This window comes from Betta splendens, chromosome 3 (genome assembly GCF_900634795.4).
Source record: "Betta splendens chromosome 3, fBetSpl5.4, whole genome shotgun sequence".
NCBI classification, from domain to species: domain Eukaryota; kingdom Metazoa; phylum Chordata; class Actinopteri; order Anabantiformes; family Osphronemidae; genus Betta; species Betta splendens.
The window spans coordinates 9,083,309-9,148,334 of NC_040883.2; the positions used below are offsets into that span (position 1 = coordinate 9,083,309).

Here is a 65,026-nt window from a genome sequence, read left to right on the forward strand (position 1 = left end):
TTAGACTGACATTTGCCTCACCCTAGTCTGTGCTGTCACTCTGCTTGTGTACCAACCTGCACCCGTCTGACCAACCTGTGTTTATTAAAACTCCACAAACTGAGACCTGTCTATGCTGTGAGTTTGGGTCCTGCACCCCTGTTACCCGACACCCCGATGCCTTGCTTCACTACTTAGGTCTGTGAGATGGAGGGACTGGAGGCCTACTGGGAAGCTGTCTCACCCACCAATCCTCCCAAAGTAGGATGCTCCTCAGGTTTAACTGCATTAGTCATGCACATTCATGCAGGACTCTGGAGGCTGCCTCCCTGGTGGACTCGGTTTGTTGGCTCTGTCTGCTGGACCCCTCAGGGAACTGGTCGTCTTCCAAAATTCCTCATACCTAATCACATGCACGTACATTTAGGGCTGGGGGGTGGTCTCTTTAACTGGGGCCTGGAGGTGAGGCCATCTAGGGCAGGGGGCACTGTCCAGGAGACACATCATCAGCCAGCGGTCAAGCTCCTGGAAGTCTCCCCCACTCTGGTTCCACACACTCACACGACCCACACAGCTGGGCTGCATGGCCCCGGGGTGCCTTTCTCACCGCCCTCCTGCTTCTCCCTGGATGGGGGGGGCAAGGCTCAAGAGGTGCTGCGGGCCCTGCCTGTCAGAGACCTACCCTCCCCATGAATGGGAATAAGTGAATGGTGTGTGTGTGCGTGTGTGCTTGTGTGCGTGTGTGTGCGTGTGTGCGTGTGTGTGTGTGTGTTTATCTAAGAGGGTGGACTGGGGGCAGGGTCCCTCTTCTGGCACGGGGGCTTCCCCTGCTGGGTTCCCTATGGACCATGGGTCCTTGGGCTTCATTCTCTTGGGCTGACCCACCGGGGGGAGTGATGGGGGGGGGTTATTTAGTTATTATTGTGCTTGCTTTGTTTCATTAATGAAATCACTTCTTCTAATTTCTTTCTATTTGTTTGTGCCTATTCATATTTGATTGTTTTGCCTCATTGATTTATTTGGTTTGAGCAGCTGGTTGCAGACCCCCCCCCCCCACACTCACACGCGCACGCACTCAACCTGTCCACCAACTTCATGTCATCCCAAATATTTCAAAAAGACTAATAGAAACAAACATAAAACATTAATCAAGAGGAGTATATGTATATGTATTATTTATATACTCCTCTTGAAAAAGCAAAACTGTCCATCACAATATGACATTCAGCTTATGCTGCTTGTTGAACTGCCAAAAAAACAGAACAGACAAAAAAAATAAAGAAGTAACATTGTTGCTGCTGTAGGTCTTTTTAAAGGGCCTCTATTATGTAAATTTTCTGTTTAGACACTCTGGTACATTTATTTGACTTTAGGGTGTATTTAGGCACTTACAGTATTTCACATTTTGTTAATTAGTCCAATCCTGTCCCAGAATGCTCCTTTCAGAATTGTGCTCCTTATTGACATAGGGTCTGTCTGTCATCCCGCAGCCAGACCTCAGGTTCACTCCAAAGACCACTCATGACAAACTCAGCTGGAAGCTGGATTTCCTCCGTTGCCACTCATTAACTTTCTAGATCTGACCAGACGATCAACGTGAGACCGCGCTCACGAGAAAATGGCCCCATTGTTGGATGTGCTGTACAGACGTCACAGATTAAGTAGCTCGTGGATTTATGTTTAATATCCATGCTAACTCTTCTAAATGTTGCTTTTTTTTAACATGTCGACATGTCAAGGGTGTAACTCACCTCCTGCCGATTAACACCTGGGATTGGCATCAGCACCCCAGCAACCTTCACAAGGGCAAGTGATAGGAGAGCGGGTGAATGTATAAACACTGCTTCCAGAAAAGTTCCCATTTAAAAGGAGGCAAAGACCAAAATTGCAATCCAGTGTAAAAGAAGTATTCTTTTTGAACCAATTAAATTCAATTTGTTTATTTTCATGTTTGTGTAACTGGGCACCATAATGGGTCTGAACTACTCCAGGACCTGAACATTTTGTTTCATTTCAAGTTTTATTTTAAATTCATGCAGAAAAACAATGCACATTTCTTCTACTGTAAATACACTATAATAATTAAGAAACATCTCTTTTGGAGTTGATTGGGGTTTAGAACATATCCTCTATATCAGTCCTCTAACTCAATGCATTTTTATGTGTGTGGTCTTTACTTGAGCACTGACACAAGAAAAGGAAAACATTTGATTTGGAATCATGTTGCCTTGATTATTTATAACTACGTTTCATATATTATGCCAACTGTTATGCATCAAACACTTTCACGCAAGTGCAGGAAGTGCTTAAAATGCCAGTCACACAACAGTATATGATGAAAGTGATCATAGAAGCCTGAGCACTTTCTGCTTTCATAGAGCGGTATTTGAATCAGATGGAGGATTTAATCTGAATTAAGCCTCTCAAGCTGTCTGTATGAGGCACTCTATAGATTATCTTGATGCCCTTCATTTAAAACAGCAGCTCGGATATATACAGTACAGTAGCTGCGTCACTTGACAGAATGTTTGCTGTGTGCCCGCTGCGTGCGCGCGCGTGCTTGCGGTTTGTGTTTTTTTTTCATAAGTGAAAAGGGGGGGAAAATGTTTACTGTCTGGAAGCTGAGAGCAGTGGGACGTGAACGGTGGAGAGAGCGAGCGAGCGAGCGAGCGAGGGAGGGGGGGGACGGGGGAGGGGGCGCGCGCGCAGACCTCTGCTCTTCGCGCCTCCTCGCGATGCGCTCGCGACGCACACCATTCCAAACCTAAGGAAGGCTCCGGGTCAGCGGCGAGCAGTCACCGGGGAAGCGGCGGAGAGAGGCGCGAGCGGACGCTCGCGTGTCACTGTCAGGCGGAAGTCGCGGCCCGTCCGGCTCCGCGGCGGTCTCACGCGCTCACACACGAGCCGGTAATGTGATGGGTGTTCGCGCGGAGCCCGAGAGAGCTTTCCTTCGCCAGGGAATCGGCGGGATGATGAAGACCGCGTCTGCGCCGCTGTCCGGGAAGTTCGGCTTCTACTTCCAGACGACGCTCAGCGGGGAATAAAGGCGAGCGCCGCTGCCGCCGAGGGATTAACATCACTTCCTTGACTTCTCCGCGCTCGAATTATTGCACTTCTTGCTGCGTCCGCGCGGACTTGTGGTTTTTATTATGCTCCATCTCGCCGTCGGATTGCACGTGCTGCCGGGCTGAGTGTGGATGCGTTGGAGTTATCCGAGCGGCAGTTAACGTCACGTCCAGGTCCGATGACCGTCTGATGTCCGAGCGTGACGAGCCTCGCTGTGACATGGATACAACCGGACTCTGCAGCCTCCTTTACTACTTCATTCTCACTTCGCCATTTATGATTTGTGCAAATGGTAAGTGACCACCTGTGTGCGCGTTTCTCCTGAAGGAATATTGTACAGAGACGACGCTGCGGCTCCGACCCAACGGTGCCCGTGTCACAGCAGCATGAAAAAAGAGGCACATTGATTATTTTGTCAAATAAAGCCTCGGGCGGATTATAGGTCACAGGTGCTCCAATAAAAGCGGCTCAGTCCATAAATCACAGTTAATGGGACTAAGAGGGAGGTTAAAGAGTAAGTCTGCATGATGTTGTGAAAACGACCCCCCCAAAAAAAACAAAACAAAAAAAAAACAGGCCATTCTCTGTGGCCTCAGTCTGGAGCAGCACTGCCACTCATTATTCTATGCCTCTGCTGTCTCCCCCTGCATACGACCAAAGCTGCGTTTACCGAGGTCCCTAAGGATGTGAGTGTGGGGGAGGGAGAGGATGTGGAGATGCCCTGCGCCTTCAAGGCCGTCGGTGCGACGCCCATGGCCCTGGAGATCCAGTGGTGGTACCTGAAGGAGGACGTGTCTAAAGAGCTGCCCCACGAGCTGCAGATCAGCGCTCCAGCCAACAGGGCCAAGGTAACTGCAACATGACTTCATTACGTAACGCGCACACGTCGATCCACGCGCGCGCGTGCGCCGCCGGTGGCCGCTCCCCCGGCCTCGCCCCGATCTCCGTCCCACGGGGAGAGACGACCCCCGCTGCTTTCGCGTCCCGCAGGTTGTCGCCCCTCACGCTGACCGTCGTCGTGACTCGTGTCTGACCTTGGCTGCAGCATTGTGTCAGTCTCCATGCGGCCGTGGGCATCACACTGGGTTTACGGGGAGTCGCTGCAGGAAGGGCCACTTGTTGGTTCTCTACACCATTGCATTCCTCTCAGGCCCCGCGCTCCAAAAATAAAAAAATGAAACAACTCCATGACAGGATATTGTGGCAGGATGCAGAGGGGGAATTAGTTTTCCCCTCAGTATGACAAATCAGTCTGTTTCAGTCAGCGGAGGAGTCGGGGGACAATCAGATCTGCGGCATTTCCCCTGGTGATTTAAGCGCGTTAAAACATGCAGTGGGGGTAGATGAAGCAGGGGAACGGGCGAGAGAGAGAGAGAGGCCATCAATGGCGGCTTTGAGGAACGTATACACGCAGTTCTGCTCGTGCCTTTTCCCCTCTCCCCCTCTCTCGGTCTCTCTCTGATTAACATACATGCAGTTCACTGTCTTGATGAACACACGTGCAGTTAGTTCACTGTTTTGATGAACATACATGCAGTTCACTGTTCTGTCTTTTCAGGTGGTGCCAAGGGAAGCCACAAAAATTAGTGTGAGTGTCCATTTTCTATCTGCTTGTGAAGAGTTGATTATATATATGTATATATAAATATATATATAATATATATTTAGCATTTTCTATCAAAATAAATGTGTTAATAAATGTATTTCTACAGAGTTTGCTTTTGAATTGAATCCTGCCTTTTCATCTTATTATGATTTTAGGCCTTTTTAATGCCAGTGCTAAACACACTGTAAGCCTGTAATATGTCTACTTTGTGCTGTTGAAGTATGCCCTTATGCCCTTATTAAGGATAATTGAGGCCAAGTAAGAACCAATGTGTTGGTCTGCTGAGCAGCTAATACATGGTCATGACTTGGTGCCTTTGCAATGCCTGCGCCTTCAACGCTATAATCATGATACATGAAGTAACACTCATTAACCTGATGATGAATGTGTCTCGTAATTATTTGTTTATTGTTTTTCCAGACTGTGCGCGTTCAGGGTAACGCCATCTCGCACCGCCTCAGTCTGTCCAAGGTGAAGAAAGAGGATGAGGGCGTGTACGAGTGCCGCGTGTCTGACCTGTGGGCTGATGAGACTCAGGAATTTACAGTCCATGCCGCGCTGCACGTAACGCCGGGCGACGGCATGGTGGCCGAGGAGGCTGTCTCTCACATCCAAAACCGCTGGACATTAAGGAATGCCAACACGGTGCTGGGAGGAGGCGCAGCAGGCAGGGCCACGTCGGAGCCCAGCCAGAGTCTGGCGGGGGGGCAGAGGTTAGGGCAGGGGAAGCACCAGGTGCCTCAGCAGGCCCAGCCCGGACTCCTCCCCTCTATCTCATCCACCACCACCTCCTCCTCAGCGGCCAAGTCGTCAGCCTCCCCGCTGCCAGGGAACACAGCCATCCTCCGAAAGCAGCACGGAGCTGGTGAGTTAGTGATAGTACGTGGGGGGGTGGATGTGAGTGTGGGTGGAGGCGAAACAGGGCCACAGTGACCCCTAGTGGAGGTAGAAGAGAAAAAAAAACACCTGTAATTTACAGACAGGTTAGAAAAATGTAGGTACAGTAACGGCTGTGCTGGTCTGTCCGTCTTACTAATGGAAAACTGAGGAAGCGCTCTGCTATTTATCTATTTATGTCTGTGGAGGGTGCACAGTGAGCAGCCACCATCTGCATCTGCCACTACGTTTTATAAGGTTCAACTCCTGACTTGTCTTTTTGCGGAATTCACCCAAGACCTGGAGTTTCCTGTTCTGGGTTTGCACTTTTTTGTGATTTCATCATCCACTGTAGTTGTAGTTAATTGATTGTAAATGTGCTGGATTTGATTCCGACATTCCAGGGATGTTTCTGTGTGAAGTGCGCATGTTTTCCTCTTATCTGTGTGGATTTTCTCCCACAGTCCAAAGACATGCAGTTAGCTTCTACCCTGCCCTTAGTGTTGTGTGTGAGAGTGAGCCGGCCTGTCTCTACATGTGGCCCTGTGATGGACTGGCGACCTGTCCAGGGTGCACCCCCGCCTTTCCAAACAGTGGGAGAAATCGAGTCATCCTCCTAATCTGCCCCCAGAGACACACTGTGTACGGTTATTAGCTTCAGGATGTCTGAGCAGTGCCAGAAAACACTTCTGTGAAAACCTTTTACAACTCCCTCGACAAATTATGATATTTAACTGTATAATGCTTGGATATAAATGTGTGGTCGCACGTCACGCTGCCAGAACTGCCAGCATTCTTGTGTAGGCAGGTGTAATGCCTTGTTATGACTATCTCTGCTAGCGGCTTGGCATATGGTGAGGAGAGGTGGAGTGGGCTAGAGTGGAGAGTTGTTATTTACCCCTCTGATGCGTTTCTCCCTGTCCCACTTCTTCTCAATGAATCACACTTGTGAATAATTAAAAGTCTAGTGGAAGCTTGTCGGGCTGATGCTGCCGACACAGGGAGGAGTCAGTGATGCTCCTGTCGCAGTTACTGTGCAGGACTCCACAGCACGTGTGGAGAGGATGTGTGCTTATTCTTTGGCTGACTCCAGCATTTACACGTCCACATGCTGGGATTATGTACAGTAGCTGAGTGACAGGGGCTTGTCAGAGGTGCTGGGGGTATTAAAGTTGATATCTGTGAAAGGCCTGATGTCTGCTGTTCTCTGTGTGAGGCTGCTGTGTCATTTCACAAGTCTAAGGGAGTCTCGGTCCACTGTTCGCATAGCTTTGATCAGTTATTCAAAGGCTTCTCACAGGGACAAGGGAGAAGACGTTATCAACATTAATGCCGCAGCTCCTACGTGGATGTGCAGCCTTCTATTCAAGCTGTCTGAAAAGACTGGGGGGTGTCTGGAAAGAAGACTCAGACTAAAACATCATAGAAAATGCAGCCATTCAGGCCTCCACTAGTGAAATCATTGCTGGCATCCTGCATCAGCAGTGCAATATTTGAATAGTTTGATACATGTGCATTTAATCTCCTTTAGCCTTATTTTCTATGCTTATTACTAGATAGTATTAGCAAGAACCAGCAAGAAATAGTGAACATTTGACTCTGCTTTCAAGTGTAAATCAGAATGATCAAAGCAGCAGATTAGCCTCATTTAATCTTCACTTGAGGCCACAGTGTGTGTGATTTACAAATTGTTCGAGTACAGATACTACAACATACAGACATTTGTTTTGGCAGAACACTTTAATAAGTGTTCGCCAAAACAAATGTGATGTGTTTCCTTCAGCAGAGCTGAAGTAATGTGCGCTCATCTCTGTGAGTGATGGCAGGCACTTGGAAGCACTTGGAAACAGCGCTGTGTTGGGCTTAATCAGGACAGGTACTAACAACGCAGTTTGTTTGGAGACAGCTGCCTGTGCTCGGAGCGCGCCGTCGTAATGAGGGAACCCTGTGGAGGAATCCAGGCGCGCCGGTGCAGTGAAGGACAAAAGAAACAGTCGCCACCGAAACGGCCACTTGTCAGGTTGCTTTAGCTCAGTTGTCCTGCAGGGGAGTTGGACTCCCAGCACCACATAAACCACAACAAATCCACACCCATGACTACATCATCCTTTTGTGTGTGTCTGTCTCTGAAGTAAGCCTCCAACCAAAACCAAACCAGTGATTAAGACAGAGGTTGCGAGGCCATGCGTCCATTGTTCATTTATGTAACCTACATCTGGTGGTTGTATTTTGGACGATTACTGACGCAGCATATAAAGCTCAGAGTCAAGCTATCAGCTATTGGATTGTTTGGCCCCATTGCCTAATGCCTCTTACCGCGCCTTTAATGAAGTCACATTTATTTAATCAGCTGTCAGATGACAAAATGTTGCAGGAATAGTTTTTTGAGTTGAATGAAAATAAGAGTAGTGTTAATAATCAGGATATTTATATTATAGACCTCAGGCTTAATTGTTGATCCTTGATGAGTGTGTTTTACAAAAGGATGTCAGCATGTTAGTGGTGGAGGATTGTTTAACAGTACACCCACAGCACCATGATGATCTTATCTCTTACAGTAGCTATTTACAGCCTTTAAAAACATGAGAATGAAAGAAAAAGAAACAAAAGAATGAAACTAAAAAATCCAGAAAGCGCCTCAGGCTTCTGTTTCAGCAATTCATCAATTTTACATTCAGAGATAAGACTTCCGAATGCATGTCTACTACCACTGCTAATACAGTGTTCTTCACAATATATGGCCAATTATTATTGTTATTAATTAATAATAATGCATTCATGGTAGCCATGACCACACTGTGTTCATACAGTATTTGTATCATTGCATCATTTGTGTTATTAACATCTATCTATATATATTTTGAGCTTTGTTTTATGTGGGTTATTAATCGTATCTGAAATCTCAGCCATAGTAAAACCACAAAGATTTTACTTTAACTAAAAAAAAATCATTTCTAGAGATTATGCTATCATATATTGGCTAGTCGTGTTCATCAACTGATCCCAGAGAGTAAAACACATTTACAGTACACTCACTGTATAAATGTGAATGTATGGCTCCACAGCAGATGATCCTAAGGACTAAGGGAGACTGATGCTTGTTTGCTTTAGGAAAAATACATTCAACCAATTTTTATTTGTCTTTGAAAGTAAGTGATCAGGCTGTGATTTGTTGCTTTGTAATCAGATAAATAACAAATTGAGAAGGTGGAATAGCCAGGAAAGATTGGCAAGATTGTTTGGCACGTTATCAGCTGCCCCTGATTAGTTGTCTCGTGTTTGGCTAGACAAGATGCAGACCTGGAGATCAAGCTCTCACTTTAATGAAAGTAAACTAATTTCAAAGAATTTGTTGATTTAGCCTTCAGAACAAACCTTTACAGGCACAGTATTACTCGAGTGGCTAATTAAGGCACAGGGAATGTGGTGGATGGTACATAATGAAATCACAGCTGCATCCTGGTTAATGTGACGCTCTATTGTTTAGATCCAATAGGTTCAAGAGTATAAAATTTATAAAGTTTGTTATATAAGGTCCGTTACTGTATGTATCAACTGGGCATCGCACCAGCAAAACCTCTGGGTAGTCCTGCAAGTAATCCCCTTGGTTTACAAGAAATACTGTAGTCAGATTAAATGGCACTGTTTGCTCCATGTTTTCTTGGCAAAATGGTCAGGAAATGTGATGTGAATGACACCAACTTGGAAAACCAACAAATGTCAACACTAGGTGTCTGCAGCGAGCCCATGGTTTAGGAGTTGCAGTTTAGATCTGTCTTAAAACATAAAAGAACACTCAGCGGTGCCAGTGTTTTATTCACTCAGCTGAAGTGGGTCATGCCTGGGATACATTCTGTAGTTCTTTGTGCCTGTCATTATTTTTTCACCCGATGCAAGTTTTGCATCTCCATAAAGACCCAACCCTTTATGACTTGTTTCACCAGCTGACTGATGATGACACTGATTGATCTGAAATTTCATATTGTAGGACAGGTTTGTTCCTGCCTATTCATTTTGCATTTGATGTGAATATTTATATTTTCCATTGCCTTTGTTCTCTACTAGTGCCAATGCATATGGAACATACATAACAAAATTCCTACATAGATCTACTGTTTTATTCCATTATAGGTCAAGTAGGGTGGGCTGGTAGCTCTATGGGTAGAGTGTCGCCAGTTCGAGCCCATTTGAGAGTCAGATGCTGGAGGTTCTGCTGGACATTTCTTTCTCGTGTTGCTGTCAAATTGTAATAATTAAAATTAAAGGCTTGCTGTAGTTGGATTTGTTGGGTTTTCTTGTGTAAGGTCTTAAACCTTACCTTGACCGTCTCAAAGTTTACTAGCATGGAGTGGATCATAATTACAGTACATCTAGGACGGAAGACACATCTTACTACAGTATGTACAAATGTACAAAGTCTCCACTGAAGGAATAAGGACAGAAGGCCTGTATTTATACCCAGTTACAACCCCCATATGAACTGTTGACTGTTCTTTGATACTGTATACATGAGTGCAGTAAACCCCCTTTTACATCCTTAACAATGTTCTCATCGTCACCACAGTGAAATCCCCACTATTTGATAACCAAATGCTTAATGACCCCCCATGAACAACCCACAGTCAGAGGCACAGCATGTCATGACAGCACAACATTTCCCACACACTATGTTGTGATTAATAAAATTGAATTGAATCAAATTAACTTTGATCCCACCAGGTGTGCTCCATGTGTGGCTGCCCACTGGCCCACAGTGATGGTATGGCTCAAATACAGAGAACAATTTCCCCAAGGGCATCAATACAGTATGTCTTATACAATATTTTACCACTTGATATTGACAGAATAAAAAATGTTAATAGAAAACTATCATTACCACTGATGCAGCTGAGATGTGATGCTTCAGCACACAATGAGAGGTATTTGTTAAATATCACCTGAAGTGAAGCTGGAATGTCCAAGGTGATTCGAGTCTCCTTCACGGTAGCTCTGCACAGAGCCTAGTAGCAAAATATCCAGCCAGCATAGACTAGTGCAGTTCATTAGAATAATGAAATTACTGACAACCTGACTACATGTTGGTGTAAGCGTGCAGCCAGTGATGTAGCCCTAACGTGTTTAATTGCCTTCTTCCTCTCTGCTCGAGCCGCTCTGGTCCCAGCCACTGGCTTCTGATTTGATGAGCTCACTGACGCATGGCAAAGCGTTGACACTTTAGCCGCTTCATCTTTCACTCACAATTTTAATTTTAGCTCAATTAATAATCCACCTCATGTTCAGAGCCTCTCGGTGCAAACTCACATTAATGAAGTCGCTAACAAAGGATCATCCAGCGCGTTGGCCGCATAATGGACATGAACATGTTGGTGGGATTAAGAGCTTCAATTTAATCATGAATCAATTTGTTTTAATTTCTACCCACTTATTTCAGCTGACTGGACAGCTACAGTAATAGACCATAGTTGGGATTGATGTTATTTGACACCACATTGTAGATAGAATGCTAATTTTGTTTATGCTGACTTTCACTTAAATTATTTAAATGATTTTTGTTATCACCAATAACCAAATATACTGAATTGTTTACTTATTTTGTATGAAAATAAATATTCACATATTTACTAAAACTATATTTCTGATGTCATTTAAAATGATGTCTTTTAGATGTAAGTATTTTTTAGGGAGGATTGTTTTCATGACTTTCAAAGCCATTTAATGACCACTAATGAAGGTCCCTATTAGGCTAGACTGACTTAAGGAGAAATGAATTTAATAAACTCACAATAACATCCTAATTTATTTCTGGAGCAACAATATAAGAGCAAAATGTACTGTGTCTGTGGGCTTTCAGTAAATAGCATCCTGCATACAAACATGGTTTAGGTTTAATGAAGAGTTGAAAGAATACTAAGTACATGTTACAGTAAAGTGAGAGAAAAAACTAAATGCAAAATCTGTATGCCCCAAGGTTATTGCCTCCTTTGTATTGTTTAACATCAAAGTTCAAAGTTCCACATTTACAGGCTACATATGATTTAAAAAAATACAGTGGACAGTTCACACTCAGACGGTTCTAGACCTCAGCTTAAGTCCCTAAGACAGATATGATTGACTGTCATTTCAGGATAAACAACATGAACATGTTTAAGAAGAACAAGTCTAACAACTGATATCTCTGTTTATTATTAAAGCATGCATTACATTAAGTCTATACATTAGATCATTTTCTTTATTGTACTTAAGCAAAACAGTTGACCAATCAACATAGTCAGATCATATTCATTGTCTGCTGTACAGACTGGAGTCTGTTTCAGACTGTTTAAATGGCTTACTAGCTGTTTTCTGTTGAACCCAAAAAATCCATATTGTACCTTTTTTGAATATTTTTCAGGTATTTGCCTCATGTCCATGCTTAGCTTGACTGCCTCATCCTCACTGATAAGAGCCAGTGTTGTGAAGGGCTCCAAAATACTGGCATTAGTATCTTTTCTGCAATGTCGCTCAACTGAGTGGCAGTAACAATTAATATGGGAGGTGGGATATGGGGGGAAAGGAAGATAAGCTGTCTAGTCACATAAATTGCCTCCTATATTTTCATTTTTTTATCTGAGCTTTGGTGGCATTGACCAGTAACTGATAAGCCTCCACACTCCTGTGTATCTGTCATCATTCTGGACTTGATGCTGCATTCAGTGAATACTGATCAGCTACAAAATCTGTAAACTATTATGTGAGGAAGGTGTTTGCGTTCAGATGTTGTCACAGCATCGTTGCTGCAGATAATACTGAAAAACTGACGGTACTAAATATTACTGTTTTTTATGACAAAGCTCCTCATGATGTGACATTTTATTCTGACACCTAATGACATTGCACCTAATGACACTTTCTATACACTGCCTCAATATTTATATTGTTTTATGCACGGGGAACCTATGTAGTAGATAGTGTAGCTCAGCAAGCAGCTCAGCAGTAGCTCAGCAATTTGATCTTTCCAAAACAACAACTCTCTACAGCAGATTATTATGACCCACAAATAACTACATCGGCGTTGTTAGGCAATATTTACTGTCCAATGTCATTATATAAGAATTTATATTATTATATATTTTCTTATATAATATTATTATATAAGAGAATTAGCAACTACTTCCAGAAGTTTGCTATCTTGTTTCCCTGTTGTCTCAAGTTGTCTTTACTTTACCAACCATCTAAAGTCAGTTGACAACATGTTGTGTATTTATGATGGCTCCATTTGAAGCCTTTACACTTGAAAATAATCTAAGAGTAAGGTTACAGTGTCTTATATAAATAAATAACAAAATATAAAAACATTTGAATTACTTAATGATAACTGCCCATTATATTTAGGTACAAGTCAGACTGTGGAATGTGGGAAAAAGGTTCTCTGACTTGATATTTGAGTGACTTCATCTTTTCCTTTTCACTTTAGTGTAGTGTTCTGTTGGCATGACTTCAGTAAAACAATTATCTGTCCCTTTCTGAAGTTTGTCCATCAAAGGAAGCCTCACTCACATATTTATGTAGTGCCAAAATGTTTGTCTTAGTGATGTGAATGGTGATGTGGACAGCGAAGAAGAGGCAGCATAAAGCAGGGAAACCACACAGGTCTTATCTCTCATTGACAGTGTATATTCTCTCATATTCTTTCATATCTCTCGTGTTATCACCTTGTGGTTTTTGGGGTTAGACAATCTACTGTAACTGCATTGTTGGCTTAATGCTGAGTCAAAGGCAGGAAGTTGGTGTCTCAGTCTGTCTCTTGGTGAACTCCTCCTCTCATTGGAAGTGGTAGAGGCTCTTACTAATGATGAACATTAGCAACAGTTCTCCAGTACTTAAAAGCTGGAGTAAGCGCACAAAATACTGTAGACACCATTCAATATTAGTCCATGTGGAGACTATTTTTTAATATTATTATTTATTTATTATTATTTTATTTTTTCTAGTTGAACTTTGTCATATACTTTGGGAAACTATTTTCTAATTTTCAAAAACTTATTTGAGGCTAAAAATTTATTACAGTCACTTCTCTTAAGATGTCAGCCTGACTAACAAAGGGTGGACCCATAGATCTCACATTTTACAAACAAGACAACTAAATATGCAAAATAAATATAAACCTTATAATAACATAACTTATCAATTAGGAGATTTCCATGTGCAAACACAGAATCACTGTTTGAGGCAGGTAACAAACAAGAGAAAAATTTAAGGTCACTCAAACTAAACAGATTTGCAGTTAAGACAAAGATGGCAAGAACCAGAAGGTCTGAACGACAAAGCAAAACAAAATGCAGTACATGAGTTAACAATGTTACAAATATATATGAAATAACAAATAGCAATCCTGAAAACCAAGATAACAAGTAATGTACCAAACAAAAAATAACAAGCCAGCATGTGACCTTACTGTAAATACTGTGTCTTCAGGTGCAAGTGATTATCATACAGTAATTAGTGCAGGGATCAAATGAAATGAGGAAATGTGAAGGACTTTAAATGAATAAATGCATAGGAGGAAAACAATAAACGAAAGCGCTTCCGCAGGCGACAAGACGGAACTATAACACTGCCATTGTTTAACCATGGAAAGAGTAAAACCCAATAAATAATTAAAAAAAAACTGTGCAGGGTTATTAGAAAACTGTCCTCACTAGTGAGAGCATTAGCATATGAATATACCAGCAGAAAAGATCCCGCTGGGTTGATGTGTTCTCAGTGAATATCACATTCATTTCTCAGCATGTAGACAGCCGTTGCAGGTACAGTAACATATGCAGTGATGTATACGGCCTCTTATTGTTCCACAGCAGGGTTATTGCGGTAAATGCTGGGATGAGATTTGGGGTAAGGACAGGAAGATGGAACATACTGAGACAGAATCAGACTGACACACAGAGGACCTCAGCATCTCAGCAGAATTAGACTTGACAGCTGCTCCAGTCTCTTATCTGCATGGGCTCTGTGTTTGTGTGTGTTTGTGTAGATATCTCTGTGAGGACCAATTTTGAGAGCTAGACTTTAATGTAGAGTGCAGACTTTTATGTCATATTCTTTAGTATCTCTGAGTGAATGTATTAAAGGTTTGGTGTTATTATTGTGTCACGATGAACCTGCGAGGCCTGTATCTTATGGCCAATAAAATGTAAGTAACCATAATATCTGGGAAGGTGAGCACAATGCTCAGAGTGACTGCACTGAACTTACTACTTACTTTATTGAGCCAAAATGCACCTGATGGAAGACGACTACACTGTTAAATATGAATCATTAAAAGGCTTGGAGCATGTTCTTTCAACAGATGAGACAAAGCTAAAACATAGAAGCATATGCAATGACAGAGTTACGTTGTGGGGCTGCTTTGCTGCATCTGGCACAATGTGTCTCGAATCCTTTGGGGCTCTAATGAAACCGCTAGACTACCAAAGCATTATGTGGTGAGGTTTGCTGCCTAGTGTCAGAAAGCTTGGTCTCAGTCATAGGTAATAGATCGTCCGACAGGAAAATGACCCAAAACACAGATACAATCACCCAACAATGCCTAAGAACAGAACTCTGGTCGAGACCTTTTGCAGTATGAGCCCTGATCTAAATCCACACAATGGCGCAATTGTTAAGTTGTGTATTGAGTAAATCTGTTGCGTAAAGCCGTAATGATCAGACTAGGGCTGCAACAACGAATCGATAATAATCGATGACGGAAATTGATCAATAATGATTTGCCGTTATCGATTAGTCGGACTGCTCATTTTATGGCGCAGCGCGACAGCAAAACGACGCAGCCGCTGGCGAGATGCCAGAGCAAACAAACCAAGCGGCCGCAGGAGAAAGACTGCGCCCTAATTTAATGAGCATTAATATTAAACAAAGACTGGTGAGTTGTAAATGTTACAGCGACACAGGAGATCGTAAGAATGAAACACTGGTGTCCCGAATGTAGCAGCGGTAACAAACGCTGTTTATTTTCACGTGAAGACGCTTTATTAAATGCCGCTGTGTTAAAAGTTACTTTGTTACTTAAACTGTTGTGTCGCGAGCGTCAGTTGGCTGCGCCTCATCTCGTTAGTGATAGTGACGAACAGCGCTACCGCAGAACAGAACGGTGCAGACACTGAATGTAGCAGCAGCATTAAACTATGACGACATGGTTTTTAGTGGTGTCACCGTTGCCTCAGAGCCACAAAGAGCCCAGGAGTGGAGTTTACGTGTTCTCCCGTGTCTTCGTGGGTTTTCTCCCACAGTCAGGTTGACTGGAGCTGCTGCAGAAAATAAACTCTATGCTTGCTTTGCTTATTCATATTTTGTTTATTTTGGATATTAAAGTTTTATGTTTTGTTTAAGAGAAAAATCAAAAATCAGTTTATCAGTTTAGAAATCTCTTTCTAAAAAAGCAAAGCATCAAATAATCATCTTCACTTTTTATTCGATTAATGGAAAAAAATAATGGACAGATGAATCGATTATCAAAATAGTCATTAGTTGCAGCCCTAGATCAGAATATTCAAACATTGAGCTGTCAGGAACATACTTGCACATTACTAATGATGGGAGAAATTCCCATTTTGTTCAGGCCTGTCTGAATGATTCCCACCGAGAAGTTGAAGTGCAGATTTGTTAACAGATGGAGCTGTTGTCATGGGCAGTCAGCAGAGAGACCACTGGGAGGTTATGGAGGGTGACACACAGCTCTATTAGATAATACCGATAGTGTCACACGTGTCAGTGTGGTAAATGGATTGACAGATCTACAGTGTGCTCCCTGCATTGCTCTGCTGACAGAGCGTGTTAGTGTGATCAGCACACTGGACCGAGAAGGGCCAGCTGTGGAACATGCACAGTTTTAGGTCCGTGAGTCCGTGAGATGACAGTAGGAGACACGAGACATAAGGCGCTCCCGTTTTTTGCCTCCTACTGAAGTGGTTACTTCTACAGTTGACTCTGCTTCTTTTAACTTCTAAAGTTTGAGTCTTGGTCAGAAAAACACATTCAGAATGACATGGACAGTATTACTACACAGAGACAGAGATGTAACACTGGCATTTAAACATTAGCAGGTGCATATTTGTTAGACTTGTGTGGGATGCGAAGACTTTTTGGGCATCTGGGTCAAATTGAAGACAAAAAGATGATAAGAGACAAACATGGATGTCTACAACCAGTCCACCAGGTGAGCCGGGTCGGCCAGCTGGCAGCAGGGGCGTCCAGGTTCACACAACAACTACTCTTATATCCTCGTATTACATTCTGGGTCATTCAGCAAAGTAAATCCTACAAATTTATCAACCAAATGCAATGTTTGTTTGTTTTTTTGTTGGGTGAGTGAGATCTGAAAACATAGCAGGAAATAAAATGTAGGACTGTGGCGCTACCAACATAGGACATGGGGGCAGGAATTGTAATCATGTAAAGTCGGAACATTTCTGATCTGCTATTTAGATTTAGAGCTACTCTGGTCTGAGTTGCTCTTTGCTTGCTCGTGCTTTGTTTTGCTCATGTTATGATCTGTAGAAGATAAAATCTCAAAGTCATGCTATATTTATTAATATGATTGCTAAGTTATTGATTGGTTCATAAAAAAATAAATAATATTATATTTGTGTTTTGTTTCTTTTATTTAGATGGGAACAAGGGTTTCACTAGTTATTTTACACCATACACAGCAGCTTATGGAACCACCCACCTACATTATTCTGATAGATTGCGTTGTTAACACAAAACAAAAAGCTGAATTTCCTTTTCTTCCTGTCTGTATTTTTCAACCAGGCTCCAGCGCCATGAGCACCATGGACCCCCTCCTCTGCATCACTCTTCTCTTCGTCCATAAAATCCTCCCCTTTCTGTTGGCTCACTGAAGAGACTTCAACCTAAATCATGTTGACCTGCAACATTCTCACTTTCTAAACCAAACAAGCAGCAGTCAGTGCCCACCAGGGAGAAAGGGTCACATTAAATCGATGTATGCTGATGCAACACGTCACTGCCGGGAGCGAAACCAACACAGAAATGGACAGAGGAGGTGGAAGGAAGGGGCCGGATGGAGCGGAGAAGAGGGATGCTCCACAGACATTAACCACGGAGCGAAGCTGCATGACTGTAGACGGTGTGGAGAAGAGAAATATGCTTACAGTGAATCAGCATAGCTAATGATCCACACACAGCCTGTTCAGCGTGGCCACATGAAGCTCTGCTTCTGCTCTGCACCCGCTTCATGCAAGGCCCTCCTCACACGCTCCACACCTGCATCTCCACTGTGAATTCCTGGTCATCCAACAACACACGTACTGTTTATTTGAACATAGTCACTGTCTATATTATGTGGAAGACATGTGACCAGTGTGTGTGTGTGTGTGTGTGTGTGTGTGTGTGTGTGTGTGTGTGTGTGTGTGTGTGTGTGTGTGTGTGTGTGTGTGTGTGTTTAGGAGGGGTGATCTCATCAGCATGTTCCGGTCGATTACTGCTGTTTCTTTCTGTAGCCATGTCATTATACAGAGCAACTGCTCATCCAGTGTGTTAGTCCAAAGTGTCTCGTGTCATCACCCTCCTACATACACAAACAACAGTCACTTTTGTTCCCATAGCCGTGTTCCGTAAACTCCATGTCCATTGATAAGCTGATATATTTTGATTAAGATGAGGCTCACCTTACCATAGTTGTTGTTAATCACCTCCAATAATGTTTATTTTTTATTAAATCTATGGTGATCAGAGTAAGACATTTCATTTCTAAGAGACAAACTAAATTTATTGGTAACTTGCAAACAGCAGTTGAGATGAAGCTTTATTGTTTTTGTAATAAAAGTTAGATTTTAACATTGTCATATGTTAATGGATTTCTTGGAGAGTCGTGCACAACAGGAAATTACTGATATTAATCCTCATTACACTGCATGTTGAAACGGGGACAGCTCTGCTTCACTACGGATAGAGGTTGAGGAGATTCATGGGTCATGCAGATTATTATTACTATCAACCCCTGAACCAACCAACTCAATAAACCAGACTAGTAATAGGAAACACTAAAAACACGGCATGTCAGCGAGAGACATGTTTCAGTTATCTGTCCTGTGTAGGGCTGCTAGCGCACATCCCAGCTCACACAGTTAATTATGACAGGACTAGCACATAAACCCTCTTTTTTCACTGCCCATTCATTGTAGACCTGAAAGCTACAGAATCAGTCACAAGATATGGGATTGTGTACAGTGTGTGTATGAAAAGGAACATTACACCTGTTGGACTTACACCAATATGGTAGGTTGGCTTTAATTGTTATCCAACTGATACAGTTTGGCTGTAATAGAAAAAGTGCATTTCACTAAAACACAACACACAAAACAAAACAAAAGAAAAATTCCAGCCTTTTATTGTTTATACAGAATGTTACATTTGAAGACAGAAGCAGACCCCAAAAAAAGGACCATGGATGCAGGTTAACCCCTTATACGGGTAAATACTGAAAAATGTAAACAAATTCTTCTGAATGGTTTTCTGATCTGGCTTCTCTCATCAGGTTTGACATTGGTTAACAAAGAGCCAAGGTTGTTTAGAAAATGAACCTTGAAACAACTAGATTTATTTTTGGATGCATTTAATTAGCTGAAGAACAGTATTACTGACAGACAGTTCATAGGAAGTGTCATCTGCATAAAGGATAACATGCAAATAGTGCAGAAGCTTTGTGGGCCCATATATTTTTTGTTATATAGGTCAAGTTCAAGATCACACTGGATAGTGTGCTTTAAAGTGTGATTGAGTTATTTTCTTTATAGCCTACAGTGATTTTAATTCATGGAAATGTACAGTATCTCCAGTGTCTCCGAGCCCTGGTTGAAGATTAGGATGGAAAGGGAGAATATTCTCTTGTGCAGCCTGTGAGAGTGTCATTTGAGATCCCCGGCAGGAGATTGTAAGATATAAAGATATTATGACAAGTCACTGAAACATGAATTCTCAAGTTAGATAGAGATCTCAGCAGGCAGCTGCCCAGAGCATTACGCCAAAACTCGATTTCCACACTCTGATCCAGCGCTCAGATTATTCTGCAGCCAGAGAGCGAACATCATGTCGGACTGAAGCAGAGGCGGCAGAGTCTCTGCTGAGTTAATCTCATCTAACGGAGGCCGGGCGAGGGAAAGAGAATGTGACTAACCTGGATCTTACATAAGCCCCAGCATGTCCTGCAAAATATCAAGAGGATTTTCACCTCATCTCAACTGCTACGTGCTATTAGGAATGGGCAGCAAAGCTTCTGGATCAATATCCTGATGTTAGTTTTACTGTACAACTACAGCTGGGACACTTATTGAGCAGATTATGAATATGATTAGGTTTCTGATTTGCATCATGAGTTGTGTGGGTCTCATTGAGACTAGTCAGTGTTTAACTCTGGCTGCCAAGTTAACTCCTATGAAAGCTTTGTTCTACAGTATATGTGAGATTTCATGTCTTCCTTTTTTATTCTGGCTTAAATTATAACTTTACATCTCATTTTATTTCAGTCAGCATATAAAGTGTGAAAGCGTAATCATATATACAGTAAGTCTTTGCCCCTCGCTGTGTTAGAATGCATGAACTTCTGCATTTAGGTCTTCTGATCTGAGAAACAGGGCTTTTGACCAGTCCCACAAATTCGTAGTAGAACGTGGTTGTGGACAGGTACAATACATTGGCTTTCAGTGTCTGCCTGAGGAGGAATCAGGATTCAGAAGGACTTTCACATTGGGATAGAAGGAGCTGGGGATCGACCTGCCTTCCAAAAGAATGATGGCTGGTTACTCCTGAGCCACAGCTTCCCAACAGAGACAGGCTGATGACTGCTTTATACGTTTTTAAAGCAACAATAAGAGTGTGGTTCGGGATCAAAACATCTTGGTTACAGTTATTTTATAGTTCTATTATGATAAAGTGGTGATTAAGGTCAGAGAATGAAAACTAGTGTCTACACCCAGCTTTCCTCCAACTTTTGTCATCTGTACTCCTCCTTTGGTCCCTGTAGACAAAAACCACGACAAAGCTGGAAAAGAAACTCAAGCATGATTCTGAATGAAAGGTGGAGTAAGAAGACTCAAAAGTAACGATACAAAAATAGTTTCTGCTGTTTTTCTCAAAAACGCTTGGGCATCATAGAGGTCCAATTCTTCACCGTGGGGTATTGTCTGATTGCTTAAACATTTAGCACAGACACAGAAGGAAATAATACTAGCATTGATATAGTGAAAATATTGTATCACAGTTGTTCTTGACTTTGAATCTTAACTCATGAGGTAACAATAAAATATGTCAAATAAACATCCACCTTTTGTACAAACAATGAGGCAGCGTATTAGTGCAGTCAACCCACCGTGAATGGGCCGTGATAAAGTGGCTGGAGACAGAAAGAAAGATTAACAGTGGGATAGTTGCAGCACCGTGAGGCAGCTGCCATAGTTAACATCTGGCAGTAAAGTCTGTGGCGAGCTGAAGCTGACACATCTGACAGGCCCTCCGGTCTGTGCACAAATCTGATTGGATTCCAGGTTAATCAAGGTCAGAAGAGATAACATGAAGGATGGCAGGGCAGGCTTGCACACACACGCACACACACACACACACACACACACACACACACACCAGAGAGCAGATGTGCAGATGTGTACCACGCACCCATGCGTGGACATGTGAATCAGCACATATTGACTATGACTCTCCACTAGTAGACATCATTAGGAAACCTGCACTTGTGCACAATTTGGCACAACTTGAGTGTGCGAGTTATTTATAAAGATGTTTTGGACTCAGCTGAAGTGTTTGGGAAGGTCACGCCAGCAGTGATACTCGCATTTGTGCACATCCTTGGCTTTCCTTTTGTGCTCTGTCAATGAAATCCTCTTGAAGACTGCAGACATGTGACTTATTCGTGCTTGTTCTTGCCCGTGACATTGACCAAGTGTAGATTATAGTCAGGCTGCTTAGAGCAGACGCACAGCGACAACATAATCTGTGGCAGGAGGAAAGAGAGGAAAAAGGCAGGGGCTGCAGAGGTGGAAGTGACAGCAGCAGCAAATAAAGATCGAACTACTAAGAAATGAAATTAGAATTACTGTCTGTGTAAACACAATGGCAGCTTGAAAGTGACAGTCAACACAATCATACCAGGTCACTATTCGCTCATTTAAGCTCTACCAACCCCAGAATAAATGCTGCTTCGCTAATTAGCCTTTGAGACTAATGTTGGCTGCGCATGAGGAACTACACAGTGCTCTTTAAGACCTTTTACCCGAAACCAGTTGCTTCCTCCTTCTGAAAGTGAGGAATGTGGTGACAATTCGTATTTTTATTTGTTAAAATAAAAAACAGTTTCTTAGTCTTGGTCTGTTAATAATTTGTTTATCAGTTTGGATACATTTCTTGACTTGCCAACTGTTTACGAACTGAATCGCATTAATTACTTGCATTTCTATAAGTAAGTGCTTTACGATTAAGGTCCTGTACAGTAATTACAGACTCATTGCGTGGGGAGAATATTGGCCTAATGTGATGTGACTCATGATGGATGAGGACCCCACAGTGGAATAGAGCGTTTTACAACATCATAAAAACAGCGCAAACAATGCTGCATGATGCAACTGTTCCAGCCGCTGATAGGATATTCTGGATCCATGACACATTCTCTACAGCGACGCACGCCTTGTCAACACGTCTGCAGAACCGTATCCAGCAGTGAGGCAAACTAACAGTGCAGGCAGCAAAAATGCCATCAATGAGGCGATGTCAGCGAGGGAGAATTTAACAACCTACTTTTCCTCTCCAGCTGGTGCAGCATCTTGGCAGACGTCCACAGAGCCCGACACCCTAATCTCCTTCCAGCCCTAATCTAAAAAAAAACACAAAGGCTCTTTTCAGAGCCACCTAAGACCATAATAAAGAGCACAGTCCTTAATCTCAATAATGGATCTGCAGAGGAAAAATTATCAGCTTTATTACTCACTTCTGTCATTATTTCTCTCAGATGCGTACGTTGACTACAGTATCTAGCTGTATAACCTGGTTGATCTTGTAATTGAAGCCTGTACAGCAACAAACTGTTGTATTATGTTAAATGAAGGCTGTATTAAATTAAAATAGAATGACATAATTTTATAAACCCCCAAAATAATAACGTACCCAACAGCTGATTCCCACCTCTATTAAAATGATGGATTATGAGCCATTTTTAATCAACTGGCCTCCTTTAAATCTCCACATGATGGAGTGCTTTTCACAGAACTCAATGTCTGTTGCAATCGTCTGTCTGGAATCAGCTGTCTGAGTGATGAAAGATGCTTCTCAAAAAATGTCCGACTCCATCATCCTCTGTGTTTGGGCACGAAGGATGTGAAGCCTGTTGGTAGGATGCCAGAGTGCGGGACACGGCGCTGGGGCCTGGAACTGCCGTATCAGAGCACACCTCCAGACGAAACAAAGCAGGATGAAAGGATGGCTGCCGCTCAGCCCACATCAAAAACTGTATTACTGTACCCTCGGACATGATTTCCAACACAGGCTTTGGAAAACACAACGCGGTTGCAGGTTGTGGAAGGAGAGCTCTGTGTACAGACGTCAACTTCACACATGGTACGATGTCAAGTCCAGTTGCCAGTGAAGTGCAGCACCGGAGAACCTCATCCTGTCTGAAGACACCGAGGAGCTAGAACAATCCTGATGACTGGACAAAACATGCAGTAAATGCAAATCTTTGATTCAACCTCTGTCTGTACATTATCGGTGATTCCGTTATAGCTTATAGATTATAAGAATGAGAATCCATCAAATGTGCAGTTTCCAGCATATACTGTATCATAAAGTCTGTTTGCTTTTAGTCATTGTCACAGAATAGAAATAAATGTGGAGTAGCATTGCTACATGTGGCAGAAGAAGAAGAGTCTTAATAATGTTTTCATATTGCCTCAAGGGAACAGTGATATTATAATGCGCTCCAGTTTTGTTTGATTTTACTAACTTCAGTTGAAGATTTAACCCAATTATTGATCTGATTGGTTCACTAGGTCATAATATTCATATCACTGTACCACAGCAGAGGAGTTGGATAATCTGGCAAACTAGACAGTTGTAACGTCATGAGCCCATTTCTTGGTTTACACTGAAATAATTCAGATGCGAATGTGAAAAACACAGAAAAAACATCGAACATAGAAAAAAGGTAGAAATAATTGGGAATTTCTCTAGCTACTCGTGTTACAGAACAGCCCTGCAGTTTAGTAGAGTGTGTGTGCAGGTGTGTGTCAGTGGGACAGAACTAGATAGTATAACAAATGCAGGACTATTAGTGCTGAACTGTTTTCAATATTGAATGTCCCTAATTATATGTGGATGATTATGTTTGTGAGGACAGTGGGGGCTTTACAAAAGAAGAGCATTAGGCTGTGATGACCCCTGTGCGGCTCACTAGCCTAGTAAATGTCCCCTGGAATTACAGAGACCACCACAGCCGCCGGAAAAGGCTTCTCTGAAGAGCACTAATAGCATTTAGGCACAATAAGGCTTCTGTGAATGCGGCTGAGCTGACAAATGAACACCTTTCAATTTGCTCTTATTTTCCCTATGACCTGCATTGCTCCACCATTTTAATCTCCTCTCCAAAGGGGATTTAAGGAAAGTGAATTTACCACAATGTTGGGATGATTTGATAAACCAAAAGCGTTCTAAATGTAAATGCCAGAGAGTTGGATTAGCCAAAGCGTGGGCTGTCCAGTTTGAATTAGTTTGGGAAGGACGGAGGCAGAGGGACTGACAGATTAGCAGCTCTAGTCATTCTAGCACTCGCTGGATTTGTGTGTGTGCACGTCTGTGTGTGGGCACGTGCCGACCAGCTGTGTGTTTACAAGGGGGTCAACGCACAGCACGGACACTTAAAATATTATGCCTAATGTAGTTTTATTGCATGCTGTAATAACATATGCAGCCCTGTGATAAATCCTCTTTAGCCTTCTACATTTGTGGAGATGCTGACTCAGCCGTGTGCTCCTTTCTGTGCTTTACATGGCCGTGTATCACGCTGCATTATGCAGGGAGGAATACTTCATTGAAATGCAGATGGGAGGATATACAGTACAGTGTAGTAATGCGATACAGTAATAAAAAGTATAGCGTTGTGGTTTTAGTTGCAGGTCAAAGCATGTATCCAGAAGCATAAAGAATAATGTGAAGTGCCTGGAGTGATCGATGGCTGCTCAACAAGTAGAAGTGTTTAATATTAAAGGATAATGATGAAACTTCAGTTTTTAGTTTTGACATAAGTGCTAAAACGTTGTAATTTGTCATTTATTGATTTTAAGTCCTTTTAAGTCCGCAAGTGGCTGGTGGATGGTGTTTGTACTGTATTATTCTCGCCCTCACCTCAAATCTAACCCATTTAGTGGACGTGGAATATTGATGGGCTGTTTGTGGCCTAAACGGCTCACTGACAACTGGAACAAGCAAAAAAACTATCATGGCCAGTTGCCCTTGCTCTCCCTCTTCTTTTCTTTCCTCTCCCTAGTATATGTGTAAATTCTGTGTGTAGTTCAGGTGGTGTCGTGTGAATGCGGTGCACTCGTCAAGGTTTGGTGCAGAAGTGTCTCTAAATATTCCAAATACACAGATCTGGTACCAAGGCCTTCGTACGCTCGCATGGCCATGCACTGGCCACCAGGTCCTGGTGTTGGTCATCCAGCTGAGTTCACTGTGTACTTCCTATTTGTATTCTCCGTTGTTCATTTGCCAGCAGCAGACACCACCTACAGCTACTGAGCTCCGCTGCAGCAGACAGCGCCTCTGAAGTCCACACATGATTCAGGCTCTAGCAGATGTTGATTGATCGGGTCCTAGCTATTAAACTGGGCCTGGCCCTCCAGCCCTCACCACACAGGCTGGAGAGTAGCTGCTCCCAATGCTCCCACATCTCCATTGATTCTTTTCCACCCCTGGTTGAATTTACACGCCCTCGCTTTGACTTGTCCACTCAGGGAGCTATTGGGTGAAGCTCCTTCTGCCTTATCTATCTCGCTCTAATCCTCCCACCTCCTTTGAGTCTTTTCCTATTGGAGCCCTTGACCTGTCATAAGCTGGAGGCGGTGTTTAGTTGACTTTGTCCTAGAGGCCCTGATGCCCACCAGCCAAATCTAAGAACTGTCAGGCCCCGAGTGACGGAACGCCAATGGAGCACTACATTAAGGATTCTCTGTCATGTGGCAGCATTGAACCATCTTCTTCACCTCTAGGTGCTATTTCCTTCCTTAGTTCAGAAGAAAAGACTCTCAGGCCCTGCATTGACTTTTGTGACTTACTGTAAGTATCATTAAGAACAGATATCCATTACTCCTACTGTAATTAACTCGGCCTTCAGACTGCTGCAGGGTGGGCCTGTCTTCAGTGGGCTCAACCTCCACCATTCTTACCATTCAGTTCACAATAGAGATGGAGACAATGAATATGTAGTTATTCCCTTCAGTCTCACCAATGACCTCACTCCCGGCCTAATCAATAACAATAAGAGATGTTATTCACCTTTTCAGTTTATTTTTATCAAATCACTTTTCCCCTGACCCTCTGCTCAACTTTTCCAATGTTCAACAGGTACACGTCCCCCTTATCCCCTGCCTCAGTTTCATTACTGAGTCAGAAAATACAACCCTTCCTGGAATGAATAGATCACATCTCTCATATTACAGTTGATTGTGATATAATAACACATGCTGTGATGATGATGGGATTGGCCAAAAGACACAGTAGAGCCTGACACTAATAAGCGCTACAACTGTAAATACTTGAGCTCAGGATTCAGAGCTGCTGTATTCAGTGTTGTTTCATTTTACCTGGGAAGCTCACGTTTTTTTTACAACACTACTACTTATTACTACTTAATAGACTTGATATTAATGTATCTCAATGCTTTATCTTTCTTATTGTTTATATGATTGTTTTTAATTTTTTTGTAAGTTTCTTACTTTGTCTTCACTGCATTTGTCCAAATTTGTCCTCCTCTAGCCAGTAAAGCAGAGGAAGAGGGAAGAAAGAGCCCATTAAAAAAAAGAAGGAAGGTGATGGATCAATCAGAAAGAGTTTACCATTGCGTGAATGAGTTGGAAGTTGTTCTAGTCTAATTGTGGCAATGCTGTGGAGAACTTCATTCAAATACTGTAATATTGTCACAAGCCCTTCCAGGGTTTCACTAACTGCTCTAGGCCAGTGTCTTAATAGGCATTGGCAGATTTACATTAGATCACCAAACAAATAACACACAAGTGAGAGACTGCTACTGTGGAAATGTGCTGTGTGTTACAACAGACGCTTAATCAGAGGTAACGTTATCACCAATTATCACTCAAGTCAGTAATAAACATGTCAGAGATTTCACTAAACTGTCTTTATGAAGAACCACCATGATCCAGAAGTATAAATGAAACACTATGCAATGTAGTGGGTACATAACAAACAGTAGGTAGTAAACATGCAGAGCAATGTCCACATGTCTGGTGGTTAGTGGAAATACCGACTGTACAGAGATCACGAGGGAAGGTGCCAAATCCAAGAACTAACAACATGAATGAACCACCTTTTTGTATCTTCCTAGTGTCCAATGGATGAGTCAGTCTGAGTATGAGATAATCGCACACAAATAAAAAAAGCCTGAAGGAAAAAATCACTTGTGTCTAAAGATCAAGGCACCTGATACATGGACTTAGTGGAAAACTCCTGCTCTATCTTTTGTTCCCTTTTACTTTATAGAATGATCTAGTTGTTCAATGACCCTTTTTGTATACACAACTTTAGAAACCTAAATTATCATCATCAGTCATGTTCTTGTGGATGGTCGGTGCTGGCCCTGGCCATTTTGGTGCCCCAGACTGTGTTAGGTTACGTTGGGAACCGTAAAAAACTGAACCAGGGTTGAACCCAAATGCAGAGAACAGTGAAGCACAGTCGAGGAGCAAGTAACAGTTTTAATGAGAGCAGAGGGCAAAAACAGAATGCAAGCACTGACTAAACTCTGAAACTGAAAATCACTGCAACGCAGGTAGATAGGTACCTCTAAGGAGGTAATAAATAAAAATCACTGCTGAGCAGGCGGGAACTAAACTCCTCTGTAAGAACTGAAAATCACTACAAACAGCTCAGCCTGTGCTACAGGGCAAAAACAAAAGCTAGAGGTCTGGGGTAAGAATGAGCACAGGAACAAAATGCCACTGGGGAACGACACACTAGTAACCACAGATAGTCACACATGGGTTTAAATGTCCGTATAATCAGGAACCTAATCGAGAACACCTTCTGCAGGTCCAACGGTGTAAGTAAAATACCCCCTCCAGCAGGCGGCGCCCTAGGCCCTAGTCCCAGAATATCAACTAATTTGTTGTTTCATTAGCTCTGTTTTTAAATGCCACAATTTAAAAGCAATGTCTGATTCTCATGAGGTAATAATTATTACATTTGTCAGCCTGGAGTTATTACACTCCATAAAAACAACGCCCTTTGATGATGAGCCCTTTGTACCACTAGAGGGTAGCACAGGCCTCCACACCAACACATCCTCACACAGCTGTATGAACAAGAGCATTAAACACTTACTGTTGTTAGTAATTCTGGATGCTGAAGTTAAATCTAAGAATGACGCAGAATAAGATTTCGATATTTTCTTTTTAATGCATGATTGTTTTTAAGTGCTATTGCAACACATAATAATTGACCAACTGGTTTATATGATGGTAACCTGGATATCGACGCTGCACTCTGTATATATGTCATGATATGTATTATGACATATATATGTATCTGTTCAAATAATTATCTCAGAAAAACCCAAAACCTTTGTAAATTTTAGAAAACGTCTGAGTCAGCAGTTGGTAGAGCTAAATTAGAGGGTAGGAGTGAAAACCTCTGACACCACTTGGTGCAGCTGAGGCAAGTGTTAGAGAGCCAAACCTATTGTAACGGTAGAAACCTTTGTCCTGAGGGTGGCGCTAGAGGAGAACGGATGTGCCCTCCAAAATGTAACAGACTCATCTTCTGCCAAGTATAACATTATATGTTTAGCTCAAGAAAATGTAATAATTGTTTTTTTGTTTTTTTTTGCATAAATGACATATGTCATATGGTCTTTGGAAATCATGTCCACTAAGAAATCTACATGCCGCATACATGTACTGTCTTGTTTTATTGTACATTTCTGAATATGAAAGTGTAGTTAATAGAAAGTAATGACTCTTTAGATAAATTAACTGAGAGTGCATATAGGAATAAGTGTTGAGGTGTGATTTTGGGGTGCAGGACTGTCTGACCGTCAGACAGTGGCCGACCACTTCTGGAACTACTGTGGTGATGCTCAAAGTGGCCATCAGTTTCCAGCGGTTTACCTGTTACAAGCATGTTACCTATGCACCACACGTCTCTGGCCTGTAGTTGTATGTGCATGCGCCTGTGTGAATATGTGTAAGGGGGTTGAATGGCTTGATCTGCAGCAGGTTGAGGTGAACATGAGAAGGGTCAGTAATCCACTGTCTTAGGTTTCCTGTTAATCGCTCTTAAAGGAAGTGTTCAGAGGTTCCCACACACACGAGGACAATGAAGCCAGTCTTGGCTGCTGGAATGCTGCTAACGCTACCTGCCATCCACCCATTCATCCATGCAACCTTTGCATTTGTCTTCCACAGCTCTTCAGTCATGGATTTGCTTCCGTGCCTCATCTCTCGCTCGCTTGCAGGGCCCTTAGATCATTATAATGTTCATTATAATTACATGCAGACAAGCGTGCGGTGGTTCGACCGCTCGACTCTGACTTTTTAAGAAAAAGAAAACAGGAAGCGATGTGTTTGACATTTCTAGATTGTTTTGACTGTCATGATGGGGGAAGAAAAAGAAACTCAAACCAGCTGCTGTAACACAACATACAAAGGAAAACATGCAAGCAATGCAAGATTTACACAATTACAGGTGACTGATAGTGAAAAACCTAGTCACATACTAGGCAGTTGCAAGACCTTGCTTACATTATCTACGTTGGTTACTGCTACAATGAACTATAGTATTTTATTAGACATTTTTTAAATAATTTTAAATATTTCAACACACTCACAAATATCAGGCATATACTAAATGTTTACTGTAAGTAGGGATGGGAATAAAAGTATTTTTAGTGGTATTATTAAATTTCAGAGCTGGTAACTATTGGTGGCACCTTTGAGAAGCTAATTAATACAACAGGGCTAATGTCGGTGAAGATTCTCAGTCATCCAGGTGGAATAACCAATTCACCAATCCAATCTTCTGAAGAAGCCACCTGGGTTGGTGGTGAAACATTTCTACTGAAAAGAAGAAATCCAGTTGACATGGCTCAACCTTCAGAGCTAATGGTCTGAACATGATTTAATAGGAATGTTTGTTGGCACAGTCTGCGTCTTCACGAAACATAAGATTAACTAGATAAAGCATTTCCATAGGAAAATACACAGTGAATGCTGCCAAGAAGCTGAAGCAGTTGAATTTCAAATTGAGGAATTGAAAAATTGATGCTAAATATTGAAATTGAAAGAACTGATGAAAAAACAGGAAGACACAATATACATAATGTAACAAAACAGCTAAATCTTATAAATAAATAGTTTTAAGTGCAAGATATAAAAGAATAGCTTTATACACCTGAAATTAGATGCAGAGGAAAATGTTTGAGCTTTGGAGGAAACATGCAGGTAATTGCTAAACAGTAAAAGAGTCTTGACTAGTCACAATAAGCCAGTTGAAAGCTGAAATACTGCTATGTTTAGCTAATGCTGTGCTTTTATTTTGAAAGTATATGGAAGAAGATTGTGGGGGTAATTGCTAAATTGTATAATAGACTCATATTCATTATACACTATTCAAAATACACAATAAGTTGAAAGCAGAAATATTGCTATTTTTAGCTAAAAACTGGAATGGGACTTTTATTTTGAAAGGATTTGGGGAGCTGTGTGTGCTTAATAGCTAAACTGTAAAATAGTCTCAATAACTCCTCACAATTACCCATTCAAAAGCAAAAGTGGTGCTGTTAAAGCTAAAAATTTGGATTGGTGCTTTTAGTTGTAAAGGATTCAGATGAAGTGTCTGATTAATTACTAAACATTCAAACAGTGTATTGAACTAATCAGTTATATGCATAGAGTTGCTGCACTGAGCATCAGAAGTTTGACCTGTCAGTCACAGCAGCAGCTGCGCCGTTGTCATGGAGACGAAAGGCGGGAAACTCAGGCTCATTCTGCTCTGTGAAAGCAGAGTTGCACCCCTGCTAAATAGGCTTGTTACAGCAAAACCATAATAGCTATCAAAAAAAGTTATTTCACTTTATGAGTGCCAAGGCTTCAATGAGCAACTGGTGTGAGTTTTATGTCTGAGGAGTGAATATTATGGCCACAGTCGCGATTTAAATATGCCTGTTCCTATGCAATCCTCCCCAGAAATCAGCAAAACATTTCCATTGGAGTCTATGGGAAGAATTTTGGAACTCTCTGCCCTTTGAGATAGCTACAAAAGAAAGTATAGGTCTGAGGGCTTAACCAGACTCATCATTAGAAAGAAGACAAGTATGACTATGAACGAGTGAAAAATTATTTTATAGAGTGAAAACTGTGGCTGTAGTGGCAAGTTAAAGACAGAAGTTCTGTCTTAAATAAACGTTTCTTCACACTTTAGCTGTGACATCACGCACTCAAGTTCACGCAATACACACAATTCAACACCCAAAAAACACCCAATATTTAAACTGCTATAGATCAGAAAGTATTAAAGATATTAAAAAGCTGAGAGGAAGATTAATAATTGAGTAGTTTGAAGATTGTTTCAAAGTTAAAACGGTTTCTGTAGCTTAAAGTATGCTGAAGTAGTTAAAGCTAAAAGAAGACAAAGCTGATGATTTGAAAATGGTTTTCCATTCATTTTAAAGGGGAAATTTTGATGACAAAAGTTTAATAATAATAATAATAATAATAATAATAATAATAATAATAATAATAATAATAATAATAATAATAATAATAATATAATGTTTGAATCTAAAATTCGAATAATATCTAAATATCAAATCTAATAATAAAGATTTGAATAAGATTTGAATATCAATACAGTGCTTTGCAGCATTCACTGTGATGAAGAAACCTAAAAGTCAGAAGCAGATAGAAAGCTCTCTCACCTGGATTTCACCTGTATTGTTGTGGATAATGCTTTTTTTCCTGAGAAACACTTTCAAGCATCTTCAAATTTTTTTTCTGTGCTACTCAGAATCATTTTGTGTTTTTGGGCTTTGTCGTTTTCCACACTCTAAGTGGGTGGACATATGCCTTTTGTTCAGACTGGCTTTCATCTAACCAGCCTAATGCTAACGCTTGATTTATGTGTAATTAGTGAGAAAAATGAAAGCAAACAGGATGCACATATAGTGGGTGCACAAAGGAATTTAGACCCTTCGGATTAAAAAAAAATTTAGAGTGTAAAATTACTATATATCAAAATGTGGAGTCTGATGCTGGTGTATGCTCTATTTATTGCAAACCAGTAAGGACTCTACCTTTCAAGTCGGCCATTGGTGCTAGCACCCAGGCCCCAAGTGAACTCTGGAGGTCATGGGTCAGCGTCCCCAAGTCACATAAGGGGGCTGGCGGGTATGAGGCCTAAGGAGAGGAGTCTATACAAGGTGTCTGACATGATAAACGTGGACTGAGGAGAACAATTGATGGCCTGGCTAACGACCCCTCTCTCTGATCTTGATCTATAGTTTAGTGCAAGGTATAAATGGAGGACAAGCGAGACAGACTAGCTTTTATGAGGATAGATAGCAGAGAAGCTCTGGGAATCAAAAGTGCTGGGCCAAACAAAACCTCTAAATTATAAATGATCACACCTGTCAACTTACATATACAAGAGAAGAAGCAGCTTAGTGGCCATATTAAGAACACAGTATTAAGAACAGGTGAGGATGCTGCCAGGATGCAGATGCGTAGCTTGTCACCTGCTGCATTTTATATTAACTAAAAACAAGCTAAGTAGCATGGACTGAAAAGCATTGGTCTGATGAAGTCTTGAGATTTGACATACATTGTTCTGTCTTAGCAACAGTCTATACGTTTTTTTTAAAGAATTGGATGTTTATAGTGGCTCCGACACTGGTGGTGATGACTTCATTGGTGTGATCTCTCCTTATCTAAAGGAAAAGAATAAAATCTTAGGCAGCGTTCCAGAAATACCAGAATGGGCAAATTCAAAACAAGTATTTCACAGAGTGGCAGAATCTGAAACAGAAGTGCAGAGGGGAGTAAAAGAAGTTATAAATAATCGAATCGTTATAAATCGAACACTTGCCATGGTGGGTGGTGATCCAGGGCTGTAATGGTTGCTGCCCTAGTCCTTTACTAGTCACCGGAGCAGATGGGTCATGTTTGTTTCTTGTCCACTACCCACTCACCAACGAGCAGCAGACAGACACAAAGTCAGACACTGCTGGTGAACATCAGCAGTGTTTAGCAGTTGAAAAGACATTTCCCTGAGGACTTGGTCGACTGATAATAAACTGGTCACTCTGTTGTGCAGGCTGCGGGAAACAGACTGGAACAAGGGCTTGAAGTAGATGAAGCCATTTGGTGGAAAGAGAAGAAACAGTGCGGTGGCAGGAGGTGGAAGCATGACAGCAAGAGGAGCTAGAGAGAACAGACAGAGGGAGGTGAAGACGACGGACAGCAGGAGGAGAAAAGAAGCACGACAGACAGTGTTTTGAGGGGCGCTGGCTTCTGCAGCTGTCATGAAGGTTGGACCTAGGATGCCTGTGATCAGCTAACCATGTAACACACACACACACACACACACACACACACACACACACACACACACACACACACACACACACACACACACACACACACGTCAACGCTAATGTTTAATGCAAGGTGTTGATTCACCTTTTTAAAACCAACACATAATCCAGTGGTCATTCAACCATACTTATGACGTTGATTCAACTACGATTCACGGTTAAAATGCCTGCTGAGCTTAGTCACCATTTTTTATATAAGAGCTATTCTTCGTCAAGTCCTAAAGAGTTGGAGCACAGACTATCCCACCTCAATGGAGCATCTTCTTGGGCCAGTGTCAGACTGTACTGGCCCCTGTTTAGCAGCATTAGCTCTGTTCAAGGCCAGGGAATGAGGAATGTTTTGTATTGTTCCCTTCAAAAATGCCTTTGTAAGCTGAAGCTATATGTCTGATCATGCTATGAAGCTAAGCTTGTCATTAGTGCAGACAGCTACACTGCAGAGCTGTCACAGGTAAAGCAATGTCATCTTAACACCCACGGGCGTCACTCTGCTCCATCTGGCTCAGCTGACCTTTGTTCAGGTAGTCGTCTTAGGAGTTTAGATTTGAGCAGAATTGTGAACATTTTGTCATGTTCAGCTTCACCATCACCATCCTTGACTTGTTTTTTTCCTGTTTATAAGCTGCTTTACTTCACCAGTTGTATGATCTGCATGACAACTTCCCAGCCCTTCCTTCCTGTTTTCTGTCTGATCCCTTTGGACCTGTTCTTATTCGCTGGCCTTGACCCTTGACCTTGTTCTGTTTCTACTACTTGTTTCTACTACTTGTTTCTACTCTTGGATACTACTCTTGGATCTCCCCTCTACTGCTGCGCACCCTCCCTCTTTGTTTTTATTTTTTTTATTTTTCTGGATCATTCTGTGTTATTCAAACTTTTTCTGTCCAATTATTGCAATCAACCTCACTTCCCGCACTGGTCTGTTCAATCTGCCCCTATCGTCTTCATCCATATTCTCATTTTTTTATCCTTGACTTTACTAAAGCTACTCCCTAATGTAACTGGGTACAAGTCGTAAGCATCTCCCCACTATTGAGGTTGTTGGCTTGAAATGCTGGTGCCCAGACACCCATGGTGCCAAACAGGCAGCTAAACAGACCACCAGGCCACCCAGGGTGCTGCACGCTGCACCCAACACACACACACACACACACACACACACACACACACACACACACACACACACACACACACACACACACACACACACACACACACACACACACACACACACTCCCAGGCTACAGTGCCATGTTGTCTGTGGAGTGTGCCACCCTGCACTGATCCTGGCTGTGGAGGTTGGTAGCTTGGCTGTCAATGTTGGGCTTTGAATGGTAACCCAGACACACACACACGCACACACACACACTCTCCACCCCCTATGCCCCCACCACCACCCCACCCCCCCCCACACACACACATTCATGCACACATTCCTTGCTTTCAGGTCATGCCAAAACAGCAGTCTGCTCGCTCCATGTGGCTGATTGTCTGCCTACTTCCTCTTCCTTTTCACTGGTTTTCGAGTTCCATCTGGACAGTCAAACAGAAAAAAAACACTATTAACTTATCATCTACGGAGAGTTAATTACCTGGTACGAGCTAGGTTAAACACGATGAATAATTAAGCTGTAATGGAGGGATGACAGCATCCCATGCATTCTTGTCTTACTTCTCTTAGTGTGTTGCTGAGTGCATAACTCAATAACTCAATAAGTTCAATTTTTTGGGGTCCTAGTTAGTAAAGAGGCATAGGCAGAGTCGGCGGAAATTTAATTTCTCTCTCCTATCTTACTTTTATGTTACTAATACCACTTCAGGCAGATTTGTTGTTTAAAACCACACTCCAAAAAACCGCCATAGTCATGCCACAGACTTGAATGTGAATGTGTGTTTAGTTAGGTGTAGTTAGGGTCATGTGTCATGCGGCTTCAAAGAAGACCTTGATGATGGAAAATGAATAAATAGTTGACATGGGTAACAGAAGTCAAACCACAAAGCACAGAGGTAACAGAGCTGTGAAAATGGTCCACACTATGGATCATTCCCAGAAGCGGTAGCTGGTTCACTTTTCTCTGGAAGTATCAACAAACACATGGCTGATTGACCCTAATCTACCTACACACACACACACACACACACACACACACACACACACACACACACACACACACACACACACACACACACACACACATGCCCCTAGGACACACCATATGTGACCCCTGTGGTCCCTGTGACTGGGAAGTATAATGTTCAGTTATAACCAAGACACCTAGACAGGCATAAATAAACAGGACCCCAGGCCCCCTTTAACACACACACACACACACACACGCACACACACACACACACACACACACACACACACACACACACACACACACACACACACACACACACAGGTAAGTGATTTTCTTCGGTTGGAGCAAGGGTCAGCCAGGTCACAGGGATGCCGAGATAAACTACGCTTGTCAGATAATGAATTGAGATTAGGAAGGAAATGCAGCTGCAGAATTATTATCTGTCTTGTTTGTTGTTTCATAAAGCTACTGGTCAGAAGAACGGGGGCTTCACCTCACGTTACTGCTTAGGTGGTTTCCTATTAAGTTGGACCCAAACAGAGCTACAGAGTAAAAAAAGAAGGTTTTTTTGCATTAATTTGCCAAACACAACCCACAGAAATATAAAGTAAACCAGAACACTTAATATCGAGTGCTCAAATGGCAAGAAAAACTATTTGAGGACGATTTAAACACTTCAGTAGATTCAGTAGAGCTTTTGTTGTTAGCGTTACTTTTGGCATTATTTCTGTAATTTTAGTTATAGCCATTTGTTTTTAAAATAAGTGTAATTGTTCAGTTTTTGTGAATTACAAAATGAAAATTCTTTGAATAATAAAAAAATGCTTTTTCTAAGGATATGGCAGGTTCACTAGGTCTAAAAACATGCAGTTGACTGACAGCAGGTGGACATGTGGACAGGAGATTAGCACAAAATTTGTTGAGCTTGCGTTGCTTTGCAGCTGCACAGTTTTGGCACATCTGACTGGAACAGGCACAAAAACAGCAGCACCAAGTGGTGGATTCATTTCAGCGCTGACTGGGATCCACAGGCATCAACAGAAGTCCCAGGTACAGGTTCAGCTGCAGACATGTCAACGAGGCCAGGTACTGCTGATGATACACGCATGATGAACGCAGACAGGATTTGCTTGATGATCTGTGCTGCTGGTCTTGTTTTTAGTCAAAATCCTCAACTCAGTTGGCTTCTGTATCAGCAAACTGTTGACATTCTCCTAATCAGAAAAGTCAAAGCAAGGACATCACTTCCTGTGCCTCAGTGTGAGGCGGCAGCTTGCTGTTGGACATGTTTCAGTCTTAGCTTGTGTTTGCTGGAAACTAGATTATTACACAACCCACTGCTGTGATACATTATTCAATCTGTTTTCACCTGGAAGGTGAGTTTTATTTGCTTAAGTTTATTTTTCTACATAATGAGATCATACATGCTGCAAATACATAATAAAAGTATTGCAGTATAAATTTGTGTATAGCATAATAACTAAGTATATTATTTGCCATGTTAGTCAGATGGATGGTATGTTAGAATTCTCAATCTTTCTAGAAGCATTGAACAAATCTGAAGAACAAACACATATTACGGTGTGTTACCCTATTTCTTTCTTAAGAATAATTTGGAACTACAGCATGAGACTGACTACAGCTGTTTAGCACTGTTCTTTAGTAGAGTCTGCTAGTGCAGCTTTTACACGTATGGCTGTGAGTCCTGTGAGGTCTCAATGTGTAGAAGTGCATTAACATTCATCAGCTGCGGTGCCAGGGATGTTTTGTGGAGGATCCTGAAGTCTGTTAATAATTGCACTGCCTTGACACTATTGTGATCCCAGAGTCAGCGTATTAATCACCATCAGCCTCACTAAAGCACCATTCTGAGCACACGTTCTTTTATTCTATCCAGCAAGGACCATCGTGCTGTAATGAATATTTCAGCCTATAGAGGCTGCTAGTTGCAGAGCTTTAGGCTCATTTAAACCTAACAGAGGGCAGGGACAAACCACAACTTCATCTTTCTGAAGACGGCTCAAGGAAATATTACACTAATGCAGAGATAACTTTAATCCCTGCTCAGCGCATAGTTTATGGTGACGTTAAGGCCTAGTAGTGCATGGAGATCAACACATGGTGTTCCTCTCTTGGTTATAGTCACAATGCCTTTAACTAAAATGTACACAGATGAAATATGGACACACTCAGTTTTGAGACATACAGTAGCTGTTCACACTGCTGCTTGGAGCCACCACTGATCGTGTGCAGCTAAACCTGTTGCCTGCCTTTGGTATTTACATGTAGTTGTCTCTTTATGCTGCCCTTTCAGCACATCAACACACTGTGCCATTGCACCCACCCACTCGCCTGCAGTATAGTACAGTAGAGGGGCGACAGAAGGAGATGTGAGGCGATAGCCCCCTTTTTTCAGGGCAGAAAAAGACCCCAATTGTGTCTGCGCGCCCTCCTCTCCCTTGCCTCGCCTCGCCTTGCATGCCTCTGGAAGTGCAAAGAAAAGACAGAAAGAGATTTAGAGAAAGGGAGAGGGAAGGAGGGAAGGCTGGTTCGCTGTGCAGCTGCTCCTGCGGAGGCCTTTGGATTACATCAGAGTGGCTGAGAAGAAAGGATTGAGAGGAGCAAGAGAGAGAGGAGAAGGGGGAGAGGGGAGAGGGGGCGCCCGGAGTAAAGGGGGCGCCCACAGGAGGGTGTGAGGCACACTCCACAAATCAGACCTCTTTTTTTCCGGGCTCTCTCCGTCATGCTCCCTCTCTCTCCCTGTATCTCTCTATCAAAGGTTGTTGTGGAGCGGCCCTCCACAGAGCAATCATTGTTATCAGGTTGAAGAGCACGCACGCACGCACGCACGCACGCACGCACGCACGCACACACACACAGCTTCCACAATAGGGGAAGCGACAAGTAACTTCTCTACCAATAACTCGATGACTATGCACACATGGTCCCACAAAATCCACATGCATGAAAGCAGTAGCACTCAGTGCTTATTCCAACATTAGTGGTGTCGTAAATAGTAAAACATGGCTTATAATCATTATTATCTCAGTTTTCTCATTGAGCAGGCGTGTGTGTGTGTGTGTGTGTGTGTGTGTGTGTGTGTGTGTGTGTGTGTGTGTGTGTGTGTGTGTGTGTGTGTGTGTGTGTGTGTGTGTGTGTGTGTGTCTTTACTGTTTCTGGCAACCTGTGCAGTGTGTATCCTCTCTTCTCATTGACACCCAACAGAAAACTATATAGACAAGCGAAGAAATCCACCAAAATCAATCAAATAATTTTAGATTAAACTTTAAACTCATGAACTTCGTTTTGACACCAGCCATCGACAGCTCCCTCATTAAAGGATGCAAGCATTTCACACTAGGTGTGTGTGTGCATGTCGTAGGGTGGACCATGTTCTCTGGGACTCTTGTGGTGGTGGTGCTGGTCCTCCTTCTGTGTAGGCGGGTCCTGTGGCATGGACTATGCATCTTCATTTACGAGAAATGGCTCAAGAGACCTGCAAGGACCAGAGGAGAAAAACGCAGACTGCCTGGAGAAGCGACGAACGGATGACACATCTGAGCTCTCTGCGTGTCATCCTTTGCTGTATTGTTTCCCTGTGAATGCCCACAAAAAGACATGTAACAATCTGGACCCCACTTTATTATTAAATGTATCAATGTGAAATGCGACCTTGATCTCTCTCGTTTCTAATGCTGACTGGAAAATCGTAGTTTGGGGACTTTAGAGACATCTGGTGGCCATTTGTTCTATTTCATCATCGCTTGTCTTGCTTCAAGACAGAAAACTCAATCCTATCACAAACGAAGAGGTGCAAACCTCCTGTAAACACACTTTAAGTTTATGACTTAAAGAATAGATTTTAGTCTCTGTTGGTGACATACCGGGGGTCGTACCCTTTGTAGTTAATTTCAGTCCTACTGAAATATATCCCACTGTTTTTTTGTTTCTGACGCTCTACTGAATAAGAAGGGCAGTCGTCATTGTTCCTCTCTGCTCTCCTGCTTCCACAGGGAGGAAAAGTGAAATTTGATTGTTCACACCCTTGTGTGCAAGGGAGAGGGTGTGAGTTAACATCTAGGGATATTGTTCCGGTAGGAGTCTGAGTGACACATTTATGAGGCACTTAACCGCTCATTGAAACCACTGAGAATTTCAACCATCTTGTTTAAAGTTCGTGTTGTCTTAACACTGTGCAGATGTTCCAGGATTTGGAGGTATTTTGGTAAATATAGATGAGCCTGAATGTGAATGCAGACATAAATCTACCTAATCATACAGTGGCCCATTAATACCCATTAATAATTATCTTTATAAAGGTCAATTCTCATGGTGCCATAGTCCTACAGTATAGGAATAGATGCTGTATGGTGTTTGTGAAGTAAAAAACAGTTTACAGTAACATATTGGGAAATATGCATTATATTCCACTGACATGTTTAGGATCATCAATCAGAATAAGAAGCAATGAGTGGGTCAAAAAAGACTGAAGGCCAAATGATGCACATACTGTAGAAGCAGCTCTGCTGCAGGTGATTGCTATTACAGTAGCTTCTCTAAAGATGGTTGAACTATACAGTAAGCAGGCCAGTTCAGATAGAAAGTGTCGCCCCCCTTCGAGCTGTAGACGACCAGAGCTCAGATATGTGATCGCCCACACACGGCAGGTGTACGTGATTCTCCACGAAGATGAGGAACTTGGGTTTGAAACTGAAAGCAGATGACTTCTAACACTCCCCCTCTGTTATGACCAGGAAGTGACTGTGACTGTGAAGGTGAAGGTTATGTAGGGAAATCTGAGGTTGGAGACAATGTCTGTGATGGGGGGGTGGTAATGAGGGCTGAGTGGAGGTCCACAGAGGATCGCTTCAATCTGCACTCTTTACTGTATATACTGTGTATGTATAGATAAATAAGACTCAGTCTTGGTTTGATAGTGTGTATATAAACATGACACTGAGAGGAAGGCAAAGGTGAGTGTGGTTAGACTATTACACAGGTAATGAGTGACAGAGGGGGAAAACCTGGCAGTGGGAGTGGCCGGAGGAAGGGGGCGTGGCTAAATGAGAGAGGGAGAGCATGGATGGCACATATGGACCTGGGGCCCTGACACACCAGCACTTATACCTATGCTATTTAGTCTTCATTCATTTAACAGCCATCCATCCATCTTCATGCAGGGTCGCGGGTGGTGCTGGAGCCCATCCCAGCTGTCTGTGGGTGAGAGGCGGGTACACCCTGGACAGGTGGCCAGTCCGTTGCAGGGCTTATTGCATATCTAATGGTGATATTTCAAAATGCTGAGTTATTATCTGATTCACGTATATCAAATGCCCCTCAAAGCCCCCCAGCCACCCACCGACCACACACGCACGCGTTGGACCAACAGGTATGGATGAGGAGCTGTGTCTGGAATGTGGACGACAGATGTCAACATAAAGGCTGCAAGCCCAGGAGAGGAGGAGGAGGAGGAGGAGGAGAGTGGGAGTGGCCTGAGAGGAACAGAGAATGGCCTCAGCTCTTTGAAAGTGAATTTCCTTCCCTGAAGCTAAAGATTAGCAGACCCTTCAATGCTAATGGGTGCTACAAATGCTCATAGATAAGACACAGAGGACGGAGAGCGAGTGGACGCGGGTTCAGAGCAGGACCCATGTGACACTATTTTTGGACAAGTTTCACAGTTATATCCCTGTTTCCCATTTGCAGACTGTTTTTCAAGCACTCTTGTAAATGTAGTGATTATTTATTTCACCGTTATAAAAAACTGTCCTTTCATAAAATCCAAGCTGCCAAAATATTTAAAATTGCTGCTAATGAATATATTGGTCACATCTTCTTCTAACTTCTTGTTAGTTTAATGAACCTTGTTTCATATTCATGCCACAGAAACATTTTTAAACCCAGCACCACTGGATCCAGTGTCTTTGAAGGTTCTTATTGATCCAGGGCATGTTTATCCCAAAGGTTCTGTTCAGTTGAATCTGGACCTTTATCCAAAAGATTCTTTGTTACTTAACTTGCTTACAGTTGTATGTACCCTCTCTGTGAATCGTTAGGTCATTAGCATCCAAGTGGTCAACACTCACAGCACAGCACAGAAGCAACAGACTGTGACACAGACCAGCAGTACTGGTTTGGTGACTGGACTCCATCCAGAAGCTGTCAGGATTTTAGATGAACAGAAATATCTCTTAATGAAGTCTACTTGGTGGATGTGTATGTAGGTGAGCAGGCGTCTGACCCACATCATCGTGATGCTTGAAGCACCCTTTCTTAAAGTGAAGTAAAGTAAAGTGAAATTGCCCCACGCTTTAGCTACTTGCAGGCTGGACTAACTGTAACTGAGCGCTGTGTTGCCAGTGCTGCTTCAGCCAACATGCCTGTGTTGTGTTTGCTGCCTGTTCTTGTTCTTAAATCGAGGCACAGTTGAAGCAACTGCCGCTTTAACCTGTACCTGGCTCTGCTGACATCTATTCCATTATAGGAAGATATTTCCTCTGCACTGTCGCTTGTCAGTTCTCGAGTAGGGTTTTTATACATCATTGTACTGTACCTTCTACTGACTAACTGGCAACCTTATCAGGTACACCTCTGTTTTTCTACGTTTTGCTAAAGTTGACAAAAAGGGACCACAGTAGATGCTGGAGTCATACTGTACTGGAGTAATGTTTTAAATTATGGTGACTAAAATGTTATTATTATAATTGTTAAGTTTGTCTATGTTTCTGTACTGTATATTGCAAAGTTAAAAAACCTGTTACACTATAAAATAAGCTGAACTCAGCTGAATTGAATAATTAAGATCAAGGCCATACAAGCGTTACAGCCTAACAACGCTGTTAGCGTGGCTGTGGACTCTAATTTAATTAATTAGTTAATTAATTTTCAGACTTCCATCAGACAGAAGGCTGGGAACCACTGTGTCTACGAAGTGGGCCGTGTTCAAACCTCAGTGCTGCCGCCTGCCCAGGGGGCCAAGCCCTCCGCACCGTGGCTGTACCATGGGTGGTCAGCGTTCCTCCCGCCTGGGATGCCCATTCCCCTTCTGGTCAGACCAGTCAGACCAGGCCCAGGCTGCAGGATGGAGCGGGGGAGTAGGCTGTTGGCTTAATGTTGTCAGTGGGAGTATGTTGCTGTGGGGGTTATCTATTGCATCGGCTGAAGAATCATTCAGGTGTGGCTCCCCGACAATGCTATTACTGCCTGACTTAAGCCTCTTCCCTACAGTGAGGCTATCAGGCAGACGTGCTGAAGCACTCGCGTTCACAGAGACAAACAGCGCCGCTCCAGGAGGGCAGCTGTGGCCCTTCATTTGCTCATCTTACAGCTTTCTTTACAGCACGTCAAAGAGTTCGGCTATGCTTCGCTCCTAAACAACGATTATGTGGAGGCTTCGTCTTTCAGAGTATAGCGTGGGGCTCATGGTGTGCTATAGTGTAGGCTCACAGTGTGGTGCCATTTAGAATCACATCTGTCTGCAACCTGCATTAACATCCCTCGGAAGGCTCAGAGCAACACCCCCACTAATGAATTAGCCAGACTGTCACATTACTGTGCAGAAAAAAGCCCTTTAGTTTGGCTAAAGTGGTAAAAAAATGTCTTGATACTGTGACAATACACTTCTAGTGAAAGCAAAATATTAAACATTTTATATAGGCTTAACTCTCCTAATCGACTGTGTCTCTTTTTAATACTGTTAATATTATTGCGCTAACTTTTTTCCTTTTCACCTGTAGTGAACTGAATGTATTGTTCTTTCTAATCCACACTGGGATTTTAGAGGTAAAATCTTAGTATCTGTAATTTTATAAGCTCTACATGAAAGACCTGCCTGAAATTCTTGCATGTGACCCTGTGCCCCTTTATTCTTTCAGGCTGCAGAGTCTATCAGAAAACAACATTTTCAGATGTTTGCATTTCGTGAATGTGTAATTATAGCATATTGTGTCTGGCATCCATGGCAGTAGGCGCCTGTCCACTCGTATTAGGTTGACTTGATTGTGTGAACATCTCAAGAGAGAAATGGCCTGCTTTTGGCCCGGAGGGTGTGGGGAGTGTGTGTGTGTGTGTGTGTGTGTGTGTGTGTGTGTGTGTGTGTGTGTGTGTGTGTGTGTGTGTGTGTGTGTGTGTGTGTGTGCTAATATGGTTTTAATCATAGAAGACAAGCGGTCTCAGTATACATTCTTGAAATTGGGTAAGTAAAAATACTATACTGTATTTTTGTGCTTGTGTGTCAGTAGCAAACATTATTGATAAAAATATGCTTTATTGGTGGAATATGACCTAAATAATATACAAATGTATAAAAATGTTTGTGTGTGTGTGTGTGTGTGTGTGTTTCTTTGCACTTGCTTGTGTACAAGTGTTGTGTGTGTGTTACGTGAGCCGGGGCTGGGAGGTCGGAGCAGGCAGCTATTAGCATGGTACATGATCCCTGGTGAATTGAAGCCTTATCAAAGAGAAGCAGGAGGATTTATGTGTTGAGTTCCTCCCTCCACTGAAAGCGACCTTGTCCCTCCCTGGTCCTCCACACTCCTCCATTCAGCCTTTAAAATGCTTCAGTGCAGAGCAGCACTTGTAGGAAGACAGCTAATATATGCACGCATGCACACACACGGTGCTACTGTACTGTTGTACATGTTTGCATAGACTGATGAAATGTGCCTTCAAAGAAACTAGGAATTACAAAAGACTTAAAGTTTCTAGCAAGTCTTACAGTACATGTACACGTGAGAGTTAATTTATATGTTTGTGTGTATGTGTGTGTGTGTGTGTGCATTTAAATGGATATATGTGGAATTGCAATACATGAGATGGTCAACGGGGTCATGAGCAAAATGAAAGAAAAAGTATAATTCCTGGAATGTGTTGAAACCCTGCACTTTGCCTCTGCTTTACACTTTCCTCTCCATGTGAACTCACCTTGTGTTTATATTTTACTGCCGGACGTTGGTTTTGATGTCGATGCCAGCAGTGTTACAGCCCTTGTGTGGGAGTTAGTCGTTGGCTGTTATCACTAACCAGTCACTATTTACACTCCCTAACAAACAGCGATAGTGCAGTTATCACCAGGCCATGTGTCTCCACCTGGCAACCTAAGTCACCTTGTCTCACTTTGTTTGAACATTATTAACTTTTTTTCCTTTTTCAAATTCTAGACATTCTAAGCAGCCATTGGACAAACATGAAGCCATTTATATTTGCCACCGTCAACACTGGGCATGTGTTCTTTAGAAAAATGCCGTGACTCACAGGAACTGTTGAGATTAAATACCTAGTTTAAACTTTAAAGTCTATCCCTCATGAATGATTACAAGCAGCCATAAAGCAGGAAGTGATGCCAGGCACTGAAGCAGAGAAAGTAAAAGAGGTTTGTCTTGAAGTCCTTCCATCATCAGAGCAGGACGGAGCCTTCCAAGAACCAACTGTCCTCCTGACACAGTGTTTGCAGGATTTACTTTTATGTTTGGACATTTTATGAAATTCAATAAACAAAAAGAAGAGTGATTTGATTGAGTCATTTAAATTCTTTCTTAACTAGACCACGAAAGGTGAGACGTTTACCACTGTGCTACCTTTCCCTTAAATTACATCCTATAATCATTTTTAACTATTTTTCAGTACTAGATTTTCTAAAGCCTGATTAAAAATTTGTGTGACGTTATAATTAGCCTGTGGACCAATTAGACCTTTATGGAACCCCAGTTTCAGCTCCTGACGTTAGGAGACATTCAGGCACAACTGCCTGGTAGAGAACATTTCATGCACTATTCCTCCCAGCACATCAATGCACAGTTATTCAGCAGGATGGTGAGGGCTGACGTCTGTGACTGAGTCTGCCTGTGGCTTTGGATGACTGTCAATGGGAGGCTGCTTGGATCAACAGAGCCCCTCTTTGACGGCGGGAGCTGCTCATTGGACATGCCTTGGAGGACAGATGCACAACAAGTGTTTTAGTGTCGCTTCCGCTGGCCATGTGCGCACACACACCAACACGCGCGCGCGCGCAGATGGACAGATTGACCTGTTGTTAAGCAGGCACATGCCAACATGATGCCTTTCTGTTCCTCACAAATGGTCGGACGCGCCTGTGTGAATGAGTGTGTTTTCAGTAATGTGGCGCGCGGCCTGGCACACTGCTGAACAGATGTAAATCTAACAAGCCTGACATTCCCGCCAAACTGACCCCCCCACACACACACACACACACACACACACACACACCGCTCTCCCTGTCTCCCGCCACTATCCGTACAGCCCCCACCCCGACACACACACACACACACACACACACACACACACACACACACACACACACACACACACACACACACACACACACACACACACACACACACACACACAAAAGAGTCCCAGAGAGTGTGTTACATGTCCAGCCTCACATCACACACCCCTCCTATGTAAAATAGGAGCTTATGGACAAACAGTGGCCTTGTGTCAGGCACATGGCAGAGCAGCATGCGTATGTGTGTGGTTGGTTGGGTCAGGCAGGTGCTTCTTTTGTCTTAGAGACAGTAGGGCTCATCCAGACAATGGTCTAGAATGGACAGTTGCCCTCTACACAATATTGTGCCCGATCAGCCCCGTGGCCTGCGGCTCGTTGCTCCGTCATATTGTTAAAGCCTCAGCTGGAGGGGGGGGGGGGACCGTAAGCAGACAGACAACTTGTAATTGAACACGCGATATGTACGCCGGGCGGTAGATGTATTCACAGAGGAGCACCTGTAACATTTGTGTAATACGACAAACACAAGTAGTCAGTCACAAACAAGCTGTAATCTGTAGAGAGATCGAAGACTGGAATCACAAACCTACAAAAGCTTAGAATAGCATACGTAGACTTGATGCTTACGCTGTATGTGCCGCAGATGATTGTGTCTGACATCCTCACCTTTCCCACCTGTATCTTAATTATTAGACCTTTACACGTTGTGGTTGAACTTCACATCACGTAAATAGCTTCATAATGTGTACGAATGTCTGGAAGTTGAGTCATGACATCTGGACATCTTTGTTCCAGATGCTGTGACTCAACCCCACCTGGACGACTGAGAATCCTCACCAACACATGTGTATGACTATCTGATTAATGAAATGTAACACAACAAATATGAAGAAACTGAGGGAAAAGACACAACACAAATCAATCGTCCATCCATCATCTGAATTTCATACATAAACGTTCCAGTCTTCACACAACTAAAAGTTATAAATAAGGACAAAAAAGCAGTTGGCTTATGTGAACATAACGCTGCAGCTGTGTGTGGGTGGTGGGTCTACTACAAGCCCCAATACTTGAATTTCTTTGAGGACAATCATCTTTTATTACAGCATAGTAAATATTTTGGAATCTGACATAAACTTGCTGTTAGCGCTGTATTAGGTTTATTTAGCTGCTGCTAGTTAGTGAACAGCTATTAGACTAGTCAACACAGGTATTTGTGGTTATTTAATTTACCTGAGATTTGTGTGTGACCACATCATGTACAATAAATAAAAACAATTACGATAATAAATAGTAAACTTTTATTACTATGTAACAGACCTTTCGATATAAAAAGTGTAGAAATAGATTACGAAGGATCCGTTTTCCTGCATAGTGTGATTGCACGTCTGTCCTGTAATCATGAGTCGGGGGGTCAGTGGTGGGGGGTTAATAAATGACCTTCTGCCTGCTCCAGCCCGTTCAAACGCCAGTTGATTTCTTTTCTCCGTATGGTGCCAGCGCTTGTCCTGCCCCACCACTGCCCCTCTCCACCACAGCTTGACCGGGCACCTGCTGCCCGAGCTCCAGGCTTGTGTCCAGCCTGTGGTCACCACTGCAGAACACGACTAAAAGTAAGAGGGCCCGTTTCCCCCCTCGCTGCCCTGTGTTCTCACGCCATCCTCCTCTTCCCATACACCTCCCTGACCTCATTGCATACACTTGATCAACTTCCTTGTGTGTGTGTGTTTGTGTCCTGAAGCGTGGCCATCGCCAAGTGGCGACCACTCCTCACCAGGAGGTCTCTATCGTCTTGCAGCTATGACCTGATTCTCAACTCATTAGCAACTTCTACACACACACACACACACACACACACACACACACACACACACACACACACACACACACACACACACACACACACACACACAAGAAGTAGTTTCTGTTATACATTTTATATACCAACAATACTGGTTATTAAGAATAACTGTTTCAAGCGGCAACTACTTAAGGGAGGCGGGATCTTATTGTTAAAATCTTCTGTGCACATATTGTAATATGTTCTGTTGATACTGAGAACATCAGCATGGTTTGAATAATTCCATGTTTTATACGTTAATGTTTTATAATTTAAGTTGCGAGGATGAGCAGTTTTCCTCTGAGGCTTTTTAATATTTCTTCATACTCATGGAAAGCTGCTGCTGGGCAGGTGTGAGGCAGACTGAGCGCTCCTCATACTCCAGCCTCACACTGCAGTCACACACACAACCAATACTCAAATCTCGCATGAAACTTACCAGATACACTGTAAAACGTCACATTGATTAGCCACATACTACGGTACATGCAAATGCTGCATCCTATAAAAGATTGTAACCCGCTGATCGTCTCAGCTCGCATCAAACCAACCTGTTTGTACAAAGTGTTGGGAGCCCAAACATGTCTGTGTGTGTTCTGCATGGTGACACACTCATTCACTGTCTACCACAGTTAATGGTAATTCAACTTTTTTACTTGAAGGTGTTATTTACTCATTTCTGCATTTTAACTCATCCCCTGGAGGAGCAGTGTCAGAATCCGGGAGTTAGTGTAAAATGTCTTGCTCAAAGACACACCTGGTACCAGAGGCAGGGCTCAAACCTGGGACCTTGTGCTTACCCACTGAGCTACCAGACCACTAGAGGCCCTAACTAGAGACAGGGTAGCTCTTAAACTCACACCTACAGTCACCAATCATGTCTTTGGACTGTGGAGGAGAAAACTCACCTAGGCGTGAGATAAACCACAGTGTTAATCACTGTGTGTGTGTGTGTGTGTGTGTGTGTGTGTGTGTGTGTGTGTGTGTGTGTGTGTGTGTGTGTGTGTGTGTGTGACTGGATGGATGTCAGTCCATGGTGACCAGACTCATTGTTCTCCACAAACGGTCCTGCTGCTGCCTTTGTCCAGTGACATGACTGGCGAGCAGCCCTCCATTGTGGTATCAGCGTGCACACACATACATGTGCATTATATACAGATGGATAAACTGGATGTTTGCAGTCGGAAATAGTAGCATGACCTTAGCTTTTGCTTATATTGCCATTGTGTCAGAGGGTTGTTTTAGTTTTATATACTGTACACTGTGTCTGTTTAGATAAAAAACACAGTCTGAGTACTTATTACGGGAGATGAGGAACTATCTCTATAGCGTTAAACATCTGCACTGTGTTGGGGAAAAACCGGCAGGTGAGTTCAGGCAACAAAGACAACGAACAAAGTTAGTGGAAGTGCCGACAGCACACGTGGCTCAACTGAAACCTCCCATAATCTGATATGTACAACAGACTTCAAACTATGTGTAATCTTCACCAACCGAAAACATTATCCGTAATATCTGCTGAAATGGCTTTGATAGGAATCAGCGTCAACAACACCTAGTGCAATATCCTTTACACGTAACAACACCTTCAAGTCCTCACACAAAGATGCTTTGCTCAGTTCAGGGGAAGGTTTAAGACCTGAGATTTTAATTTAGGTAAAGATCATGTACATATCAAAATCACACTACACCTTATACAACAGGGAGGTACATGGCACAATTTTTTTACAGCAGTATCAAAGGTGACAGTTAGTGAGTTATGCAATCTGCGATCATTCACTTTCACAATGAATGTGGTCTGTTGTTTGTCTTTCATCTTCTGTTAACTTGCATGTGCAGCGGAAACATGATGATTGATCATGTTTTGCTTATCTAGTATATCCACAATCAGGCAACCTAGTTGAACTAATGACCAATGATACTCTCATCAGTTAGCTGCTATTGTTGCCTGCGACGGAGAGCCAATAGTGATGTTTCTGAAAGCCTTCACTGACAACACGGTTACAATAGCTTGTTTCTCTTATCTTCACATCAGCACAATCACACACACACACGCACGCACGCACGCACGCACGCACAAACCACCGCCATCATTCTTAATTGTTCACTTTTCATTCAGATGACCTATATTTCTTGACTGGATGTCCATTTAAGCAACAAAGACTGAACGGCTTGGAACTGCTAATGCAACTTTGGATGATAATGCAAAACAAAAACTTCATTTTATTCATATTTAATCACATTTTGCCCATAACAACACAGGGTGACCTAAACAATACAAAAATAATAATTTCAGTTATCCTTTATCTTACTTAAGCTTTTATCCTGTCCTACTGAATCCTATTCGACTGCTGCTACTGTATGCTGTGTCTCATTTAAATTGATTCCTCCTGTCTTTAAACACTTGTGTCTTGTACATGTACATGTAATACATTGGGGTTTACCTTCATCGTTTGTTCTGCTTCGTTCATTCACTCGCTTCATGTGGCGTCTGTTGTTGCATGCTGTGATATCAATACAAGACACAATCGTTTTCAGCCCACTGCCATTTTGTGATGTTAAAGCTTAAACCTGTGTTGAGGTTAGTTTTCATTTATTAGTTGACAAATCTACCGAATGTCATGAGATCTGTGCTGCAACAGAATCTAGGGTACTGTGGCCTGTAAACCCCTGATGCAGGTGTGTTAATGTTTGTTGGCTTACTGATAGCACACATCTCTATTAGCCATTGGAACAGCATTCGATGAGCAAAGTTGTTGTGTGTTAGTAAGTGAACACAGAGTGTCAGCTAGTAGGCGGACTGGGTGGCCTTCAGCTTCGAAATAGACCAGCAGCCCCCCCAAGGACCCTTTGGGAGGCGGCCGGTTGGAATAGAGGTACTGCTGAGTGTGTGTGTGTGTATAAGATCAAGGGTAACCCTGGCCATAGAGGAGGTCAGCAATGTGACAGCGAAGCTCTCCTAGCGACCGAGTCCAGGAATGTTCTCAGGGCCTGGGCCAGGGGAAGTCGGCTGCCCTAGAACAATCACGCAAGAGTTAATATTGGCCCTGCAGGTCAGAGGTTAAATGCCTGTAGGTCACAGGATGGAGGAGGGCTGCAACCCAACACAGGGAAGGAGGAGGCAAAGACCGGGGCCATGCTGCCATATCTGCATGTGCATGTGTGTTACAGCATTGTGCTCCCTGTGTGTTGTCTTCCCAGCACTCCCTGCAGTAGAACACAGGCGAAGGCTTAGCGACAGAAACTATACCCACACATTGACTCTGCTCACACGGGATCCCTCTGGAATTCAAAGTGTGTGTTGTTGGAAAAGCATTTGTCATAAATCCCAACTTTTGGTTAAGAGTGCTTCATGTCCCTATATCGAATTCATGTCATACAACTCAGGGCTGTACAAAACTTGATCTATATCTAATTATGTTTTAATAGCTACTACATATGGTTGATTAATAAACAATCTGAGGTTAAATTCCCAGATTGACACTACTACCACAGTTGCTGCTCTTTCTGAAGTTTAAATAATCTGATTATTGACTGTGTAGTGTAGTTTTACAAACTCACTTATTCTCGGCATTTAGTACGTCCTCCTCCTTTTTCTCTCCTTATTATTTCAAATCTACTGAAATATATGAAATATAAATTGTTATTTTTCCCCACCAGAGGGAGTCTCCTAATCCCCAGCCAAATGTTCCCCTGGTTACCAGCCCAGATGTTCACAAACCTGTGATAAAACTACAGCCGAGTACATACTGTTCACAGGTGCAGATAACGTCATCTTCGTCTACTATTTATAGTACACATAAAGCTCATCCTACTTTTTCTGATCACTTCAACAATCACCTTTTCGCAGATGACACAGTTTTATACATTCAACATTTAACTAGATTTTTGACCCTTTAAACTTTAACCATATAACTTCACAAAATTTTAATTTATATTTACTGTTTGACTTTAAAAAACGTGATAAAAGGTGGTCTGTGCTATGCAAATGATAAAATAGTTGCTCCATCATCTTTACTGGATTTCTCTTCATTGTTTTAATTATTTAGCATGGGGCAAGGCAACTAGTTTTTTGTATTCCCTATAAATAAATATAACCAGAATTTTTTTTATTAGAGTATTTTAGTATGTTATTAATTAGTAGTTAGTTAGTATTAGTTAGTAAGTTTTTTTTATTTAGTTTGTGTTACTGTAAACATAGTAGCTGAACTTGAACTTGCAACATGAGGTCCAAAGAGGTGCCTGTGCAAAGAGGAAAATCATTATTAGACACAGCACAATATACATTTGAGTGGCCAATACAATAGTTCAACAAATTACATAAAAACGTAGATGAACCCTTCCTCATCTTCACCATCTGAAATTTTAAAAATGGGTCAGTCATGTCCGAAAGCTAAAAACTATAGATAAAAGTAAGATCTTGGAGCAGCCGCTAAATGAAGAGCTTTACCTTTCACCTCCTTCTTTACCACAATGGGCCGGTACATGGACTCTCTTACTGTGACTGATGCGCCCCAGCCTTCCCTCGAGAACAAGACCCCAAATACTGTACTTGAACTCCTCCATTTAGGCTGGAGCTCCTCCTCATTCTGATAACGGAGGGCCACCACCAATATTTGACAAACCATGGCTGCCAAATTGGATGTGCTGATTATAATCCCAGCTGTATCAGGCTCAACTGCAAACATTATCTGTAGAGATTAAACCCGGTGGTCCCCAAACCAGAACCCTTTCAGAACTTGTCTTCACCTGGAAATGCTATCCATAAAAATGATGAACAGAGCGATGACGTTGAATGGCTGGAGTCCGACATGCATTGCAGAGGACTGTCTTACTGGCGTTTTTTTATTACAAGAGCTAATGGAATTTATTTATTTACATGCATTTTGCAAAACTCACAGCAATGTACACATAGTGATGCTACAGGTTGGATCAGAATCAGTGTCATATAGAAGTTGGCTTGCTAATTTATTATTTATACTTTTATGTTATTCTTATAAACATCACACTAAATGTTATAAGAACATTAATTTCTCCTGTAGGAATAATACTGTAGGATTACTGTAGTTCAGTCATGCATCCAGGATGATGCATTTTATACACAGGCTAAGAATCTTGAATTGCCCATGTACGAGCGAGACTCCGCCCTCTTTCTCTCTCTCTCTCTCTCTTTCTGCTCTCCTGCTCCCCACCCCTCCCCCCAGGCTCAGGTTACTGTGGAAGGGAAGGAATGCATGAATGAACGGCCCTGCACACACACACACACACACACACACACACACACACACCCACAACACACACCCACCCACACACACACCCACACACACACACACGTACACACACACACACACACACACACACACACACACACACACACACACACACACACACACACACACACACACACACACACACAGATCCCCTCAGCGCCTGTTCATTCACAAATATCTGGCAGAGCCTGTCACCTGACCTGTCCAAACAGAGGAAACCCACATAGATAGAGCTGTTGACTCATAACACAAATACTTTAAAGGCTGATGCACATCTCAGTCGCCACAGTCGGCATGTGAGAACTTTCCACAACTAGCTCTGTGGTGCGTTAAGTCAAAATAAGATTCTCACGCTTTACCAATTTCGCCAACTTCACTTCTAGATGCAGAGCCGCATCTGCAGCTACAGTCTTGATGATTACATTAATAATCAATAATGTTATTTCATCGATTCATGCATTTATCGTTGAATTCACTTGGGATATGCAGAACGTGTTCTGCGTGTTTCCATGTGAAGGCACTGACTTCTTCTGTTGAACAATGGTGCATCTCTGCAGAGTGTTTGGTTAATGGGAGTGTTGGCTGCTCACCATTATTGTTTCAACCGGAGCAGAAACGAGATGAGCATAAGCACGCTGCTCTAGCAGTTACTGATGAATGAAACACATGAAAAGGAGGAAAAGCAAGTGGTTCAAAACTGATATAAAATATGATTCTTACTGGCACATTTCTCATAAAATGGCAGATGGCTTCATTTTGCAGATGACAGTATCAATTTCTTTTGTGGTACTGGGTCATTTAACAAGATGCAAAGCTGTAGGAAAGGTAATGTGTGAAAACTAGTTAATACAGTAAATGATCACATTCCAGATTGGCTGTGGGCAACACTCACTTTTACGGTGTGCTCACACTCCGTCTGAATCAAAAAGAGTGATGATGATGATGGAAGGTTTTATACTAGTGAATCCCTTTTGCTGTTTATCCAAACAGAAGCAGGCCATGAGCAGCATATGTGTGGGTGCAACACACTGCTCCCACAGGCGATGGGTCAAGTTTCTTATTATTAATTAATTAATTATTAATTATTATTACTGTTAATGAAGGCCACTACCTTTAAACACCCAAGAACCACATCTTTGCATGCGTTTTTTGGCGTTAAGTGGTCTTTGTCAAGACATTTTTGCTCGACTGTGTCAGATATTACCTGTCATTACCTGTGTAATCCAAGCAAAGCCTGGCACTAACCTGCCATATAAGGATTGTTTTGCTGATAAGTGACCTGTCTGCTTGCAAAGACTTTTCTCATCACAGCTCCCTGTGAATGATTCACAGTGACACTAGAGGCTTCCTCATCAGAGTCGTCCTTATGCTAAACATCTTTCCGGGCTCCACTATGTTGTGTGCATCAGGTACCTTTCCACACCCTGCTTTTATTAACTTGAGCTGTAGAGCCCTTGTTATTTGACCAGGCCTTTGGTTCATTGCAGCGGCAGAGTGGACTGTAAACGGCTTTATCAGAGCCGGCAGCCCTATGTGACATTCCAGCGACCGGCAGATCAAACACAGCGGAGGGTGAGGTTTTTCTCATGTCCATTTTTACCTCCCCTATCTACATCCTGAGACAAGGTTAATCAGGTTTAATGCCTAACTATAATGCTGCAGCTAAAAATGAAACTGGAAACAGGTCACACAGTTCTAACAATAAACCCTTCTTGGACATCTTACTGTTCTACTACATACATTAAAGCTGTGGAAGTGATGCTGACCTACATGTAAAAGATAGAAAGAGTAGTTAAGGTTTGTTGTAGCTCAGGTTGACGTGTCATTATTGTGTGTGTCATGAGTTTAGTGGTTGGGCCTTGTTGCACTTCTCACCTGCCTCTAGGGGGAGCTTAACAGCTGACTCCTCACAAGGGAAATAGGAAACAAGCGAATGTCCTGTGGCCACGTGGTGTATGTGATTGCTGAAGACAGACATGCAAAGCAGGACATGATGGCTGACGTGTACTACTGGAAAATGCCAAGAATATAAAGACACAAACAAGTACAAACAGTAGTGAATTAATTACACAATTATTGTTTCCTCATTTGACACACAGTTCACAGTGTGTGTGTCTGAAGTCACTTTGCAAACTCATAAGGACAGTGAACATATTAAACACTATGATGACACTGCTTCTCATGAAGATCTTCACAGGAAACGTACGAGCTGATCTGCAGCAGAGAAGTTCATTCCCTTCTTCCGTAACTGTAGCTCCAATTAGAGACCGCATACAGTAAATGCTTCTATTGCAGCAGACTGTTTCCACATCCACTGTTCAGAGGTGACTGTGAGTTTGCTCTTTATGTTTGAGTTGCAAAAACAAAATGATCAGTTACGCAGAAAACAGTCCTTTTGATTGGTTTAGTCTGACTCACATGTTTCCGGTTCTACCCACTGTCTCTTTCAAATATAGAGCAGGAACGAAAGGTTCAGTGATGAGACTTATTAGGATCATCATTTGTTTTCCAATAGGTCAATATATAGGAGCTGTTCATCCACACCTTTGGGAGACATTTTTGTCTAAAGTTTAGTTTAATTCATTTTTCTTACAGGCTTAACAACATCAGGACAGTTGAAGCACATCTATAATTAGTTGGAATCTGCATGTGGCATATGTGGTATAAACAGTGAAACCTTAATTGTGTAATATTAAATATGATTGCATCCCTATTATACTGCCTCTTTCCCCGTCATTAGGCATTTATGCACCAATTGAGGGAAGTCAGACACGAAGTAGGTGAGCTGCAATTTGTAATCCACTGATGTACTCTAGCTTTACTGGCTGGTTTAGTGTATTCATGTGGTTGGGGCAGATTTGCGTGTCAGCACAGGGGCAGCATGGGAGGAAGTGAGCGTCGAGCCCACCCATTTTTGTTCATAGGAAGCTCTATCTCTCGGATCTGTCTGTCATCAAGTGGCAGCCTGCATAGAATGCTGCGAGCATGTGTGTCTGAGAGACTGACGGTCAGAGAGAGAGAGAGAGAGAGAGAGAGAGTCTACAGCCTTCACCCACATCGACGTAGTCCTTCCACTATGGGGTTACGGTGGCGGTGGGTTCTATTTCATAAGCAGACAAATAAGAGAGAAGATGGAATGTTTAAGGGGGAATAAAGGTTAACTCATCACTTGTTGATTGGCAAAAGACAGTAAATTGCAAATATGTCTAATTGTTTTATGTTGAATGCACAAAAGAAGGAAAATGAAAATGAAGTACTGCTTCTGCAGATGTCACATGAATTGTACAATACAGCACCTGCAAAGGAGCCATTGTTTATGTCTGTCTGGATAATGTGTTGACTGAAAGCAAGTTATAACTGAACCTAAAACTTGTTCTGTCACATATTTTGGGGGTTTAAATTGAAAGTGAAAGACACCCCTACTGACAAAAGTACGATGTTTTCACAGCTGTAACTGAACTTGAACAAGAATTGAACAAGAATTGTTGTCGTAATGGCAGGTCTGACACACACAGTGCTGACACGCAGTCAAATAGTGCAGCATTAAACAGTGGCAACAAAGGGTCTTCTTCTTCTCTATATATTTAATGGGTTATAATACCAAGGGATATAACCATTTAATATGGAGTTTTTAGATTTACACAACAGCTCTATGTTACAACCAACAGTTAAATCCTAACACAGTTTTTCGTTTCTGTTCATCTTCGAGCGACTGCTTTTGGTTCACCCCACCAACACGTTCACCCCAGCTTCTGATTAATATAAAAAGAGACAGTGACCGCTCTGTGGGGAAGATTATAAGCTTAAGTAGAACCGTTAAAGAAAATCTGCGCTTTTGCTGTGAAACATCTGTGGTAAACTTCTTCGCTGTTGGGGTGAATGTGAAAGACATAGCTGTGGTGAAAAAAGGAAGGAACGGCCATTTCCACACAACCCAGAAGTTGGAGGGCAGTGAAAATAAAATGTTTTCACCAGCTGACATTTGAACTCAACTGAAGCCTAAATATCCAGCACGCACCACACTGCTTTCGGCCAACTCAGGCTTCAGGAAATAGAAAAGGGGGATAAATGTGCCATGCAGGAGGGATCAGATTGGTATCAGGGCTCTTCCTGCCTGCTGTAGTGAGGGGGTATTACACATCAAAGACGCCTCGGGCCAAAGGTCTGCTGGGTGACCTGGAGGGTCACTGTGTGTGGCCAGCCTTTTGTCCACACGTCTCTTCTCAACTGAATAAAGAGCAGCAGTTTACAAAAATATTTTCACATACAATAGATTTCCTGAAATCTTGTTTGAAGTGAATAAAGGATGTGTGTGAATAAGGATAAACTAAGAAAAACTGTAAGTTTGGACAGAAACATTCCCACTGCAGAAGTTCCCACTTCTTTTAGACAGAGGTAGGTTTTTGTGAATTAGTGAAAAAAAAATGCAACGTGAACCACTTTGGTTGGTCGAGAAAAATAGGTGGCTCCCAATTGGCTGGTTGAAGGCAGTCAGCATTTTGATTGGCCATGTTTTCAGGACGGGCTGGCCAGACGTCTTCAGAACAGATGCCATGTGATAGTGGGATGTCCTTCTGTGAACAGCTTCAGTTTTATCAACTGACGTTCCTCTTTGTCTCATCATTCTGCTCCATGCTTTCGTCTCTTAGCTTTAAGTGCTCTTCTCTCCACTTCTACAGCATCATTTGCTGTGTACAGTTGTTCTTGTCACTCACACAAAGAATCAGCTGTTAAAAAGCTGGCATAACGGACATTTTTTAATTGTCGATATATACATTGTGTTTCGGTTGCATGTATCACAGCATCATGTTTTATATGCAGTACTTACACTATACTACTATACATTATACATCTTCTATTCAGCACACGGTATGATAAATAAAGTCAAACAGAGACAATAAATGTCAGAATATTGGTTTAGGAGTACAAATTCAAGCCAGCACACAATTGGTATTTGAGGTAAAATTGCCTCAAATATATCTAAGGTACTCCTAGCTTTACAGTAAGGCAATTTAGTGTGAAGTATTTTTTTATTATTACACTTTTACAATGTCAGTTACTAGAGGGTTACACAGAAAAACCTTTTATGTATTGTATATTATAAAAGGTTATGTGGATATTTTCTTATTATAATTTGACCATGCCCCCTGATTCCCCTCCTGGTTTCCAGAAAGCTATTCTAAAGTTATTTACATCTGACATTGCATGGAAACCTGTCTTGACTGTCTAAATGTGTGGCCTTCATGCTGACCCCAAACCAGTTGGCATGCAACCTAATAAAATATGCAAATGACACCACCTACAAACCACCACAACTTAAACGCTCATGTCACCAGTTAAAACTGAATGACTTTATTCCCCTTTACCGTGTAGACGTGGGGTGCTGCTTTAGATCCCACACCTACTTTGCTCATCTAATCCCCACTGACAACTCCACCCATGATAACAGTGTTATCTAGGAGGCAGCAAGAGGTGGTGCTCAAACAGAAGGTTTTCGACTTAAAGTTTAAATGTCCCTTCAACCAACCAGAGGAGCTGTGGTGTGGTACACCAGGCGGCCATGTTGGGGCTGTAGTGAAACATATGATAGGAAGTGAAAAGAGATAAATCACTCAGGCAGACTGGGGGAGGAGGGGCTCCGTCACCTTCCCAAGAGCCTGGTTTTTGGGAGTTAGACATTTTTCTTGTTTTTTAGGCTGAAGTGGCTGGAGTTTTTGTTAAATATCATGGTGTTTTCACAGTGTTGTCCAGAAGCATGATATTACCAGGAATCAGAGGACAGACATGAGTTGATGAGCAACAAAGATATTGCTCCAGCTGAAGTGATAAAATGACCCGAACCTTCAGCAGTGACAATCGTTAATGGACCTGGTGTTTACCACATGCAGTGACTTCTCGAAAGTAGAGCCAGTTATGGCAGCTAGCACTTGCATTGTCGCGTTATCACATAAAAACTGCACTAGGGATTCACATGAGAAAAGTGTGAGGCTTCCTTTGTTCACATGTGTGGCATTCAACTGGACAATAGCAAATTTGAGGTGTGTTCTTGGATCAAGGAAGTGGATTTAACTTTGTCTCATTCGCATTATGTCAAAATACCATATATTACCACATACCACATAATAACATATGTGTTTGTCTTCCTTCTACCAATGTCACAGGATTTAAACATCACCAATGCACAGCTCACTGGAAAAAGTCAGTTTAATATTTACACACACACACACACACACACTTACACACACACACACACACACACTTACACACACACACACACACACACACACACACACACACACACACACACACACACACACACACACACACACACATCCAGCTCACCCGTTCTCCCAGCTCAGTGACAAACCGCTTTTCATCAGGGCACTCCACCCAAAAATTTATGACATGTGAACTGTGTGTACAGACAACAGTGCATGTATAGAGTCATTAGAAAGCGGCAGGACTTTCAGGCGAAACAAAGAAAGTTCTCCTGGATAGCATCAGCAAGAGTCTGACTCATTAAAACTCATTGAAAAATCACTTTTAGTTTAATTGATTAGATTTACCTTCACCACATTACATCATCATACCATACGTATGCATACAGTAAGGTCCCTCCCTCACTCAGTAGTTCCATATCATGCTCTAGGCCATTGTTGTCATGGTTACAGAAATGCCCACTGCAGGTACTAGCAAATGTATAAGTCACAAAATGATTTGGTTAAGACAAAGATCACTTCTTCTCCTGCATTGTTGTGTTGTATCACCAAGTACTTGTTGGTAAATGAATAGCGATACTTTCTTTTTCTTCAGCTCCTGTTTGAAAACTCTCTTGAAGACACTGTACAAACTAACCATGTGTCCTGCAACGTAGCTTCATAAAGGCAGCTGATTCCCACAGGCCCTGGTAAAATCCTCGGGTAAGTGGGGGATCCCCTGTCCATGAAGACATGTGTGGTCCCTCTGCCATCCTTTTTTCCCTCCCCCCTTCATAGCACCGTTCCACTGGCTGAGGCTCCCCTCCAACAATCAGGGCCTTCATGGGGGCCTTAATGACAAAATGAAAGCCAGTTGTGTGTCTGTGGAGGTTTTAATGACTTTCAGAGCTGCTGTGGAAATGCTGGGCTCAGTCCAAACACACCCTGGCTGCTGCACAAAGACAACGAAGAGCTGCTGCTGCTGCAGCTGATGTTGCACTAGATCTATTTTAGTCTTCTGAATATCGTCATTTACTGTAACAACGATAGAAAACGTGATGCACAGCCAGGGACGTAGACACATGTTGTTGTAAACAAATGTGTAGTCAGATAATGATGTGAAACATGAAATATGTTTGACTTGACAGCATTAGAGATGAGTTGGAGCAGACTCCTGAGGGTGTCCCTAGGGGGTTAAAGTATGTAAGACATTCTATAAAATGCTCAGGTTTCCTTTCCCTCTGAAATGCATCCATATAGGATAAGTAAGCATGCAAGATATCCACTGTGTTGAACAGCCATAGAACTTCTTTATGGCTGTTATGTTGTGTTGTGTTTAGCAGCATCAGGGGTCAGAGACAGGGGGATGAGTGTTGTGTTTCTGTGAATGCCAGACAGACTAAATACTGCTGAAACAGTACTCCTGAATTCCAGCAGGCTCACTTATCACTATCAGTGGTAGAGAGACAGAGCATCGGAGTGAGGGAGAATGAGAACGGCGGGATCCCAGTTTGCAGTCGGATGGTTTGACCAATCAGATCAAATATCAAACAGGGCAAATCCAGCTCTGCTCTGTAAGCTGTCTGGAATGAATGAGGTGAGGTGGGGTTTATGGAGGAGCTGGAGGAGTTTAGGGTGGGAACTCAGGTGTACTTGGACAAACACACGCTGATGTTTGAATGACATACTGCACCATGTGCAAATGCACGCTTCTGAATGAACCAGAAACCGGTTCGTGAAATCTCTTTGACGCTCTCTCCTTTCTGGTTCGATGGACGTTTGTGACTGGGTGTGATGCATTTTAGATGTGTCTGTTCAGCACAGTACTAGAAAGCATGAGAAGAACCCGTCCCTTCTGCTGCTGTACTGCTCATTTCCCCTTCAGGAAACATGGGGTTATTTGGCTAACATATTAGTTTTTAATGATCTTTGACAAGGGGTGAAAAACATTCTGTCTCGAACTGTAAAGTCTCTCTATTGTTGAGGCCCTTGAGAGAAGCACTAGCATTTTGCTTTCTAATTGTCCAACTACACTAAAACCAGTGACTATGTAAATTAAACTCAAAATTAAGAAGATCTCTGAGACAGTAGAGTTCTTAACAAATGTTCAAGTTGTTTCTTAATAAGTGATTTACAGACTATTTGTACTTCAACAGCATGACAGGAGTGTACATAAAATATTTGTAACGCTATGATGTACTGTATACACAAAGTATTAAAACAAGTATTAAAACAAGGAAAACATTCCTTAGAGACCAAATATTTCTATTCATTTGATATTAAAACATAAATCTAAAAATGTGACACCTAGACCGAACCCTCCTCTGCAAACCTGCCATTACACACACACACACACACACACACACACACACACACACACACACACACACACACACACACACACACACACACACACACACACACACAGTTAAAGGTTATCAACGGAATGTTCAGCATTAGGTTCCGCAAAAAGATAAAATAAATAGTGAAACTATGGTTTGAATCTACACATAGGTCACATAGTCAAAGTTCACAGCAAGTGAGCCTTCTATTATCAAGGGTTCTTGTCTGGTCAATGAAAGAACGTAATTACAATGTTGATGAAATCAGAAAATCTGTAAACACTGTACAATAAAGATGCATTAAAGACTGGGCAGAGCTTCGCAGTCTAAGCTTAAAAGACCTTTATACCTTTGTCTTTGTTTGGAGACCAGCCCGTCTTTGTCATCCAAAATGGTCCTGAACCTGTTTTGACTGACACCGTGTTTGCCCCCACTGCTTTTAGAAGTAACCTTTCCCACATGCCAGAGTTAAAGTTTAGTAGGCCAAGCCCTCTAATGTGCCTGTATGGGCAGGAATGAACTAGCTAACAAGTTGCCTGTCTGTGGTGGTGAGAGAACACCCTCGGAAACATGACGGCACATTCCATTTCAGTTTTCCCACACACGTGGAGCACAAGAGAAATGAACGCTGCTTTATCAAGCTGCGCACCACCACATTCTAGCTGCATCTGTCGAACCATGTGTGTCTGCATTGTCTGCTTTGCTTTTACCTGCTTGCAGCTCAGGGCAATGGGGAAATGCTGCAAACCTATAGAAGTCAGTGTGACTCATTTTGCTCACATCTTGGAAGGTGTGACCTGAGACATCTCATGTTTACACTACCATGTCAGTCGTTACAGAAAAAGAGCAGAGGTTTTATATGTTATGAACAAAGCACTCGCCTCTTTCCACCTGTACAGCATTTAAGGCAGTGGACTAACTGTGCTGCTATACAACAGAGAAGACTGACTTGTTACACTGCATTCAGCTACCTGCTGTAAACCATCCCCAGATTTCCTACAGCATGTATGGTTTACTGCCCTGCAGCTCTTGACCGGCTGCTGTTGGTGTTTCCTTGTTGAGTAACAGCCAGTGGGCTTTCCCCTACATAACTGTAAAATGCAGCCAAAGCCAAGAAGAGGTGAGAATGCAAATACTATGAAAATTATGCAAAAATATTCAAATTTAGCATGGATATGGTGGGTGGGGGGTTACAAGAGGTATTAAATTTATCTCTATCAAATAACTGACAAAATATGTGTTGAAATGTGTTGTTGTATCAATGGCCTTAGCTCTTCAGATTAGTGACTGAAGAAAGAAGTCTCTGTAGCTCCGTCTTAAGCATAAACCAATTACAGTTTGCTTGGTTCAAATGTCCTTTACATGAAAATGCTGCGGTAAAGCTGCAGAAAAAAGGATATATAAGCTAAATGCTATGAGCTAAAGACATTTTAGCAAACCAGTCATAAATCAGTGACGGAGACATGTAGTACTGAATAATTCAAAATTCTGCCTTCTCATTCTCATTACCCGCCTGATTTGACTCATGTTTTAGAGAGAGATTTTCAGAGATCATAATGAGAAGGACACCGTGTATCTGCAAACGACTAACTCGATCCAACTATAACTAGAAACTGATGTTTGCATGTGCCATTGATGTCCGTGTCACAGCTATGGTACAGTAATAACCACTGACACTTTAGTATATAAAGTTCACATCACGAGTTATAACATTACTTCGTGGTGGTTTTGTAGTTTCAGTCAGAATTTGGACTGTATGACTGCATCACGTAAATTTAAAATAGTTCGCATAGCTGTATGAAGGTAGGCCCTCAGCATTGTGCAGTATGGGGGATGACTGCAGGTGACTGGGAGATCTGGTCTAGCCCCAGACCTGGTCTAGACAAACTCTTGTCCTGTTGAACAGGTGAGTGGAGCAAGTCAGTAGGGCATAACTACAAATGATGAATAAATGAACTGAAAATAACTCATAAGAACTCATTTCCAAATGTTCCAATATTCAGGATAATAACTAAAATCACAAAACCCACAGAGCCAGGCAGGGTCAGGTTATCCAAGGGTGGAAAGCTGGAGCACAGACCAGACAACAGATAGGCAACTAGCATGTGGAATACAGGCATGTTAAATAGAGCATGAAACACCTGATTAATGAACTGTGGAGTTCCAGAAAAGTGAAATGAGTGGAGCAAATCAGGAAGCCAAAAGCAGGATGTAACATGTATCTGATGCCCAAGGAATGGTACAGAATGAAAGATGGCAGCTGTCTTATCCACTGTCAGGACAATGAAGCACCGCTTAACCTACCTAACATGCAAAAATAATCAAATCTTTAAACAGTAATTCCAGACCTCAAAATGAATCATTACTGAAAGCAATCATCATGAGCTCAACACACAAAAAATAAAAACAATGTCAGAATCATGAGAAAATATTCACAATAACTGCATGTGTGGCACCTTATTATAGTAGGAATATTACTGAGCAAGAGGAGAGATGAAAAACAAGGAACTAGATGCTGAAATGTGTGTTGACATTCCAGACATATTAGTGAGGGGATGAAGTGTCCATGCTAGGAATTAGATCCTGCCTTTATTTACACGTAGATGTAAAAGCATGGAGTTAGATTGGTTTAATCACACACTAGATGATTATTTTAATTATGTTTATTTACAACAGAAGAACCTCAAAGGTGGTTGGGTCAGTCAGAAACCATAAGCATCGACCTTTTACTTTATCACAAACTTACTGGGACTGTGTTTGCCCACCAGCACAGGGTTTTGTACATAAATATGTACCATAAACTGATTTAACACTACCAGTAGTGTACCATTAGATAGCACAATACCGCAAAACATAACCAAAGTCCAAGCAAAGATGGGGGCGCTTTTACATGATCTGGCTGGATTTCTGTGGTCTGCTAATATACAGGGTTTGCGCTGTCCCCATTAGCAAACAATTAGCTCCCCAAGAAGTACACAGATACCAAGGATAAGTTCCAAGAACCATGGGTTTCAACAAAATCATTTGAAAATGAAAATAGAAAATAGATTTTCAAGTTAAATGTGAAAAACAATTACTGTAAAAATTTGATAAATTTGTGATTGTATAAATTAACTTAGGTTGTTGATTGTTGATTTTATCAAATAATTCACTACAAACAAAAAGAAAAAAAAACAGGCAAGGGAAAAGCACACACTTATTTTTGTTTGCTTTTGTGTAATGTTGCTTCAGTTAAGTTTAACAAATTTAGTTTTTTTTCCATGAAAACTAAAAGAGATTTTCTTTCCAGTGACACTGAGCTCAATAACATATCATGCTCTTACTACTTAGGAACCATAGCTTTTTTATTTGGTGAAGGCTTTTTCTAAACCTATGCAAAAGTTGGGGCTCAAATAGCACATGATTATTTACTGACCACAATTTAACACAATGAACTTTGTGCACCTTTTCAAAAGCAACAATATTGTTATGAGATTTGCATCTCATAATTACAAGACACGATACCTTAACCCTTCTTAAAATTACAACCTCCAGCCTCCAATTTGTTTGTGATGACACAGTAGACTGGCACTTTTCTAACAAATCCATCCACTCTGTTCTGTCCAAACCTCCTTGGCCCAGTGTGTTCTCAGGTACTTTGTCAACA

General features: G+C 42.2%; 1 protein-coding gene and 1 long non-coding RNA gene across 2 annotated transcripts; both read left to right on the forward strand.

Annotated features, from left to right (window-relative positions):
- The first annotated feature begins 2,665 nt into the window (after positions 1-2,665).
- vstm2b (V-set and transmembrane domain containing 2B) lies at positions 2,666-18,369 on the forward strand. Its single transcript, XM_029145031.3, has 5 exons — positions 2,666-3,337; positions 3,706-3,893; positions 4,604-4,633; positions 5,072-5,516; positions 17,315-18,369. The coding sequence occupies exons 1-5, from the start codon at positions 3,235-3,237 to the stop codon at positions 17,401-17,403; spliced, it is 855 nt and encodes a 284-aa protein (XP_029000864.1). The 5' UTR covers positions 2,666-3,234; the 3' UTR covers positions 17,404-18,369.
- Positions 18,370-36,438: 18,069 nt separating this feature from the next.
- LOC129603891 (uncharacterized) lies at positions 36,439-39,156 on the forward strand. Its single transcript, XR_008694215.1, has 2 exons — positions 36,439-36,861; positions 38,868-39,156. It is a non-coding gene; the product is annotated as an uncharacterized LOC129603891 (long non-coding RNA).
- The last annotated feature ends 25,870 nt before the right edge of the window (positions 39,157-65,026 follow it).

Excerpts from the sequence above, each read along its gene's own strand:
- vstm2b (XM_029145031.3), top strand. The coding sequence starts at position 3,235 with ATGTCCGAGCGTGACGAGCCTCGCTGTGACATGGATACAACCGGACTC. Across the intron at positions 3,894-4,603 it reads CTCCAGCCAACAGGGCCAAG|GTGGTGCCAAGGGAAGCCAC; the intron begins GTAACTGCAACA and ends CTGTCTTTTCAG. Across the intron at positions 4,634-5,071 it reads GGGAAGCCACAAAAATTAGT|ACTGTGCGCGTTCAGGGTAA; the intron begins GTGAGTGTCCAT and ends TTGTTTTTCCAG.